At 39.2% G+C, this 72,089-nt stretch overlaps 1 protein-coding gene across 1 annotated transcript; it reads left to right on the forward strand.

Moving 5' to 3' along the window:
• The first annotated feature begins 3,797 nt into the window (after positions 1-3,797).
• LOC110843473 lies at positions 3,798-58,454 on the forward strand. Its single transcript, XM_022089439.2, has 19 exons — positions 3,798-5,261; positions 17,564-17,662; positions 17,823-17,856; positions 20,567-20,775; positions 22,932-23,042; positions 24,718-24,890; positions 25,279-25,309; positions 30,560-30,717; positions 32,041-32,200; positions 34,451-34,581; positions 39,891-39,995; positions 40,158-40,212; positions 44,678-44,753; positions 44,841-44,867; positions 45,202-45,395; positions 47,803-48,064; positions 48,190-48,314; positions 56,150-56,527; positions 57,011-58,454. Exons 1-19 carry the CDS (start codon positions 5,129-5,131, stop codon positions 57,424-57,426), a joined length of 2,877 nt encoding a protein of 958 aa, XP_021945131.2. The 5' UTR covers positions 3,798-5,128; the 3' UTR covers positions 57,427-58,454.
• The last annotated feature ends 13,635 nt before the right edge of the window (positions 58,455-72,089 follow it).

Below are 72,089 nucleotides of genomic sequence, written 5' to 3' on the forward strand. Positions count from 1 at the left end.
TAGCTGAATATATAACTTCTTAGAAATCGGTATCGGTGCCCCTCCCTTATTGCCCATCTGGTTATTTTTTGTTCATCTTTGACTTCATATTCGTTCATGAGAAGCTATCACCGTTCCGAATTTCAGCTTTTTGAGACAAGTTATGAAAATCGGTATGGGTCACCCCAACGGGTCCCGGATGTGATTTTTTACCAATTCCACTTCATATTCTTCCATTAGGAGCCTTTAGCAGCCTCTATACCAAATTTCAGCTCGATTGGATGATTTTGAAAAATCGGTATGGGTCACCCCTTCGGGTACCTCCAGATGAAAAATTTTCCAATTTCACTTCATATTCTTTCATTAGGAGCCATTCCCGATAAAGAATTTATTTGTGGGCCGTGTCTGGGGCACAGTAGCCCGCAAGTATGGCCTATGTACGGGTTTGACATCAGGGAAACATAGTGCACCGGAGATTATTGCCTTATTTGACCCATAGTTGGGGAAAAGCTGGGCCATACTTTTCCCCGAGATCATATGAATCAGGCACAGAACTGGCCCAAGTCTGGGACGCATAGTCATTTTCGTGGTTGCCCCTAATTGGCCCTAATATGGGCCACTTGTATCTACTATTAAGGTGCCATACTTTGGACATAACTTTGCCATATGTTTGCCGAATACCTGTTTACATACATATTTTTATTGCACCTCGTTAATTTCAAATATACATAATTAGTATTATTTCTAGCTACATACTAAATTAAAGCTAAGTCATACATATATACGCATTAACAGATATGGTTGGAATTAAATAACTTTTGTAAAATATCTTCAATTTTAAAAGAAATTAATTTCTGAATACCTTTACATAGAATAACCTGGATATTTTTGCTAGGACACGGATAATTATAAAAATCACATTGACTGTCAAATATTTTTCCATGCCGGTTATTTCTAAAAGTAGTGATTAAAACTTGTAAATGAACTAAAAATTACTAATGTGCATTACTGTTATCAAACTCCGATGGAACTGTATATAACAAATAGAGTAACTTCTGAGATATTTAAATCGGAGCCAGGGGCAGAGGGATCCTCTTCTGTTGTCGAATTTGTAATAGGAGTAAAATCCAGCTGAACTCGATGACGAGGAAGGAGTCGCTTGGCCTGATAATAAATTGAATGCTTAGAAAATAAACTTAATTATTAAAAACAATAACATACTAAAAAAATACCATTTGAGTTCTTACCCGGTGCTTTGAAGGGTAAATTGTTTGTTTCAACTGGATTCTTCGAATGAATTTTATTTCTCCTCGAATTCAAATTTTCCGAGTCACTGGAGCTTGATTGTGTTTCGCCAGAACTCAAAAATCTTGCTTCGTCCACATTCGAATTAGCTCTCTTGTAGTCATCTATAAATATGGTTAAATATAATAATGTTTTCTCATATTACAATGTACATAATTACTGCTAAATATGATTTACTTACCACTTCCAAAGGATCGAAAAATCTTCACCTCCAAGTTTTTCCAAGTTGACTTGGGCTTACTTTCTGAGTAATGGATCAATTCCAAAAGCTTTACACCTTAGGCCAATAGCACATTTGCTTATCGTCCTCTTCAGACAAGCAAGTTGAGGGGACAGCGGCAAAAGACTTTTCCTCTAAAAACTCTACGACTGAAAACTTCGACGAAAAGTGCGGAGAAGACATCTTGCTTCCCGACGACAACGTGAAAAAACTAAACCTAATTTGTTAATCACGAGCGCACCAAAATGATAGGGCCAGCAGCTAGCCAAAGGAACGTGGGCCAACGATGGGATTGGATCATCGGGGCCAAAGCACGATATCCCGGACTGTGCCAGACTTGGGGCAAATCTACTATGTCCCATTTCTGGGCCACATTTGCAATTTCATTTTCGGGAAACTTGGTAAATATTTTGTATGGCCCGTCGGTGTGGACACATAATAAAACCAAACTTGGGGTTTCAACTACGGGCCAATCGTGGTCCACAGTTGACATTCGGCATACCACCTTTGTGCCAAGGGTGGGCCGAAGTATACTTCCCACATCAAATTTTTTCCAAGTTTTCCCAGAGTTCCCAGACACAAGCCATACATGGCCCAAATATCATTCTTTATCGGGTTAGCAACCTCTATGCCAAATTTCTGTATCGAACAAATTTTTTTCTTCCGCAAATTGAGTTTACAAAATACTTTACAAAATTAAAAGACGCCTGTGAGCTGCGTAAGTTTACAAAAGTTTGTAAACTGATTTTTCTTGACAATTTTTGTAAAAGTTTGTAAACGTTTGTAAGTTTACGGATTTTACGCTGTTTACGTAGTTACGAAGGAGGGCGTGAATTGCCTCATTAAATTTAAACGTATGATAAGCTTGTTAAGAGCTAAATACTTATGCAACGCATGTTATAAAATATAGAGGCTGCATTCATGACTATGGGTTTTTGTGGGTTTTTGTGGGTTTTTCCGGGGTTTTTGTAGGATTTTGAGGTAGATTGAAACAAAATCCCTTAAACTACAACTTAAATCAATGCTAATTAAATTGACGGATTCATCATGAAATTTTGAGAATTTTCATGTGCGACTTGAATTTCCAAGTTTTATTGCATATTTCCAAGTTTGCATGCGAAATATGAATTTTCGATGTAACAGTCCAAATCAATGATAACGGTTAAAATTGCATGTTAAAATTGTATATAAAATTAGTTTATCTCTAATATATAATTTTAGGAATTCTGGTTCAACCTGCCCCAAAATCTACAAAAACCCACAAAAACCCACAAAAACCCAAAAACCCACAAAAACCCCAAAAACCCCGGAAAACCCCCAGGGGTTGGGTTTTTCTACAAAAACCCCGGGGTTTTCCAAACCCTGACTACAGCGCGTTGCTAGTTGGCCCATATTTCTTACAGTTTCTGGCACCGTTTCTTACGTCTTGCTTTACAGGACAAAAAGAAATCAGTAAACCCGCAAGAAACTGAACATTAAACATAGGCTGTGATTATCAATTCCACAAATATACACTTACAACATACATAAAAATATTTCCCAGTTTTCAGGACATACTTTTGGATTGTAAATAATTAAAGCGCTAATTCTATCTCAGAAGGTTTGCGGTACTTTGTATTCATAGTAACAATTATATCGCATTAATGAGATAATTATCCAATATTTAACCCTAGATAATAATGCAGCCAAAAAGAGGCTGCATGTCTCATTCTACTACTTAATTATATATCTATAAGCTGCGTCGTCTCAAGACCAGACGAAGCACGAAAACCACATGTTGAGTCCACGTTTCAACCAGTTTCATGTCCACTCCATTAAATATGCACTTTTCACCAAACTTTTATCCCTTTTTGTATTGACATGACATGGAAGGGACAAAATCACGAGGATTTGATCGCAAACCCAAGGCATTCATACACGCTCTTAAACACAACGTCAAGATGACTCCTTCCGGTTTTTTCCATCATCATCTAACCGCAGCATTACAAACTCATCGGACATGGGAGCCCATACAAGGCACACTCCACCCGTGTGGCAGAGGCAATATGAGCGAGGAGAAAGTGAGCTCACGCAACACACGAAGAAGGAATAACACAAAGTTTGCTGGTGGATGAATAGGTTTGCCTTTTCCTTTTACCCTGCTGCTCTGCTTCTGCTGCTGCGAGGAGAGGTAGCCAACCAGCTGCCTTATGTTTCCCCGAAGGGTGAATGGGAATCTGGTTTGGTGGAGGAAAGTTGAGTAAAAGCGGAGCTCGGAGCGGACTCCTGGTCTCAGTCGTTTAGACTCCGTCGGCAATATTACACTTCTTGCTTGATGTGAAAGTAGACAGTTGTTCACTTGTTAACGCAACACTTGTCCCAACATTCCCAGCCTGTAAATTTACATATACAACTTGTATTTCCTATAAATAAAGCATTCCCGCATTTAAATACATTTCGACACAATTGAAATTGTACAATTTTTTAATTTCCCCAGAAAGCAAGTTGCTATTGATATTGTATATTTTAGCAAAATAAATTGATACACGTTAGGAAATTGTGAACCTTTATGGTGAAGGGACGAATCATTTAGGTGAAATCCCATCGTAGTGCTTGAGTTGAGAGAGACTGCTGCTTCATGAGCTGGACAAGTGAAAAGTGAGACCGGTGAACTCAAGTTTGGAAAAGTGTTTCTGGTAACGTGTTCGAGACGGGGAACGACATTACATTTTTCGTAGTTTGGAACTGACCCGAGCCTAGCAAAGCTAAAGTAAAAGTCATCTAAGGAAATTTATTGAGTGTTGAAAAGGCAAAGTCAATGAAGCGTGACTTTATTACATACGGTTTTGGACACGTGTAACACTGTTGTTCCCATTCATCTTTTCTTTCTTTTGAGCGTGGTGGTAGCTGCTGCTGAAACTGGGATAAATAGCCAACAGTGAGATATTAAGCTTTCTCCTCTAGCTTTCTCTTTGACTTGAACTCTGTCCAAGTGAAGTAAAAAAGCAGAACAATATTGCTTTACGACGAAAAGATTGACTCGCTCGATCCGGATTCAAAGGTGGAAAGACGGCATATGTGCCAGTTTGCATTTGGCCCCACTACTCAAAATCAACATTGACACGTTGCTTCCCCACTTCCTTATACGCACGCACACAGCATTGAACTTCCAGCGTGGACAGAAGAGAAAGCTGACAAAAGTGAAGACTGTGTGTCCAGTTGGTTGGGAGCTATTAATGGAAGCTGTCATTATTTCTGGACGAACATTTATACCGGTCGCTGCCTATGTGCATTCCGAATGACACTTATTATTACGACAAACTACTGCTAGATTGAGAGCTGCCGGTCAAGAACAGCGGCTATATGTCAACTGCTTCAAGTAATAGTTTAGGTACTCAATATTCGATACTGATACGTTTTCGGTGAAAGTTGCCAACTGCGAGAAGCATCAAAATCAACAAAAAGTAGGTGATGAGTAGGGTTCACTATTCAGAAAGACTGTCCTTCTTGACCATGTCGTCTGAATAATGATATGAAATCCTGAAGTGTTTCCGACTGACACATCTCATTTTTGAAGTGTACTCAATCAACAAGGAATAATTTTTTTTAATCGAGACTTGACTAATTAGGAACTTGAACGGCAGGATGTCATTATCAACTATGTTTGTGGATTCAGTTTTTCTTCAGAAAAAGTTTATTGTCACCATTCTCCTAGTCTGCGTTTCAAGCTCCATTGCATCTAAGAAGGCATACTATGCTGAAAATGATTCTGGGAAAGGTAAGTCTTACTTATTTTATGTATGTGTGAGTATAAAATTCAACATATGCATTCAACTCTCAATTATGATATAAATTATAGAATAGTTAGAATTAGTTTAGAATTGGTTAACCAAGATCACAAATAAACTAATGAGACCATAAAAATGCAGCACAGCACTCACCTCAGGAAAGTAATCATGAATTTAAGATTTACACAAAGCAAATTTTATCTTGCATTTTACAAGCTCACAAATGTCCTAACGATGTTTCAATTCAAATGAAAATGAAATTACAAGTTCATTAGTGAATCAGCAAGTTGCAAACTAGACTGAAATCAGTAGTCGGGGAAAATATACACGATATTTTCAGTTGGCCGATGATGCAACATTTTGTGCGAGGGTTGGTGGATTAGTGGTTAAGTTATCAAGTGAGACAGGCTGGAGCAAGTGGAGGTTTTTCCCAATGTCAAAGGCACTACAGAGTAGTGGGCAGGAATTACTTGGGATTAAAGTTTTCCTCCATCCTGCCCCATCAAATATACATGAGAAATAATTGATATTTTCACTTGAATTGATGAAACATTAATTTAACTGTTGTACATCGTGCAGTATGCACACACAAAACTGCTACCTCACTTGTGAGACAATTACGACTGCTCATTTGCGGATTTCACGATGAACCCCCCATGTTTCTGCCCCTCTTATAACGAACGACGAAGCGTAACGACAACAACCCACTCAATTCAAGAAATGTTCAAAATCATCATCTTACTTTCTAACCAATTTCAAGTTTTGTGTTCCATGCGACTCCACCAATCTCAACTTTGGGCCTATTCCAGTCTTCAAATTATTGAAAGAGACAGAGGAACAAATGAACTTCACTCCATTCTCGTGTTGAGAGAATGGAGTGCACTGTGTATAATATTGCGCACTTGATTCCGGTTTTCCAAGAGCATATCCAATGAGCAAAGTTTGTTTCGCTTTTCCCCCTTCTTCTTCTCACGTACTTTTGTTATTGTCAAAGTTTTGGTGAGTGGTGGGTGGGTGGGTGTGAGGTGCTGGATGGATTTCAAACCACAACATCCAAAGCATTGGACATGGTTTAAATTGGTGCTAAATTTGTCCTGACATTTGTATCGATTTTGTTGAAATTGAGACGCAAACAGCCACAGAAGTTCATAAAACACGCACTGCAACATTTATCCAAATTGAAGGGAAGGCAATTCTGCAAATTTGTTTTATTAATCAATTAGTAAACATGGATTGGTTCACTGATACATTAAACAAGTCTACGTTCGAGTAAAGAACGGAGGAGCGAAAAGGAGAAAATTTTGAACCATGAAACTTTTCACATGCAGTCGTTGTAGTTGTGCAGTCTACCATTACTTAAATTAATGCTTACGGGCAATTCCACTCACTACACTTGCTTCTTCCCCCTGTCCAATTGTTCAGTCATCAAAAGTATTATTACATTCGTAGGCTGTTATATGCAAAAATCGTTGTTCTTAACTGCCCTTCGTCTGAATGCCAGGTTCAAATGCGAGAACCAGATAATTTTCCACATTTTTGGTGGGTTGGATTTACCAACAATTAGAATTTTCTAAAAGTGGAAATATCGACTACCTAAATGAAAGTTTTTAGTTTAGTTTTTATTTTGTGCATGAATATCTTTCATAGTTTAGTTAGGTAGCAAACTTTTATTTTATTCTACCTCCTGACATAACCATTGCATGTAAAACTGTGTAAAAGCAGATTAAAAATGCAGACATAACTGAATCATTCTAGAAAAAGTTTATTCTTTTGAGTGTTTAATGAAATTTTTCTGCATCCAGGATTGCAGTCACAATGCAGTTGAAGCATTAACAGCTCTTTTTTTCATCACTTTTATAAATCAAAGAAATGATCCACATTTTTCCTCGCTTCATTACACCGCAGAAATTAATATGGCTTATGAGTAATTTCTCAGAACGCCACCGTGATCCAGCCAGAGTGAGTGAAAGCGCTGGTGTTTATCATTTTGCGAGAGATCATAATGCAGAAAACATAAAAGGGAGATTTGAGGAGCACAAGTCATCCGGAGAAAGTCGTGAGCAGAGTTGAAAGGGGACGGAAACAAAGGAGTGAAGAAAAAGGAATCAAAGACAGTGCGAACGACGCGGGCATCTGGGCCTGCGGAGGTTGGACCTTTTTGAGAGAAAGCGAGATGATAAAGAAAGTGGCGGCGTTGGGCTCTCGGAGACAGATGAGAATGAGCAACAGAGAGACATCAGGATTAATTAAATTAAATTCCTGATGAGGAGGCGACTTCCAACGCTGACTGACTGGAAGCTATGACATTTCCGTTCTCTAAAAACTTAATACTGACTGATTGACGGCCAACTTTACAGTTGAAGAAATAATCATTTGCTCTGATGACTTTGAAATGAAGCTTGGCTGGTTTTCTGCAAAAACCGGCCTACCCACCCCCCAAAAAATTGTACATTCAACATGCATTTCGTTACGAATTTTTTATCGACTATACAAGGAATTTGGGAAAAGGGGTATCAATTTAACTAGACAAACCAAGGGTGTATAATGTACTTTAAACGCTGGGTAAACCGTTAGATTGCAATTTGCAAAAAATACCCTAATACAACTAATAATCCTGTGTATCCTAATATATGTGTCAAATATTCATCAGTGCCGTGATACAAGTAAAATTAGCCAACAAAACCGAAAAATAGATATATCGCTAATAATGAAAAGTTGCAGTGCCTATGATCGCTACTTTGCTGTACATGCTGAGCATCTGTGTGTATGTTCACTGATGGGAACTGCATCGGAGCGCAATAAAAGTGTGACATGCTTATCTTAACACATTATTGTGCCATCGGGCCTTTGGCGTCGTAACATTACATCCGCGCCCCTGGCAGGAGCACTATTATGAGGGAAAAGCATTTTTACGACTAAATCCTACTACAAATAAATTATCTTGGGTTTGCACGCGAAGGGCATGGGAATCGAGTTTTATTAACCGTGCCACACAATGAATGAATATTTCCACTTCTTCTCTGCTGGGGGAGGTAACTGCTTCTCCACTACAAATAGAAGTTGAATCGTGTTGCTCCTGCTCTTTTCTGGCGGATAAAGTTTCAGTAAAAAAATATAGAGAAATCTGTACTTCCAATGCAACAATATAGGCCTCTGGTCATTGTGATACGTTATCATAGCATTTGCGGTAGCATAGTTATCCACATATTGTAAATATAGTTAACACAGTGAAAAAATCTGCCCCATTCGTTTTTGCAAAGTTTATACAACGAACCCAATAACCTTCGACCCGCTTTTCTGACTGTTGGAAATGTGCTCCAAATAAAAATCCCAACCAAATGCCATCATCAACAAAGTGAATCATGATGATGCAAAAGAAATATGTTGCCGAATTAAAATACTTTCCAACTCGAACCAACTTGGTGAGCAGATTGAGGGTGTTGATCCAACTTTAGCGAAATCAGCATATATACTAGTTTATTCCCCGACTTGATTGAGGTGGAGACGTCTCCAAACTTTTTTATGATAGCGTATGGAATAGGCGTGGTGCCGGGGAGCTCAAAAATCAATCTCTCTACAAAAGTTGCATTATTTCATTGTCTATCAAATCTGAATTCACCTCATACATACAAACATGGAGGCGTAGCATTCATACAATTTTAAATACGTGAGGAAAGTCGGTCTTGAACTTGCAACACGTTTAAAAAGAGTGATAAATCACCCCAGAGTTTGGCTAAGGGATAAAGCGGGTCTGTGTATTTCGAGGATTTTATGGCTTTTTTTGACACCGAGTCAGAGAAAGAAGTGAAGGGTTTGGGAGGAAAGGGAGAAGGTGAACCGTCCCAAATGGGGCCTCGTTCACTACTGTGCCCTATAGCCTTCCTAATGTAATAGTAGCACTTTAACTTGAAATTTAAGACGGGGAATATTTCAATAGGGAGCAGATATAGATATACAGACACACATTTGTGTGAGTGGCATCTTTGCTGGCACTGCAATAACTATTACTCCATTGCCAAAAGGTCAAGTCAAGTGAGAGGCAGAGTACGGAGAAAGCATCGAATATTGAGGTATTGAGTAGACAGAGAATGTCTTATGAATACAGATACACAACCAAGAGGCAACAACCCTCATCCACTTGTACCCTCCTAATGTACAAATGGCACTCACTATAAGACACTCAGGATGTATAAAAAAGATGTATGAGAGGGGATGAGATGTGTGCTCAAGAGGAGAACCATAAGGTTACAAAATATCTCTGTGGGCTAAACCACCTACATTGAATGAAGAGCAAAACGTCCGTTTCACCATCTCCATCCTGCTCCATCTCCGAGGAGGAGGGCTCTCGAGGAGCCAAGGAGAAAGTACAAACTGCACTTTTCCTCCCTTAGAAATTGTCATTTGCTTTCCTAGCTACCTATCCGTCCTTTAAGTACTTTTAAGAATGTGGCTCTGCTGGATCTCCCCGTTATTTGGTTGCAACGTAAATGGTCGGAATGTATGTTTGTCATGGGACAGTCAACGCGAGTCACTGGACTACAGATGCAATAAGTGGTGGAAGGGAATGAATAAAGAGACGACAAAATGATTTTTTTTATTTCCCTCAGGTTTTCGAAAGAAGGGAAAATACAGCCAAGCTTGCCGACTGCCTGTCTGGCTGTGTAGTTCACTATTTCAGAGAACGTTCTCCACACGAGAACGCCTTCTCAATCCACAAATATGTATGAGAAACCTTGAATCCGAATGATCATGACGTGTGGCTAAAAGGCTGTGCACGAGTTTAACGATTTTTGTGATATATGCAACGACGAATGCCAAGAGGTTGAATGTCGTGATATGATGATGATGATATTCCGTTTTCTTTACTGTTTTGTCATCTCACTTACACTTATTTGTACATCTGTCCTTGGAGTTGAAAAGAAAGATGGAGGAGAGAAAGAGATTGAATATAAGTGACACATGTCAAACTGCTGCTGCTTTCATCCACATGCATCTTCTCCGCTAATGTTCAAGGTTGGTTGCACTGTGGGGCTGAGGAGGGGAAAAAGTACGCAGTGGTTAGACAACCAAAGTGTTCCACAATGAAATATATGCAAATTAGCAAGACGAAATATTATCCTACGTCATCTACCAAAACCACAATGAATGAAATCTGCGTATGTATGTATGCCAAGTTTGTATCATATATTATTTACACTGGTTAGAGTTTGTTGTGATAAGATCAACAAATCAAGATAAGCCAAGATGTGTGAAATTGCAAGTGCTATGCTAAAGAAGGGAAGAATTTTGTGCGAATGTGGTTAAGAATTCTCTACTTTGTATTACTTACCGCCAAATTAAATTGGCATGCAACAATAAAATTATTTTTTGGCAAAAGAAACTTTTTAATTACCACTCTGTGAAAGGGAAAGTCTTCTCTCCGCACAGGAATCAGACAGGTTTAATAACAACAATAAAAAACGAGAGTTATCCCATTTTCATAATTCTAAAAGCCAGGTTTCTGATTAAAGATAAAGCATGAGCGTGGCTGGTGAAAGGACGGAAAATGAGAAGAGAAAGTTGAAACTACAAAGTAAGTGGCAGCCGCCAACTTTTGTCTTTAATAATTGAAGAATTCTCTCGGAAAAATGAAAGCCGACTTTTCTTCGGCTTTTAGCAGATTTTTCTATTCATATTTCATTTGTATTTACGAATACCTTGCATCACACAGCAGGAAAGTGCTTTTACGAGGATTTCGGAGAGGATGCGTAAATGAAAAGTGGCTCCTGCACCTAAGCAGTAGGAGGACGGGCGGTGTATTTGTGTTGCTCGTGGTGTCAGAGCAGTGGCAGTTAGCGTTTCCTTCGATCCATTCCCTTGCAGCAGCAGCCGCCGAGTAGTTTTCACCTGCCTTGCTTTCACCTTCCTCTCCTCGACAAACACGGACTGTTACTGTCCGTCCTAATAAATGGAAATGGAAACGCGCGTATAATGACGATGGCTTCTGCCTACGCACTCACTCCCTGCCCGCCCGCCCGCCTGCCTGCCTCCCTACCTGCGGAATACTTTTTGCATGGATAGTTTATCTTTGTTGGAGTGTGCAGTGGTGTGTATTGTGATACGTATTCAAGCTCCACGCTTGATTATACAGCTTCCCACCTGCCGCCTTTTACCCTATTTGTTGAATACTTTGTCTCCCGTTTGTATTCATTAAATGTTGATCCGATGATTCACTGTTATGCATTCAAAATTCAGCCAGCTACTTCAGTTCTCCTTTTCCACGGAATATATCTCATTTCGTTTCGCAATCTTTCCTCAGGCCAACCAAAAAGTAGACTGTACAATCTGTCACGTCATGTGTGAATGTAAATGTGCGCACATTTCTTCTCCGTGCACACCACTACAAGTTGTATTTATGGTAATATTTGTAAATATTTTGCATAATATTATTTATTGTTGTGATACACATATGTATGTGTGCATGTAAGTGAGAGGAGAATGGGGGCTCAATGGCGAATGCGGTCTGTAGGTATGAACACGAGGTGAGAGAATATGCGTGATGGAAAATTTGAAGAATGTTTTGATGTTGGCGAAATGAGAAATATCTTGTGTTCTCTCCTTCTCCGCTCGCACAATATTCAGCCTGATCAAATAACTGACTGAGGGATGAAAGCACACTTTCACTCCTCAGTTATTGGGACTCCATAGGAAAATATGTAATGGCTTGATTTACTGCTTTCGGATATTTAGGTTCCGATATTGCCAACAACCATGTTTATCACCCTTCGTTCTACTTATGTAGTTAATAAAAGTATGTGCATTTGTATGCATTATGGATGAGAATCTTTATTCATATTTTAATTACGCATTTTAGGGTGCCTTGGAACATTTTATGATGCAAAATATCAGCGCTATATGTGATAAAATGTTAAAATAAAAAATTACGTAATTCTAGATAATTCTAGACTTTAACAAAAATACTGAATTGCAGAAATTTTACTTTTTCACGAACCCACGGGTGAACAATGAGGGAATGTTTTACGAACATAAAGCGATAACAATAATGGATCAGGGTTGAACGGAGGTCGGAGCTGATTTGACTGAACGGAGCGCACTCATGACAGATACTAGAACGGTAACATTTATATTGCTGACTTTGTCAGACAGTTATGACATTCAGACTCGAAATGGACGACGTGGATCAACGAGCATGAAGCAGAGTTTCACAATTTAGCATTCAGTCCCATGGTTTTACCTCCCGTGTTACTATTAGGAAACGCAAACCGGGCAAAACTAACGAAATTAGGGCAGGTATATATTCTTGTTAGTATGGAATTGCCCTCTTCCTTCCGAAATTACACATGGGTGCATGAAGAAGCATGACGAGTGATGAGTCCTTCTACATATTCTGTATTTGTGCATACGCATGAATGTAGGTTGCGTTAGGTCACAATATGAGAATAAATTTGGTAGAACGTATTATTGCCTAGTCTTTCACGGCGTGGTGGCGGGATAGGCATTCACATTATTGGCAAAATGTTCCGTGTTGATTTGAAACTGAAGGTAATTTCCTTTGTGGAAATCCAAGAACGATCAGTTTAAAAGGAATGAAGTGAGAGGCAGGTTTCCTTTCTCAATCTTCGCCATTGGCCTCGTATTGTTATTAGTCTTTATCGCCAAGTAATATAGCCGTTCTCCATAACTTCCTTCCCTTCGGCTCAAGTGTAAATGTGGCCTCTGAGATTTTCCTCCCCACAACAGGTCCTGGAACGGGGAACGAATAAAAGAAATGCAGTCAAATATGTTATAATAGCAATTCTGTAAACGTCGTAGTGGAGGAACTTTGTGTACATTTTTGCAACACGAGTCGTGCTGGGAACTATTAACAAACAATATTACAACTTACACCACTGCTCGAGATGGTTTTCCGATATGGGAGAAATAGCTGTTGTTCAGGTTGTAGCAAGTCGATACGATAAGCGAGGGGCGTTGGCTAACTCTGGAGTAATTTATAACATCATTCATTTTTGAGACCTTCAACATGATTTCATTTCGTGGTCATGAATGATTTTCCCTCCCAACTCACTGCAGGAGGACGAACATGCTTCTAATAAATGAATTGCGATCGGATACTGTCAAACTACAGCTATTTTTCAGACATAATTTTAGTGAAAGGTGAAATTATCACGGAATGGCAATTAATAGTAAATGTTGAGTAAATGGTAATGAATATTTTTATTCCTGGTAAACGGAAATGGCGTTGTGTGTGATAGTCCTCATGTTCCCTGTTCTACCGTCCTCGTAAAGGTGTCTGCTCGCAAATGTGTCCCGTTCTACAGTAACAAATAATGAAGGAGAAATTTAAAAAGCAAGCTGGACGACCAAATGCACAATCCCGTTGACGGGGCAATTGAGAGGGCCAAGATTTTCTGAATGTCGTATAATTTTAACATTAGATCATGTTTCGTGGTATTGAAGAGGGTGATAAGATTGGATGTGATGGATTCTCGAAATCCCTCCATGTGATAAATACATTGCCCTCCAATCTGCTTCAGTACTTCATGAATCCATCCATCCAATATGTTTCGAGTGCCAATAACAAATTCTTCCAGAACCACCAACCTTCTTGAAAGTTTCAAAATCTGTGACTAACAATTGACTTTAAAAGAAACTGAGCGCAAATGCATCTCTTCGAAGATGTAAAAATTCCAATTGTTGCGATTTGAATCATGCACATCCATTTAGCCAGGAGAAGCCTGGACCTCAACAACCTATGTAAAAAAAGAACAACGCGACTGTCACGGCATAGATGGGAAACCACTTTCAATGCAAACATACAATATAACCATTCTTTTCGGATACAATTGTGACGTAATGTTTCTGCTCGAAGTGTCTCCTTCTTCTTCTTACCTGTGTGTTTGTGCAATTTGGCACATGCGACGCTAACATATTTATTTGTGTGGATTCACCATTCACCAAGGCACTAACTAGCAGCAACCTTTCCCAACCGCCTACACAGATGATGTATTCAACCAAAGAGAAACATGTGTCTGAATTCGGAAGCAGTTGACTTGCCTCTTCTGCAAGGACTTCTGGAAACCAACTACAAATGGAGAAATTTGTATTCAACTCTTCGATTTTATCGAAAAGATGCATAACATTGTGTGAGAAAATGGTATAGTTTAGGAGAAATTGACTTTCTAGCCCGATCCAATCTCATGTAACCATATCTGTCTGTCCGTTCGTCCCTCCGAAGTATGATGACTCTCTTGAACGTAACTAAATTTAGGATGTCCGAAACATGGCAGCGTTGCTCATCATTATATTTGAGCTTCCGAGAGATGACATCAGCTAGTTGGGTCATGGTGATGCATGGTAGTCAACTAGTAGATAATTCATAATAATGATATTACGTACGTATGAATGCTATTCCTGGCTCGGGCTGCCTTCAAAGATGTGCTGTACGTTTTCAATCTGCAATAAAGCTGCTGAACATGGCGTCGTCAATTCCTTCATCTCTTTTACCTACCTCCATCCAACTTCATCTCGTCCCCATTTGCTATGATGGTACTTACACATTTTGAATGTCTCTCGATCAGCCTTTTTCAAACTTTGGTGGGATGAAATGGGGGAATCCCCTGTCTGCCAAACACTTTTACCATGTCCACCACTGCGAACTGAACATGGATGGAAATATAGCAAAGGGGCAAAGCCATCGCTCTCTCTTTCTCTCCATCGACTCAACTTAACAAAACTTTGAGAAAGAAAATCTCTCTGGTCTCAACCCAGACGTGGATTCCGATACTCTTTCATGCAGCCACCTTTCTCCACACATTGACTCCCGGCCAACAAATTCCCTGTTTCGTCTTCCTCTTTATCCAATTCCAGTTTATCCGTTCAATCCATCTCATCCAATACCCATTTCTTCCTGCTGGTGTTACAAGTGGAGCTGAATTTAAAACTACTTTCATCGTCATCATATCACTTGTGATTGGACTTTGACTTTCTCCTCCCTGATTTTTCTCCCTGTTGGTAAAAGTAATTCTTTCGCAAACGGAAATGGAGCCATCATTCTCTATTATAAACGCTTTATATAATCCTTACATAACTCGAGAGGAAATGGGTATGCAGATTCATATGTGATTCGATTCACCGGGATTCTGAGGAGCAAATTCGCTGAGAGAGCAAAATGGATGCAATTCGAATGCCTGCTCTACTCGAGTAATTTTTCTCCAACGAGTCCCTTTATGTCTGTGCGTTCTGCGTGGCGTGTACTAAACGCGGTTGTGCAGAATGCAATGATATATATATTTAGCCAGTCATGCTTGTGCTCCACTTTCCCCATTTTCTAACATCAGCAGATTCATCTCATTGCAGTTTGTTTCTATTCCCAGCAATGCCTTCCTGATATATGTACCTACCCAGATGGAGGATGATACCAAAATGCAGAATCACATATATCGCTCTCTTCTCCTTTATCTAACGCTGTAGAGGGTGGAAAGCACATCGTCGACGTATAAATACATCGTCCGCGCATAAAGGCTCATAGAGGAGAAAGTAAAGCATCCGAGAGAGAAACAGGCTGATAAATAACTATGGTTTGCTTAGAACAATTCCTCCACTTTAGGGATGCTTTTGGTTCCTTTGAGACTCCGCAAAGAAAAACTACGGGATTAGATTCTCTGAAAGAAAATTATTTTTCTTCCGTACTGACCTTAAATATATTTTCTAAACGTAGAGAGAGTGCTATCTGTGTACTTATATTAAGGCGAACACCTACCATGAATATAACTCAAGAATTACAATTAATTTTACAATAGGAACTTTACTGTCAAAGTTCAAGTTTGAATACGTATATGCACCTTCGTATGTAGTTTACCGCTCAATCATGTGTTAAGTAAGAGTGGGTCACTTTCTGCCTGGAGTAAATGTCGTGAAAGTGTATGCACATGGAGTGATACTGGAAAATGTGGAGAGTCTGTGTGGCTGATGTGAGAGTGTTGGTCGAGAGTAGTGGGTTTGTGTAATGCTGCAATGGCAGTAAAAGGCTCAAGAGATGAGGTTTTATTGGCTATTTACTCCAAATGATTCTTGACCACTTACAGTTTTATGTGTCGTAGTCAAGAAAACCGAGTTCATTCCAAGCAACTAAACTAAGAACTGCTACTACTCGTCTGAATCTACTTTTCTCTCCCATCCACCCAAGCCGTGGAATTTGGCAGTACATTTCTGCATCCAGTACTTCCACTGACCACTGTAGAACGAAACTGAGGAGTTACTACCGAGAGGACAGCCGACATATTCACAAGTACAAAAGTACACAGCGTCTCCAATTTCCTGTTACACTTGTTGACCAAACTCTCTCCTTTTTTATTTTACACTGAAATGATTTCACACATATTGCGTGCAATTTTCCACGGAGTCGTAAACCAGCGTGGAAAATGAAATTAAACCTGATTACCATAAGTTTAATGAGGTTATGATCACTAGCGGAAAGGAAGGAGAAATCGCACACTGACTTCTGGGTGGTGGCGTATAAATGAAATTATCGCTACTTAGCACTGCCACCGTTATTAGTTGCAAGGAAGCAGAGGAGGAGGAGGAGGAGATCCCATGGTACGTCAGACGCTGTAGGCGATGAGTGCGTACGAGCCAAGAGTGCAGATAGTAGATGTCAAAGAGATGTCGTTTAGGAATTAGTGGATAATTTGAGCCTTGTAGAGAAAGTCGGATGAAGAAAAGAACTTAAGCTTCTTCTTTACATCCCCTCATCCTCTTCTCCACTCTCCCATTCTCCCAGTCGCTCCTGCATTTCACTTATCTCGCACAAAATGAGCTGCAGTCGCTGAAGGACGCTCGCTCTTTGCCAGCTTTACTCCCACCTCTGCCACTTTCTTGGCCCCAGTTCAGATCAGACTTATGAAGATTCATGAAGAAACCAACAAGCAAGCGTCGATGATGTGTAAACGCGTACACATGTAATTCCAATGAGGAGGAGGTATTCCTTTATGGCAAACCCTCGCTTCATTTGGCATCAGGAGAGAAAATTTTTATCTGAAAGAAGGCATCTCACTCAGCAGGCTGAACCAATATACGACCGTACATTGCATGCACGTATGTGCAGCCGTGAACCTACACATACCGCTAACTGTATGTAGTCTGTAGCATTAGTTAGCATTAGTGTTACTCGAGGTTAGTTAGTTACCACTGTAATGGAGCGAAAGTGAGAGGATGGGAATAAATGAGAAAATTAATCGCCTTAAATGGAAAGAGAAAGTAAGCGGATTTGACTTGTTATTTTCTTTGGGAACAGTTCCAGTAGTTCACGTCGAAGGGGTTTTGGGTCACCGAGTGGAGATGCCCTGTGATATCACACCGAAAAGACGAGACGACACAGTCTACATGGTCTTATGTAAGTCCACCTTTCGCAATTTGTAATTATTAATGTTCTTGTATAGAATTATGAAAAATTGAGTAGTAGTTTTTACGATGATGTATGATGTGGTTAGTGAGCTGTTTGTAAACAAATGTGCAGAAATACTTTATGAATGTTAAATTTTATGTATTTTTAGGGTTCCGGGAGCATGTTGGAAAACCTTTCTACAGGTAAGAAGAACGCAATTCTTGTCTGTTAAGCCTTTCAGGGCAAATATACAAACTCTGCACTATTTGGTTAATCTGTGGCGCTTCGCAATGACGACAATCTTATGTAACTTTGCAAAGTTTGTACGTAATATGCAAACCATAATGCCGCATTGTACACACAAACATGGGGGAAAGTCTGTGGGCATGGAGAAGAGCAATATATGCAGCTCTTTTTGATGCCCTGAAACAAGTTTCTTTTAAAGTTAATATTTTATAATAAGAGAGCGATTCTGACATGTACAGCGCAGGGGAGAAAGCCCAACAGGAAAGCAAGTGACTTTGAGCGGAGGACATTCTTGCACATTCTGGGTAGACAATCTGGCATCCTATCAAGCAAGTGTCTCAAAATTGCATTATGATGTACTGAAGCAAGTGGTAAAGTAGTTGACAGCATTATGTCATTCATATCAATCTCTTGCTTAACAAGGCTGACTGGTTGATAGACAGGTGAATTAACCATGATATCCTCATAAAACCCACATCACCCTGACGCCCAAGAGAGAAAAGAGAAAAATCGGAAAATCCTAGACTGGTTAATATTGCCAAAAAATAAGGATAATGGTGAAAGCAAAAAAAAACGCAGATTCATTTTATCCGTTCGCATCTATTTTATCATCATATTTCGCTGTATTTATAAACCTTGGATTTCTGTGGTCTTTGTGAAAGAAATCATACGTGGCCTCTGGTTCCAGACATTGCGTCTCCGTTGGACTATTAAACCTATAAAAAGATCCTGTTCGCTTTTATCTCTGCAATGCACTGCAGTTATAAACAATATTTAGCACCACGGTAGATTGTATTACATGTAAGTATTTATGTAGTCCAGTCGATTATTCATGAAGTCAAAGAACGTGGGCGACGGGTGAATTAGTACTTTAATGTTAATACAGATCCGCATCTATTCCATCATCTGCAGGACAATATTTGATGTTGTATAGTATTTTTAAACTCGTTGTACTACATATTTTTAAATTACTTTATATGCATACGTATAAACATTTAATACTAATACCTGCATACGTAATACCACGAGCCAAGTAAATAAAACTTTTCATGCAAATCTTGGATGTGAGTATGTACATATTTTTAATAGAAATTGAGCTCCTGCTTTCAAGATTCGAATTTCTTTGAGAAATCCCTTCTTTTGAGCAAATGGAGAAAAAGTATTCATCTCACTTTACTACGCAGACAAGGAAGCAAGAGAGCAGGGTATTGCTTAGCTGCTTTCTTTCCTGTCATGAATGCCATACCACCACTGCCATGTACAGCCTGCTGTCTGCCGTGTTGTATACAGGGACGATAATAATATGATGTACTCCGAGTCTGGTGGTGGATGAAGAACCAAGTAACCATACCAACCAAAGAGGCAACTAACCAGAAATTCCATTCCCTACTCAGACTCTAATCAAAGCGGGCTGATGATCATCTCCCGAACCGGAAATATATGACACGGTTCTTCCATTAAAGAGACAGTTCGCATATGGAAATTTCAGAAGCTTTTTTCATTCTCAGTTTAAATTTTACTTTTTGTCCACCAACCTCTGTGCAATATGTACTCTCAGCCATAGCCTGTACTCACTCTCACCACCACCACACCCAACCCCACACGAGACGAGGTGATCACTGGGGAGAAAGCAGAGAAAGACGAAATTCAATCCAAATGAGTACAACGTAGCGAGTCATCTCAGCCCAGAGGATGCTAAAAGTAGGAATATTATTACCATCACCGCATCACAAAGCTTTACCGGAGCCACACAACGTACGGGGAAGAGGCGGCTGACGACTGCATACTGCTTCCACTACCACATTATTGATAAAATGTCAGCCACAACCAATAAAAGCATGTGGAACCGCACATTCTCCCACTCGCTCACTCACCATTCCCTTTCAAGCAAGTGTCTTTTTGTGCATAATCATCCGTCGACTATCTCCTCTCCGTGTGTACGAAGAGGGAAAGTAAAGTAGTGCTGCTTCTGATTCGTCACCTTTTCCAGGCCAAGTAACGCTGTTTGGGGCTCTCCTATTAAGTATGTAATGCGAAAAGTAGTCGGCTTTCGCACTTTTGACGCTTTTCAACAACACACTGCACTTTCACTCATGATGGTGCTTTTCCGGCCAATGTACAACTGCAGTGCGGTGGTGAAATAGGACTGGCGATTTACTCCCTGCTCTTGATACACATGCATGCACATGTACGTACATATATGTACCTATGGATGTAAGCAAGTATGTAGGTGGCACGGTTATGAATGTAGTCGAGTATCGTGTTACCAGTCGTGCGGTTTATTATGGAATCCAACTTTTACATTTGTGTTTTTGTTTGAAAACACACAAGTAGTGCGGGGATGCGAATGATGATGGGACGATGCTCGTGGCGGTGGGTATTCAAAAGTAATAGACGTGTGTATGTACGTAATAACATTACTCTCTCCCATTGTCTGGGAACAATGGAGAAAAGGCTCTCAAAGACTTTCGGGCATGGAATATGAGATGTGGAATCAAATATTGTGGGCTAGTTAGGGACGAGTTAAAAGTGAAGGCTGCGTACAATTAATTATTGGCTAAAAATAGCAGTCTTCGGTAAGAAGCAAGTTATTTATGGGGAGGTAACACGTACCTAAAAGTTTAAACCCCATGTTACAAGTTATATAAATTAAGTAATTATTTTCAGTTTCGATGTTCGAGGACGTGGGATGAAGACGGCAAAAACTACGTCTACAAAAACAGGATTTGATCGACGAGCGGATTTCCAAGCAGGCTCTTACCCAGCACATCTTCTCGTCAGTGATTTGCAGCTTAGCGATGAAGGTGTTTATCGATGCAGAGTGGATTATCGATATTCCCCAACTCGTAATGCGTTAGTCAATCTGACTGTAGTTGGTAAGGTCAAAGCTGTTTTTTTAATGCAAAAACATACATTATCAGTATTTATGATTGTTATTATGGTTCACATTTTTTACCATGTTTATGATCAGAGTTGCACATACATTGGTAATCATAAAGAATTAACGCACCATTTCTGAGCTACCAGCTGCATATCAATGTAAGTTTAGGTAGCCAAGTGTGGATGATTTCTCAGTGTTTACCACTAATTGCGGATGCATGCACGGGCACAATGAAGTCATTATATTTTTACTCATGAACTGCATGCCATCAACTTTTATATCGAGAGCATTGATGTGACTTTAAAAGCTCCATTAAACGTGACGAGTAGCAATTAACGCGTTCGTTCATTTCAAAGTGCACTCTAGTTATTGAGAACATGCATGATACAAATCACATGGAAATTACAAGAATTCTCTTATCTTACAGAAATCGTATTGCATATTTTTTTAGCTTTACTACAACATGTTGTAGTCTAAAATGGCCATTTTTTTGTTCAAAATTTGTAAGGAGCAAATCCTATCATATATATATATATTCTTGACCAGGGTGACCTAAGGAATGCGCCTAATTTTTTTTGTGAGGTCACACCCCCTGGGGGGCGAACCACCCCCCCTGTGGGGGGGAAGTTGAGACTGACCCCTGAATATTGTTAAGCATCTATCGCTGATGTTACCTGCCAAATTTCAGAATTTTAGCTCGCATGGTTCGGGCGGTTCATGCATTTGAAGGTTGTAAAACAGGCGTTTTGGGGCTTTTTCGACCACACCCCCTACCCTAAGTGGGACGCATGGGGAAGTGAACTTGGTGCTGTCTGATTTACCCCTTCGAGTACTACATAATCCTACAAAGGTTCCTTGGAATCGAGCGGGATGCTCTAGATATTTCATGCCGAAATCGTCCACCATTTTTTCACCATTTCCCATAACATTATTTGCCTAAGTTTGAAAACTTGCTATGGACGATTTCGGCATGAAATATCTAGAGCATCCCGCTCGATTCCAAGGAACCTTTGTAGGATTATGTAGTACTCGAAGGGGTAAATCAGACAGCACCAAGTTCACTTCCCCATGCGTCCCACTTAGGGTAGGGGGTGTGGTCGAAAAAGCCCCAAAACGCCTGTTTTACAACCTTCAAATGCATGAACCGCCCGAACCATGCGAGCTAAAATTCTGAAATTTGGCAGGTAACATCAGCGATAGATGCTTAACAATATTCAGGGGTCAGTCTCAACTTCCCCCCCACAGGGGGGGTGGTTCGCCCCCCAGGGGGTGTGACCTCACAAAAAAAATTAGGCGCATTCCTTAGGTCACCCTGGTCAAGAATATATATATATATGATAGGATTTGCTCCTTACAAATTTTGAACAAAAAAATGGCCATTTTGGACTCCGTGCAGTGAACTATTTAAAAATAGTGAATAGTCAACATTATAATGTTTTCAGTATATTGATACTAGTAATTTTAACATTCATAGCACACAGAATATACAGGTTAAAAAATAGTTTCATTTTTGTAGCAAGAAATGAAAAGGATTTTATCAGGTTGATTGTACTTCTTAGAATGGGAAATACACGAAAGTAGGAGTAATATCAAAGAAATAGTGCATAAAAACTTACACTTATCCAACATCTAACCAAGAAACGTTGTAAAATATAAGGTGTTAACATTAGCCAATTAAAAAAATAGTGCTGATACTTTTAACACGGAATCTTAAAAGTAGCGTACACTTTCTCTTCAAGAGAAAGAGAAATGCACTTTAAAGACTACATTCCCCTACTCTTGTCGTCATACCGTCATTGAGCAACAACACCACCATTTTTTCACAATTTAAATAACAATCTTCCCCAGACCTTGGGGAATTTTTCTGAATTATGCATCCTCTCATACAACACCATTTTGCAGGACCATCTGATTCCCACTAAATAGATAGTAAAATTATGTTCAAGCATTTACCACGAATATATCTTCCACCTTTCCCGTCCTCCCCCAAAATAGTTTTAAATTGAAAATTGGGTAGATGGTTTATTGCTCAGAAGGGTGAATTTCAAGAAGAAATTAGGCATATTTTATTACCACTTTATGTTTAGTATCAGGAAGAGACAGACAAATTGCTTGTGTACAAATTAACAGTGTCACTCTTCTTGTTTCCAGTACCACCCTCGACGCCTGTAATTTACGACGAGACGGGGCAAGAGGTTTCATCCGTGTTGGGCCCGTACGTTGAAGGCTCAGATGTTAGACTAAGTTGCCGGGTTTTCGGAGGTAACATATTTTCGGGAGCGAGAATTTTTACATTTTTTATGTCATGATATATGCTTGATGACGCTTTTCACATTTGCACACTTGATGCAAATAATCCGTTGTACTAATCCTAAGCAGATTTAAAAACATTGTCATATCTATAATTTTCCTGCTTATATATTGTGCTTTAAAGTTTTTGCATTTATAACTTTCAATTCTGAGCAAGCTGGTGCTTTCCTGACGGTGTAGTACTCGAACTTTACCAAAATGTACTAAATAATTAACAATGAATAGCATTTTCATAACTGAAGCAGCCCTCGAAGGAACTAAATTGGATTCCTCCAGACACGTGAAAATAATAATAATAATAATAATCTCTTTTCACAGGTTTTCGCTTCCGTCCCTGCCATTTTCTTTGGATTTATTATTCTTTCATATACACGGGCTTAGGGTTGTAGGGAGACATATGTATGTGCTTCTTTAGTGTTGTTGATACATACATAGCAAAAATGAAATAATGTAAATAATGAGATGATGGTTTGATAAACATTGAGCTTTTGAGTAAATAGCAAACCAAACAAAGTTTTCAATATTCCTTCCCCTTCCAATGAAAGGACACGAGAATGTGCAGTAATATTTACTTGGTTGACCAATGTGAAGTAGTGCAAGTCTCATTCAGGTTTTGTTATGTGCACAAGCCAGGTTGCTATTCAATAGGATATGTTTGCTGGAACTTTTACCGAATCCATACAAACTTTTGCAAAATTATCCAATTTCTTAGCCAACTTTTAATGACATGGTACGGTATCGTATCAAATTATGGCATGTCTGACAGGAAATGGTAAACATGGCTCTTGTCGGTCTGAAAGTAAACACGTAAAGGCTCAAAGAAATTTTTGTAATGTGATACTTACGGGTGATAAAATCGTATTATGCTTCGTATGACAGATTATGTTCCCGTTATTCAATTATAAAAGTAGACCAAAGAAACCAAAAGTTTATAAATTGTATTTTTATTATTGCTAAAAAATTGAAATTGTTGGTCTTGAGGAAATCGTAGAAAAAGTATGTTTCCAGTAAATGCGAGAACTCGGCGACTTTTGTGTTTACATGTGGCTGATTTGATCTCGGAACAATAAATTTCCCTCGAGACCTTTGCTGCTCATAGCTTCTTCAAATTTTCAACTGCAAGCAATAGCAATGTCTGCCTGCGTGGTGTGGTGTCAACGATTTCCCTTTGTTATGGCGCCCTTTATGCTTTCACATTGTGCAGAGTGCATTGTATTCCTTTTGTGATGCTATGGCATATCTCTTTCCTTCTAAACTGGCAGTTTCCTTCCACTTTCACCACCATCGTCATGCAAGCCAACGATCCCAACGTTCTCGACTACGACGACGACCTGCCTGCTTTGCATTTGCCCTTCTTCGCCTTCGTCTAGCTTGCAATCAAATCGAACTATTCTTGTGCTTGTTGTCTGTTTTCTGCCGCTGTTGCGGTCGGTTGTTTGTCAGCAGCCGCCACCAACCATTCTCCCGAGTTTAGTTGTTGTTAGTTGGTTTGGTGATGCTTTGCTTTGAACTTTGATACGGGGATGGCCATAACATGGCACATGATGGTATGGCATTTGTATGCGAACGAGCCGAGAAAGTGCAGCAATTTCATTGTTATTCAATTTCAGTTTCATTGTTTAAATAGGAAAACCTGAACCGTCCGTCGTGTTTTACGTCAATGGAGAATTGGAGGACGGAACATACCATTCTGACCGATATGGAAATGTGATCAATGAATTTGTATTTAAGGGGCTAAACCGGTCTAATCTCAACTCCCAGTTCTCGTGTAAAGCCACCAACACACGACTCATTCAACCGGTGAGAAAACCATGCTTTCAAGATATAAATTTATATGGATTGTCATAAAAAATAGTATACCATAACAAAAAGAAATATTTGCATGCATACGTTTTTCCAAAAGAGAAAGCATTTTAGTTTTGTATACCAAATTCGGGATGAGTTAGTATATTTATATGTGGGAATTTAAATTTAAAATAATTGCACGGGAACATTTGTGTTTTTAAGCAAATCCAAGTAGCAATTTAAAAGATTAAATGTCGTCTATTTATATATATACATTTGTTTACTGCTACGAAAAAGAGTTACAATGATTGTCTCGTATGAATATGACTACTTTTTCTACTGGGTAAAAAATCAACTGTTGTGCAGTTTTTTCTATGTTTTAATCTAATATTTAAAATTCTAGGTGGAGAAGTCGGTTGTTCTTGATTTAAATCGTAAGTCAAACTTTCCTTTCAACTACTTGTAGCCTCTCGCGTCTTCTGCTCCCTTGGTCATGCATCTACTCAGCATATAGGCAAATAGGCGCATAACACCTTTCGACGTACGACGGACTCCTAGGGGAAGAACTGCGTAACCCCAACACAACTTCCTTTTCCAGTTATCTCTCCATCGCATCGTATCGTAAATCTCATTACTAATTTAATCAAACTTTCCGTAAACAGGGGACTATGAAGAAACGAATGAGAGAGTGAGGGCACGTTTGAGAGCAAACTTTTGTGTTTTTTTTACTTTTGAGCCAAAAGTTTGTACAGAACGTGATGACGATACACATTTGCTTGTGCACCTTGATTCGAGTTACACCTTCTTTCCATTTGGTCCTGATTTTTGTTGAGAATCAGCACGAACAAAAAGTTGGCTTGATTCGGGGCAAGAAAACGAGGGTTACGGAAATAGGAAGTGGCCAATCTGACACACACACATGAGGTGAAGTATTACATACATACATACACATAATCTGGCCCAAGTTCGGTCTAGAATAGCGTATGTTTGGTGTGCCCCTTTTTCTCGTGTGCGAAACCTTTATCAGTTAACATTCACGTTTCTTTTGCTGGCATTTGGTCAGGACACGGTCTTGATAACGTCAGATCTGATTGAGCTGACCTATTTCTTTATTTGAAAAAAATTGCTAATTTTGATCCATATTAAAAGGTGAAGGACTACACATCAATCTTATATTGAAGAAACATGTACAAAACCATGAAATATTTGTGTTTAGATATCCCGACGACCTTGTTCTATTTCTTTTTAGATTTTCAAAAATTGAAATGTTCACAATCCGTATTTATTTGCTGTGAATGGAATATGTTGTACCTCCGCCATCAGAAATTTGGGACTGTGGCTAAACCACCAAGCAGCATAAAAGTTTATCTTGGAGGGAGCGAAATAGTTTGAAGTATGTATTGGTGCAGAAAAGGTGAAAGATTTGATAGGTCATTAAATGGGAAGATGGATGGTGAAGCTCACGCCTCCCCACCACATTTTCATTTACTTAATCCCTCCACGGCCTGAACACTATTACTTCTTCACGTGGATACTATACAATCGCGGCGGTCTAGTGCTTAGCCACTGGCCACTCGCAGCAGCAATATGTATGTAGCCGTTCGTTTGTTGGTCTGAGGTTTTCATCCCAAATCCAACTAATGAAACACTGGGAATTTCTCCGGTCTACTATATTAAATATATGTAAGTGCACAACGCTAATCTGCAGGCCTGGAAATCTAAGTAAAGATCAAAAGGAATCATTCCTCGCATAAAAGAGACTACCTTCCATTAGCCGCAGTTGCACAAGGTGACACGCAGCTGACAAACAACGAACCGAGTTTTACTTTCTCCACTCTAAACTACATACGTGCGTACCAATACAAGTTCGATTGAGACTTACTTTTGTTATACTTCTGCACACAACAAGAGCAACACATCTCACGGCAGCGTTGTTACACCTCTTTCCTAGATTCCGTCGGAAACCTGAAAGGTTTTATTTTGTACTGCGATATAATATGTTGTGGTATAAAAGTAATGATGTGTGTGTATGGGTTGCCAGATTTGAAAAAATGTGGCATAATATGTGCATATTATGGCAAATTTGTTGTTCGTGTTAAGAAATCCTGTTTTGTTTGTGAGGTGTTGGAAATGATTTTGACTATACATTCCTACGTAAATACTGGGCAGGTATTTATATTCACTAAAAATGTGTAATTGGATTTTAGCTGGTAATCTAATTTCTAATAGTAGTAGAATAAGTGCGTATGTAAATACGAGCATGATTTTCCAGTCATGATACGACAGGTTAGTATTTTAATTAGACAGCCTTGTTTGATTTCAGATTAGTTCATTTATTCACTCGCTCTCACGCACGGCAAAAACGTTGTGTTTTGGACCTGACCTAGCAAGTGACTGATGAAAATTCAGGAAATGAAGTACTTAACTGGGAAGAACAAGCTGGCGTATGCATATTACATAAGCTGCTTGCTGGGTCTGATGCCAAAAAACAGGTTGCATGCATGCAATATTTTTAGTGAAATGCGATTAAAGAGTGAGAGAGGGAAAGAGTGAGGCGAGGGTTGTTCTGAGTCGGGGATTATCGTTGCAAGTAATAAAACTCACATTAAACTGCTTGTTAAGACAAGAAAATATATTTTATGCTAACACTGCTACGCTGCATAAATAAATATGGTGTGGCGTTTCAATGGAATGACCAGGTTTCAAGAAGTGTTGTAATTGATCTTGTATAATTAATGGGTAATTTAAGCTGGCAATAATTTACTTCAATTACTGTAAATCCGATGTTGCCTAAATGGGAATAAAGGGGGGTTCCTAAACTTAAATAATTATTCAAGTTCTTCCTTCATCAACAGTGCGTTTAATTAGCACAAGTCCAGGAGCACGGTTCTTATGTACATTGCACAGGTTACACATTACTCTTGAGAACGAGAGATGAGAAATTGGAATAGCACGTCGACATATTTACCACTTGTCGGCGACGTTAGATATTCAGTTGATTTAAATTTTTTTGTTTCTAAAACATGAGGTCGGGTATCTCATTTCCTGTTCGATGCATAGACTCTGAATTCATAACAAATTCTAGCAAATTGAGAAGTTTTGCGACTCAATTTTCATAACGAAGACAATGTAGTAAAAGTAAGGAGAGGGTAAGCATGTGGACATACGTTCGTATGTACATATGAAAGTGGAGCTGTAGTCTGACTGACTTTCTTCAGGTTTCATTGTTTCCCTCCCTTTACGCAGAGTTGAGTTTGTTCGTATTCCAGGAATACCAACAAAAACTGCAATTTCCACCATACAAGAAACAACCAAGGAATGACTGGAATAAGGTTGAACGAGTGTGAGCAGAGTTATTGGGACCCGTTGACTTTCCTTCACCTCGGAAATGGTGTTGATACTACTTCTCCTTCTACACCTACATAAAAAAGAAAATGTATGAAACCGAGTTCTTTTGGAGACTTTTACTTCGTAGCAAAATTTGCTTCAGCACTTTCCCAAATTTCCTGCCGCGAAACGAGCTTTCCTACCTGAAACTCCAAGTTTTAGCCAAGCCAAGTGTGACATTGTGTGCTTGAGAGCCTATTTAGATTATCGATTGCTCCGGTTGGAGGGAAAAAGTTGGGAGCTAAACTTTTTCTAAATTGGTTCTAAACACACCTAAATTGTTTTGTTCATTTAAACTCTACTTGCTCATTTATTTAGGTTACCAAAGTTTTTAAAAATTTGCCACTCGTTTTCGCACACAATGAACTAAATAAAATATTCAGCTACAAATATACAACCAACTCTTATACGCACAGTATTAGAATTTGAGATGGACCCTCTTTCCCCTATTCATGTACTTTGAGATATGCATGGATAAATATACGCCGAATTTACAGAACGAACAGGGCACGATTTTCAAGCCAATTCATTAAACACTTCTCGAAATCAATTGTTATGTGTTCTTAGGTTTAAATCCCTTGTAAGTAACCCTTGTCTAGTTTACGTAACCCATTGTCCGTTGATGTTTCAATGTCCCCATCTTTTCATAAATCCTATCAAGTCACAAGATCTGGGCGTTGCAGGAGTGAGTGCAGTGCAGCGGAGCCGATCATGACGAACTAAGAGCACTAAGAAAACAATGCTCGTTCTCTTATGCGGGGCTTAACTCATGAATGATGTTGATGTTCAATGGCCATGGTTTTGGAAAACGGAGAGAATTTGCATTTGGAGTGCAGTGGGAGGAAGAGGAGCACCTCTTCGCTCTCAAAGAACAAGTGACTGCGAGAACAGGAGGGAACAATAACAGTTTCCAAATTACCTCGCAACCATAATTACTAAACCCATTCACTCCATTGTTCTTGCTTACTGGCCACAATGCGTGATTCCAACCACAAAGCAGCGAGTTCTGTACATAATAGAGGAGGGTGACATGCACTCCCAGATTCTGCATTTCATTCAGCGAAAACTTTCCTATTTGGATGTTGGACATGCTCGTACATATGCATTCTTGGTCATTGTGTGCGGAAACTTGATAGGCCAGCAGAGAGAGAGAGAGGGAACTAATTTGCTGCCGAATTTTGTTAGAGGGCATGGTTTTCTCGTGGGTGGCAGAACCTTCTGCATGGTGGTCCGTTTGTTCACATTTTGTTCGATTCACTTTCACTTGATCTTGTCAGTCTGTGTCCAATTTCATTGTCCCGCTGTCATTCATTAAATGGAAACGGACATTGTAGACTGGACAGCAGGCTGCCCACATTATTTTGCATTTTATATGGAGGATTTGAGCGGGGATAGAAAGTGGAACTCTTCGTCCCCTACAAACTTACAGTGTACAATCGAGACTCCTCTAGAGTTTGTACAGCTTTCCAATCTAATGATCTATTCAGACACGGCACTTTGCATAAATAAGACAAGGTTTATACACCCTTGTTGTGCTTGATTTGTACACACGTCCGCTTTCTGGATATATATCTACGAGGGAATAAATACCAGTAGGTGGATAAAAGAACACAGAATAAGCAAACATAAAATACTTTGTACTTTACAATGAAAATTAACTACACAAATATCTGCTTTCACCCACGTTAACCTACTACAATCGCAATATATGCATAGCTACACCTACGCACCCTACTCCCACATTTACCTCCTCATTTCATTATCTCCTCAGCTGGCTGGAATAATATTATGCGTGGCCTGAATCTTCTTCATCTGGGACGAAAGAGACGGGCCACAAAACAAACATGCTCATACAATCTGAAACTGTAGCATGGATGCCATGATGGCAGCAGCAAGAGAAGAATTATTACTGCAAGGGGGGTCACCTCCCTAGGTATTTCATGATCATGTGACAGCCCGCGTCCCGAGTTTTACGCTTGCATTCGTTATCCGCTTGCCTTCAGTGGTTCATCCGCACAACACCTTCTTAAATGCCGTGAAATCTAGAAAATAAAATTTGCAAGGAGTAAAACACTGAAAAAATTAAAATATCTTGGGGCGAGCGAATCAGTATACGTACGTAAACTGGATTTTCCCAATTCATCAAATACCATCATGAGTTATGGGGAGCAGAATAAGCATGATGGCCACAATCCATACTACTGGAAATGCAAATATAGTCTAATTCAAGTGTGAAATATTTAGGTACCTTTACGGGTAACAAATAAAATGCTGAATAATTTTTGTATTTGTTACAGTGAAGCCACTTTACGTGAAGGTAAAACAAAAGCAGGCCGACAAACTGGTCGTCGGACAAGAATATCGTCTTGTGTGTGAGGCAGCAGGGTCCAAACCACCAGCCGTGCTAAAATGGATAAAGGCAGGCAAAGAAATTACCCACCAGGCCACCACTCAGGTCAGTTTGGCTCATTTATTACAGGGAGAGAGGATGTCAAGGAAATTGAATATCTTGAATTTGAATCAACTTTACCCAACTGCTTTCTCCATATCCGCCACACATTTGGTCAGGTCACCGTGCATCACCATCGAGAAGATGAATCCTCCTTCTCCTCGATTCTTAACACTTTAGTCGGGCTTTTACTCCATGTTCACATCGAGTCAGGGAGGTATGTGCATGTGAAGCAGCCTCGTTCTCCACGGCGACGTGTAGATATGTTTTCGACGGAAAATGTTTGCTTCTTGTTGTCATTTCCTCCTGGGCCTGGATTTACTGTGGCACACCGCAACACTGCTGCGGTACAACAACTCATACATAGTTATCTGCTCGCACAACTACCTAGAGATTTCCCCGTCCAGCAAAATATTACACAAATTTCCTCCACTCAAACTAGTTAGTGGTGAGGTTTATTATTATGCCAGAGTGAAGCACAAGTGAAGGTTTGACTTTGTATGTATCCATTTACGTACGTTTTAATATCATAGCGAAGAAAGGCACACAACTTTCTCAGAGTCTAAATACCCTACATGCATACATAGGCAGTTACATAGACTCGTAAATATAAACCTTATAAGAAGATATATTTTTGCAGAAGGAGGGCTGTTGAAGAAACATTTTATCATATCCTGTTTGAGTGGTTGACTTTTGAGCTTTGGTTGCAGCAAAAGAATATTGGAATTTGAAATACACAAGATTGATACGTGTACGGACTTACGTACGTACGCACAACTTCAACTTTGTTTGTCCTCGAGTTTTTAGAGTCCTTCAGTAACGACGCCTATGCCTTTTCGTTGTAATGTGTACTCAGATGTGTGCTCCATCATATTAGGACCAATGATGCTGGATGGGCGAAAAGTTGAGGCTTGGTTTGAGGTTGATAAAACATGATTTATGGGGAAAGCTATGAGGAAGAATATCTGATAGAATAAGGGGGAAATGATGGTCATGCTTGCCCAACTTCTCCGCACTTTCTCCTCCTCAATCTATTCACCTTATCAACCAACAAGGTAATGGAGGACGATTTACAGATTTACAATGCATTTGTGGTCAGTGAAGTGTGGAGATTTCCTTCCTGTATGTAGTGGTTACTCGAGGTATAAAGGGATGCAAATTGCATTGGTTGGTGAAAGCAGTTACAGGGTAATAATGTCTGTGTGATTTGATTGTATGATATCAAAGGCAGGACAGATTTATGTACTTTTCAGACCAGCGATTTAAAAAATCCGATGAAAGTCTGTCTATATTTCTCCTCAAAATACGTTTCATGTATGGATATTTCAGGATATGGATGCAGGGAATGTAACCCAAAGTACGTTCCTCTTCGTGCCAACGCCGCGCGACAATGGAGCCAGAATTACGTGTCGAGCTGAAAACCCATGGCTAAACCGTTCCACTGCTCCGTACAATGTGCTCGAAGAATCATGGATAATAAATGTTGTCTGTAAGTGAAGAACAAGACTGAAAACCTTTTTTCACAGTTGGTTATGTTGACCGCGGCTTGTTGCTTGCTTAATTTTGCAATTAAAAATTTTTGCAGATGAGCAGAATTTCGCATTTCCGCTATTATGCATATGAACAACAATTTACAAAAATGGCTATTTTCACTAATTTTATGTAGTGTTACAGTTGAAAAACTTTTGCTTTCTAAACTTTGTTCGAATTTAGCAAATTAGAATAGTCCGATATAAGTATGTTGTGTATTTTATTTGGATACGACGCAATATATTTCAGCCTTTTCTATTGTTACCCTTTCTTTGTTGTAGTTTTCTTCAATAATACGAAGTTTGGCATTCATCTCATGCATGCGTATTTGTTGAATAGCAAATCAAATTGTCCTCCAACATCAACATTTATTTTACTTTGTATGCATTTGCTATTCTCGGGTATAAATGGTGATATTCAGTGGCGAAGGAGGGGGATATACAGAGTGGAATAATGAGCATTTAGATTTCCCCTCATCTTTTCACTGGGAATTCACAATTTTATGATCCATGCCCATAATACATATGCAATAATGGGTTAAATCTTAGGAAATCCTTAGTAAACAGAACCAAACCTGCGTCAAACTGTGTAGCAGACTCGTATGTACATTTACTGAAAATCTCAACTGTTCGAGCATACATTGTCCTACAAGATGTGATTTGCTTCAATTTCGTGATTTCCTACTACTTTCTAGTTTTGCAAGAGATCTCTCTTTTTCCTCGTATTCCAAAGAGCGGTATTTACTCGTTGCTTCACGAGAGGAAATCACGTTTTGCATACCATTGGGGAACGGCGGAGGGTGAATGTCGTAATATTAAGATTTTGTTGGTTTTGATTTCTCCTGGAGAGGGAAAGAGAATCGGCATTATGTTGTGTGTCTTGGGAGTTCATGACTTAACAGGTTGTTAGTTGATGTTGATGGAACATAGCAGCAGATCAAGGACTGCTCTCTCTCTTCAACATTATCTGCCTTCACTTTGTATGGGTTCCAGCCATAGCCAACTCATCCTCTTGAAGCAGCTTCCCCCTATTTTCACAGACTAACTAAGCCAGCCAGATGTAACATTATACCCACCCAACCACCCAACAAAGCTGGAATCAAAGATACTCTTTTACTTCACAACTTGAAGATTCTCATTGTAGTTGGATTTCATCGATAAAAGGAACGGAAAGGAGATCAAACATCGAAATGAAAATCACGTACAGATGCTCCCAATGAAGAGAAAAAGGTTTCCTCTCTCCAAACAAAATCTTATTTGTTGGGATGTCTATGAAAAAACAAGCCAAGAAATTTAGCTTGACAACAGATAATGAAAGACAACAAGACGAACGAAAGGGTAATGCGTCCATCTATCCCGGCTTGTGTTATACATACAAATCATCAGTGCTGCTCTTCCTGACCCAACCCGGCTCGGCTTGCCTCGTCTGATTCCTTGGTAATAAAAACAAGAACACAACGTGCACATTTCATCTAACTCAATGTGACTTTCAAAAGAAATTGGAACCAATGGGTTATCACAGGAAAATCATTGTCAAACCCCCGTTTGTAATTGTTTTTTTTACAGCAACATAGTAACCAACTCTACTGTTGTCATTAGTTGTCCATCCTCCCTTATTCGTGGTCCTATCAAGTCCTACCTGGTGCTAAACTTCACTTTAAAGCTATTTTATAAATCGAACTATCCATAGTAGTACGCACCTGACTTTCTCTTGGTATTTTCAACCTGAGTTTTTCATATAAAACTACTAAAGGCAGAGGGAACGTCCAAGTATTACGCACGACATGAGAAATCATTAGGAAAAACATGGTATATCTAACACGAGGAGTAAAAAAATGCCTGCCTGACTAAATTGATGACGAACTACCAGAACAGTCCCAAAGATCATGAAGCCAATATCCAAACTCCACAATCAGTGGTTTAAAATCAATGTCTATGGTCATAAGGTGTGTCTACTGTGGGGTTCATTCGAGAATAAGAGAGAGAGAGACGCGTTTTTTGTCTTTCTTGTCCAAGTACCATGTTGATTTTGCTTGCTTCACCGAGTTGTGTACTTGACTGATTTTTCTTTGCTTTCGTAGCTTAATCTCCGGAGAAGAGCCTGCTGCTTATTCTCCATTCTTATGTTTCTGAACGCATCCTTGCCTGCCTTCTGAAGCTTGAAGCACTTGTAACTGTCTCACACGGGTTTTCTTTCTTGGATTTTCTAGATTTACCTGAAGTGAAGTTATCATTAGGGAGTACTTTGAACCCCCAATTTGTTAAAGAAGGTACAGATCTGTATTTTGAATGTCACATACGAGCCTCCCCACCTTACACTCGAATAAGGTGGTTCTTCCAGGTACGTTTTATCCAAACCACTTCTCCTCATATCATTAATCCGTCCCTGTATCTGGTTAGCACACGATGAGAGAGCAAGCATTGCCTCACCATCGAAATTTCAAGCAGCGGTTGTTAACGTTAACGTGATCAAACGAGAGGAAGAGCTGAATGATTTTATCTTGTAAAAATTTATGTGTGGTTGAAAGCACAAGCCAACTTCTTCACCCAACTCGTTTGGCAATTAGCCGAGTGTAAATAATGAATTGAAGAGACGAGAGATCCAAGAATTTTAAGACAAACTACTTTCGCTCTCTTCGCTCGTGAAACAATTTTTTCCTTTCTTTTTTTGGCGTGTGTGTGTGATTCAATCTTTAGTGTGAAGTTAGACATGAGCAGGAATGGCTTTATATACGAATGGCTCTGCATCCGTCCATATCTCCCTAATCTACAAAGTTACATAACTACTTATGTGCAGTACAACCTGGAAAAATAAATTCTTTTTTAAGAGTAGGGTGCATTCAGTCATAAAAATATTGCCATGTAAATTAGACATTACCATAAAGAGTAAACATTTCATGTCAAATACACCACTGGATACGAACAACACGGGCATTGGTGTACGTACATATGTATGCAGCCTCTTTCATAAAAAGTGAAACAATAACTGGTGGGAAGAAAGGGACAGCGGAAACTTGGCTACAATTACAAATGACTTATTTCTCCACCACGTAGTAAAAAACAAGTGAGAATTTTCATCATGCAACATGCAAGAAAATGCAGAATCCTCCATTGAAGTGAGTGCCTATTAATAATCCAGCAACCAGGGATGCAATGCATGATGGGGCGAAGAAAAGAAAGCAAGCAGGCGAAGAACAAGTGCTTCCGACTGCAGTTTATGTAATAACCAGAAAGAAGCATGGCTAATTTCATTGTGCACCTGCATTTGTCATTAGAGAAAGTTTATAGAACATCCATTATTTCATTTTAGTTTTATTTTATGACAAGGAGGGATTACTTTCAATAGGCGGCAGAAGCTGAATAAGGCCTCTTTTCCTCCAACACTTGGACTCCACGGGAGAGGTAATGAGTCACTGCTCTACTGCTGCTCAGCTAGCTTGGCTTCCATCCTCGCAAAGTTTAACTACTCCTGTAGTTGGGGAAGATCGATGTTTGCAGAAGGGAGAAAGTACTCTATTACACACGCAGGAAAAGGCGTCGAAGCGGAGACAAGGCAGAAGACTATGGGAGTTGGCAGTTAGGAGTTGGGGATCTTGTTCACTGCTTAAAAATCGGCTAAGCAGTTAAGCCCCACTCTTTTATGGGGTAATTAACGGATGAGATGAATATAAGAGTCTGGTTGTGTGAAACTATTAAATATTTAAGACTTTCCTCCCATTTCATTACTGACCAAGTTCTCTACTCGCTCTCTTTTTGTAGTCATTCTCGCTGTGAGGTTCTGCTTTGAGCGAGATTGAGTCACTGTTAGTTATCACAGTGAGTCAAAAGTTTGAGAAAATGATGCAATGATATATATCTTAGATACGCACACATATGTAAATATCTTTTGCACACAACCAAGCATACATAGGTCGGCAGGGATACGAAAAATCTGACAAAGACGGTGATTTTACCGAACTATGGAACTACCAAGTCGTTCTTTATACCACTTTACGTATGTACTTCTTAGCATGGAATTTCTCTGATCTACTTTTTAGTCCTTTCTCAATCGTCTTAGAACTGTCCACAAATCCGGCCATTCTCAAACTCAAGTCTACAATTCCTTAGTACGACATTTATACCAAGGAAACCAGATCACGAATAGCTCGCTTGCTTCGCCTAGTGATGTGGCTGTCTTCAAAATCTGGAAGCATTTTCGCATCGCATCGCAACTTTCTCTCAGAGTAATCTTGATTCCTAGGAAATCACAATATATATCTATCTAGCTAAACCTATGAAATATTATCCGTACTTACAGCGCCTTACGATATTCGTCTGCCTTGCTCCAGCACTGCGGATCCGCTACCTGCAAAATCCCACGATGCCTCGCAACCTGTTTAGCTGATCCAGGTCACCAGTAGCATCAGTTGCAGTATCAAGTGGTTTCTTTTCTCTAGTAACATTAGAAGACGATCAGACTGAGGGAATAAAGTAGAGAGGATACTAGGACAAGACTCACATGTAGTAAAAAAGATTGAGCGACGGATCTCTGCGTATGATCTGTGCGTATGTACCTATTGAGAATATAGACATTTTTTTAATGTTGGTGTGTGAGAGGTTGGCGGTTTCCATTTCCTGCTCAATTTTTGGTCGACTGTGTGGTATTTGACGGAAATCGGTTGAGTGCATTGGTGCAGGACTAACGCGTTGTTGCTGCTGCTGTGCTTATTGTCTATTTCTTCCTCCTCTCCTTGTGGGGAGGCGAGAGGGAGAGGGAGAAAGCAGGTGGAATGGAAATGGCGAGCGAATATACGACATGTATATTTCTGCTCAAGAGATGACTCAAACACAGAGAGCAGTAAAAACCACCCAGGAAGGAGCTGGATCCGAAATGTCTGTTTAGAAGGCCAAAAACGCGAGGTAGCTGGCTATATAAGTTTGCTAAAAGCGTGTCAGAAATGAATCCTGCTTTCTCTCATTTTCTACGTGTATTGCATTATTACGAGGATTTCTTCCTACCCAAGTTTCAAAAATAAAAGTCCAACTGCCTTCTCCACCACTCACTCACCCAATTCTTTTCACTGGTACGAAACTTTACTAACGCGCTGGTAAATGGTGAGCATTATAAAAAGTGTACCACAACTAGCAGTTCCCTGTAGTAAGTATATTGTGCCAGTTTTTGAACACATATTGATTTCGGGTGTAGTAACAAATTGTATCGTTGACCTGCTTCCTCCGATGGGAAAGGAAAAGTCAAATATTTAATTAAATCTCGATTCGATACAGAAATAAGAATGGAACGGAATCACGGGGAAAGTTTCAAAGTTTCGACACAGGTTATTATACTGCAGTGTAAGATGTTTAACAAGGGTGAATAAATCAAGAACAGGAAAGGAAGGCGAGGTGTAACGGACGATTGCCATTAATAATGTAGCCAATTAGGGTGAGATCATCTCAGAGCACATTGATGAAACTCGCAAAAGGCTCACGGATGTAGATCAAACAGAATTTTATATCAACGGGCTCTTCTTGGCCGGAGAAGGAGGGAGTAGTGCAGTAGTGGTTTGAGTGATAATTAAAAGGCTTCCTCTCTCTCTCTCTCAGGTCGACTGGTGCGTATTTCTCGCTTTCTCTGAGGATGCACCGTCAGTCACTCTCTTTTCCTTTCCATTTAATTTTCTCCGCCTTCAAGAATGATATCATATTCTAAGCCGGTACTTCCACCTCTCACTTACTTATTTCCTCGTCGTTTGAATCTTGACTTGATTATTGGGTGGAAAGTGGGGAAAGAGACGAGTTGCTCTTATTTGGACAAAGAATGCAAAATTATCTGTTGAGTAGGAAGCATCACTTTAATGCGTCTAGTGTTTTGTGATGCAGAGTGATCGTAATAGTTAAGCTTTTTGTTTCCTAGTTAAGTGATTAAATGCTTGACAACGCAAAAGCTGATAAGAGTCATTCCAATTAAAACGAGATTAGCCTGAAAACGTAAGTGAACATCAGACTTTCGACGACGAAAGTTGGGGAAAATTTTTCTGTATAAAAGTTGAGACAGTTGGTTGAGAGTTGAGTTGTTGAGACTTGAGATACATACATCGTACGTATGTGCATTTAAAACGGAGGAGGTAAGTGTATTCAATGTACAATATGCTTGCTTTGCAACCTGGCGGAGCTCTTGTACGTCTTTTTACTCCAGAGAAAGTTCTTCCAGCGAGTACGGGTGGAAGAGAAGATTTATAAAATATATTGTGATTACTCGAAAACTAGGAAGCACTAAGTAAAGTTTGACAGCAGATGAAACGGAATCTGAATTTATATGAGAGACTAATCTAAATCATGCATGGAATATAAAATTTAGATAACACCATAATGCGCCAAATGGATGTCGGTTGTGAATGTATCCAAGTGCCTTCTGTTCATAATTTTGCCTTGTCTTTTCTACATTAATGTAAAACATGACTACGTTCCTGAATTAGCACAAAGAGATTTAATGCCCCCATTGCAACAGCGTCAAATAATAACTCAAGACCCCCCCCCTCCCCCCACACACATATACACACGCACACATGTACGAAACTTATCGCAAAATCGTAATCTCCTTCCACGATATATACGACAGCAATATAATGTGGTTTTATTTTCTGAATTTTAATGTTCATGGAGATACGTATACTTACTTATGTACCATAGTGCAGTTGTCTATTCATGCATAATGTGCGTTCATATTTTGCATGACTAATTTTGCTAATGTGGAATTGATCAATGGTCCAGTGGTGAATAAGTATCGCTATAAATCTGTATAAAGTTTGGTTAGGCCGAGTAATAAAGTAAAAACCATTTTGATCGAATATTTTATGCACTCCTGCCTAGAAACCTACATCATATTACAAAAACATGTGCAAATAATCTGTTTGTTGCTGCTACCATTGGAAAGATATGCTAACTGGAAGGGACACCCAAGTTCCGTTGCCCCCACGAGAAGAGAAAGATGTGGCTGGACTTATATTGGCACTTGAACTTTGGCAAGAAAAGCAGGCATGGTGGCAGAGTCTCATGAAAAGGTGTTTTACTCCTCACTTGGCTCAGCCTTTGAGTCGAGGAGTGAACAAATTGTCTCAAAGGAAACGTGTCTTTCATTTATTTTGTTAATAACGATGCCGACTAAGCTAAGCAGCAAAAGTGCGGAGGAGAAGATCGATTTCGTGTCAAATTAAACTTTGTTGTACATTGTGTCCCACCGTTTCACTGGTTCTTTCCTTGATAACTTCTAAACTTGCTCCAAACTATAAGTTTAGTCCTCACGTCGCCAGTCTTGCTCAAATAAAGGAATAATATGCTCTAATAATATGAAACTAAAGATAGTTTACCAAAGTTAACTACACCACACCAGTCAACTTGTTTCGTCTTTGGGCAAAGTTATCTTATGTATGTAGCCCTTTATTGTTCTTGCTGTTTGGGAAAACTATCTCAAACTGGTGGGTGGTTCGTTGCAATGTGTGACATTAAGTATTCTGATTGTGTCCCTTGCCACTCACTCCATGTGTTTGTGCCACAATGATGGCCGAGGATGATACTGATCTACAACACATGCTCCCGTTGGTTTTGAAAAATAATAAAGTGAAGATGCTCGGATAAATAAATTTCAAAACATTTTTTTTCATCGTGTTGCAGGAAGATGAGCTGAAACACACGCCGACGGCTGGAATAATCATGAGCAATCAAAGCCTCGTTCTTCAAGGCATCACTCGAACTGCACGAGGAAACTATACATGTCAGGTAAGTAATGGATCTGCACATTATACGATCAATACACGTGTACCAGAAAAAATTGATACAATATCACCATCAGAGTAGCCAATATTAATAATAAATCCTACTCAATTCTTTTCAACCGTTAAGAAAACATACATAATCGCCATGATATTTAAAATATTGCAGGCATCCAATATGGTCGGGACAACTGTCAGCAATATATTCCCGCTTGATGTCCAATGTAAGCATTTATTTATATTGCTTTGATTTTGGGAATTGTGATCACACATGATGTTTAGCATAAGCAGTCCATAAGAAGTAGAAAGCTAAATAGTAAAGTAATACGCAAAGTACTTATTCCCATCTGGAAGTTTGGACAAAAAATTTCGAACTTAGTATGGTTTTAAATACCTGAAGTTCGATTTTTTTTGTCAAAACTTCCAGATGCGATATCTAGAGCATCCCACCCGATTCCAAGAAACCCTCATAGGCGTATGTAGTACTCGATGGGATGAGTCAAACCCCCACAAATACATTTGCCCATGTCTGCCCGTTAGGCTATGGGGTGTGGTCGAAACAGCCCCAGAACGCCTGTTTTATGACCTTCAAATGCATGAACCAGCCAAACCTTGAGGGCTAAAATTCTGAAATTTGGCAGGTAACATCAACGATAGTTGCTTAACACTATTCTGGGGTCAGTCTCAACTTCCCCCAACAGGGGGGTGGTTCGCCCCCCAGGGGGTGTGACCTCACAAAAACCATTATGCACATTCCTTGGGTCACCCTGGTCAAGAATATATATATATGATAGGATTTGCTCCTTGCAAATTTTGAACAAAAAAATTGCCGTTTTGGAGTCCGTGTTCCGAGTCTTAAAACATGGGTTTCTAATATGCTTATGCATGGTGAAAATGCGTGAAGAGTTATTTATTTTATGAGCAAACATTGTATTCAATCACTGCCAGTGACGGACAGAGGGTCCCAACCAAAAGTGAAATAAAACTGACCAAATAACACGCGTGGTTTCACACACAGCCCAACTTCTCGCCGCACGAGATAGCATGAGTAAATGAAACAAATCTTAGGATTCTTTAATTTACAATCCAATTTAAAGAATTTCCTCCCCGTTGAGAAAAACTGGTAATTTGTGAGGTGGGCGTGTCCACTAAATCTGCTTGATCGACAGGCCGGCCTTAACCCTGGCGAGAATCAATATCGCATTTCCCTCCTCCTACGTATAATATTGTACCCAAAAGTTTTCAGAGGAAGCGAGGAACACGGGAATAAAATTGACATGAATCACAACACCTTTTCTCTGTAATTGAAAATCTACACGGCTTTCTCTTCCATGGTAAATATACTCATAGGTACGAACGAAGGTATATATTGTAGATTAAGGTATGCAGCCAATTGCACATGTACACACTTTCTTGACTAAACGTATTGGTCTGAAGCCACTCTGCGTGTAACACAGAAATAAAATGTTTGACCGGCTCTAAATCCTGGTTATGGGAAGAAGATTACGAAATGCGCTGAAGGCGAGTGAAAGCAGTCCCGTTTGTATGAGTAGATGGTGGGGAAACCAATTTCCTCCGGCATTATTAAATGCACAAGTGCTCTGCATAAATGTGTAGAAACGTGGACTGAAGCAGTGTTTAAAATTGTAATAAAGTTCAACTTTATATTTATATGAAAAATCTTAAATTACTTACTGGCTACCCGTGGCTTGGGTGGAGTATTACGGAGAAGCTCTAGTCACTCTCTGCTTCTCTTTCACATACATTCGTGCGAATATGTGGTATGGCATGCAAATCGGGATCCTCACCAAGTCGTGTCCCATATAACCCTGCTACGTATCTACTATGAAGCATAGTGAGTGCCATAAATTACCCCACGTGAAATTACTTTGAGAGCTCTTAGCTCCTAAATAGAATATTATTACATTACACTCATTCATCCGACGGACTAAAGAGTTCAGAGCCAACGCCATGCAGGGTGAAAGTCGCATGTATGTAGGAACAGCAGCAGCAACACTGCGAACATGGTCTAATGTAATGAACTAGAGAGTGCTTTGCTGGATTTGCCCTGAGTGAAAGAGCAGAGAGTGAACAGGCCTGGTTTCGGTTAGCCGAACTGTCTCAATGAATTAAGATTGAGTAATTTAACAACTTTACCATTAAAAATTAGGTTATTCAAAGTAAAACCTCGAGACATTTTGCATACTCTTGTAGCACATTCAACAACAAGTTTACGTATTGGTCGTGATCAGAGTGTTAATGCGATATCGGGGCTGACGGCGACTTGGAGTAATTTATGTACCTACCTACTTACACATGTATCATAGATATCCTGGAGATTAAAATCAGTTTTTTATAGTCCCATTCTCCCTCCTTTTCAAGCCCACATAATTTATGTAACGTCGAACAGGCAAAGAAGGTCGTCACTTGAGATTTACTTTTGCCTCATTTCAAACATGTAAAAAATAAATACAACTCGGAGCTATGTCCTGTTCCATGTTATCGTGCAGTGTACATACACCAACACAACATGCTTTCCAGATTACTGACACATTTTCACATTTATTTTTTTACTTTTACTTCAGAATCAAAGTTTGCTTTTAAAACTGTGTGTTAAGAAGTCCTGCATAAAGAGCGGAAGCTGGTGATGTATGACACAAACAGGGAACACACATTCTTACTTAGCGTTCGTGACATTTTGTCCCAAGAGCGCCTTCTTCATTTCGCAAGTTCCCACTTTCTTCTCCTTTTCATTCAGGGTTTCGCTATCACTTCCAGTTTCCGCTAGAAATTAGCTGCAATGAATGAACACTAAATTACAATTCAAGCTGAGCATACTTTTGTGTAGCAGAGCGGAATACCATATTGACTGCGACTTTAATGGACTTGTGTATATTCATTATTCGTGAGGAAGACTTCTAAAAAATATGGAATCTTATGTCATAAAATTAAATAACTTCCAGCTCTAAAAGAATTGATTATTCTTGCAAAGGAAGAGGAGAAGGTACATATTTCTTCAGGGGCAGTGTGCATACTTCTGACTTCCGGCAATACAGAAAAAGTGATTCTAAATAAATTATTACTTATGATTAATAATGCATATAATTAATGCACTGCATGCAAACACATAGGCGTCTTGCTGTCAAAATGTTCCTGTATAATCTTTACTTTGTCGAAATGGATCACATTATGCAGCCGTGCACGCATATACTTCTCGTGGGAACAGCAGGGGACCTAAAATATCACAGGATATCGCGATGATTCACAATTTTAATAAAGTGCGGCGACATATATATAAAGCTTCCAAACTACAAATTGCTTTGCCTTCCGAGTCTAAATAATGGCTTGAGAAGTGTTGCCGTGAGGCTTTACTTTAGCATGACGATGAGGGAAATGGAGGAAATAGCTATTTTCTCTTCAATTTGAGCTTCCCTGTGAAATCTCTCATTTGCTTAACTCAACCCCCATCTACACCACCACCACCACCACACGAGCCGCAGTGAAAGGAGCGGAGAAGATAAGCTTTATTTAGTGAAGAGGGAAAAGCGTCGTTAGGAAATTTCGAGTTGATATAAATAAATGTATCCTTGATTACAGGATAAAGGAGTGTAAGCATGTATTTATGTTTATGATGATGTGATGTGACTTGGCTGGATGGGGCTTTGTTTGTTATGAGATTGGTACTCGAACCCTCCCTGCCAGACCACCACTGGGACCATCACTTTCACCGACTGCACAACAGCAGTGCAGCCGCTTCCCCGGTTTCCACTGCCCACATTTTCTTCCAAAGATCTGCAAACACTAGCCGTGTAAAATGTGTGTCTTGAACAATAATGGGCAAAACAACTGTGTATAAAAATTCCTATTATATCTGTTCGCATTGCATAGGTTAGAATGATGATAAGTTGATAGAGAGAAAGTACAATACAACGGTAAAATACATATGTTTTTGCGTATGCATCTTAAAATTAGTTGTAATGCCATTGTAGTGGCTAAAGTTTGGCAAATTGAATTTGCAAAGTCGCATCTTAGATATATTGTTGATCGTACAAGTCGAAACCGCGACGCTTTGAGTGGCCTTATTTTACAACGTCGAAGCGAATGAATTTAGCCAGGCAAATGGGAACTGAAACAGTTGGTTTTGAGAGGGAAGGGAGACATGGAGAGAGAAATAGCGACTTTAAAATGGTCTTGGGACAACGAGCCCGACCAAAGTTGTGGGATGAAAGTAAACCGGTTTTGTCTTTTGGTGGAATGCCTTTGATCCGTGTTCCATCATGTCCATCCGCTCAAAAGTTTGATGCTAAACGCTCAACTTCAACGTTACTACTGCTACTACGGGTAGACGGCTCAGTGTTATGAACCCTGAAATACCTACATTTTATGCAAATGATCCCGTCATGGGAATCAAACTATGGAATATTCGGTGTAGAAAGTATGCTTTCTCCTCTCCCTTCGTAAATTACCCCACGACCGTAAAACCGTTCTCCATAGACTGAAATATACTTCCTTATTTTAAATGAAAATACACTGATGCTCAACTTGTACACTTTCTTGTCAAAGCGTGTCCATGTTCACCTCATTTGTAAATTTCACTTATGGTTTCATGATTTCATTTACGAGTCGATATGTAATGCCAACTATAGTAAATAAGTAAATAAATATTCACAAAATATTCGAATATTACAGATGCCCCAGTGTGCAAGTCAGAAATGGGTGTGACGGTGGGTGCGGTGAAAGGGGAGCATATCGGACTGAGATGTGGGTAAGTACATAGAACAATGAAATGATGATACAAAAATATCGTCTAATCCTAAGTTTACCTCAATAAAAAATGGAATTTTTTTCACAGGGTGGATGCCAGTCCTGTTGCCTTAAGGTTTGTACATATATGTGTTTCTACGTTCATATTTGTTGCAAATTATAAAATTACAACAAAACATTAAATCGGGGTTTAGTATTTTCCCGTCATTTGGGTAAATATGTCAAATTAGTGAGAATTGAGGCAGAAAAATTGTCGTACTATAATTCCTGATTAATGTTAAGTACATTTGTTTAAAACCATTTAATTAGGTACGAAATTCCAATAATGTAAATATGTTCTGATTCATTAAACAAACCTTGAAAACTTATAACATGCTCATGTCCTTGACTGACGATGAGTTTTATGCGTATGAAGATATAAAAATGTAATTTTGATGGGACAATTTCAGGTTCGAGTGGGAATTTCACGGCGCGGGCGAATCTGTGGACGTAGTTCCGGCCGGACGAGCGGTGTCACAAGGCGACCTATCCAGATTTCTATACTCTCCAACCCACGATTCCGAATTTGGGACTTTTCTATGCTGGGCTACTAATGACATTGGTCGACAAGTCCAGCCCTGTCTGTTCCACGTTGTCGCTGCTGGTATATTTTTATCCTTGATCTTACACCTTATTTATTTTCATATATGCAACACCAACGATCACTCATATAAAAGAAAAGAGAAAGTGGCAAAATGACTCAACTTTCTCTTTGTTTTTGTCACTTCTTTCATGAGAACAATATGCTGTTTTGCTGCGGAATAACTTTTTTGTTTTTCGTTGGACTGACAAATCAGACCATTCTGCACAGAAAACCTACCGAGAATGTACCGCCACATATGTTGCTTTAATACTTTACTGCCCCCACAAGTTGGACAAAGACAAACTCAACTCATTCATATTTTGACCAAGGTTTGATCACATTTATATAACTCTGGACAAGATCAAAACTGACAACATGTCCAACGAAAATTGATATATAGAGAGGCAATAAATGTCCCCTTTACCGCAGACTGACCACATTCCTTTTATTCTATAAATAAGTACAAAATGTCACGTCAATACGGTTTACCGCAACAATTTTTATTTCTTTTTAATGTCAGCATGATAAACAATGGTATTTTCAGTCTTACCTGTCACATGCGTACATACACATTAAAAGAGCAAACGATATTTCTGTTTTTGATAACTACTCAAAATTTATTTATTTATTTACTTTAAAAATTTTCTCTTACTTTCTACTCGACACCTTTCAACAGGCATAAAAGCATTTAAGATAAAGTATTTTCAATTGCTCTGAAATGTTGAAACAGCAAAAATTTCATCTCTGGGGATTTAGTTCAAATTAGGAATAAATTTATCATGTATTCACGATTACTTTGCTCGTTTAATTCACTTTTCCTGTCTGCTCCATTTTCAAGCGATAAGCATTTACTGACCATAAGTACTGACCCTCCGCAGAATAAATACTAATGCGCTCGGATGTCCTTTCTCTCCTATTTCACCTCGCCGTGTGGTGTGTCTTGTTGACAATAATTATTATTCCTGCCTTCCCTTCAACATCCACAAACAACTGCCAGCACAACAACAAAGCCATTTGTGCATGTGTGTGTCTGGTGTCCAGCTCTTTAGCAGAATGAATGTTGACTAGATTGGTTGGAGACCTGTCTATTCTCCAGGGCATTAGCTGCAGATTGGAGAGAATGCATTCAGTTAACCACACAGCTTCCGCTACTTGTCCGTCTAAACCTCCACTGTGGAAATTCGAAACTACTTTAGCTTCATCCTTGTAATCACTTTCTGTACACTGGACGACTGGACCCTGTTTAGAGGAGAGTTTCATGAGCTGGCTGCCAGCTTGACAGGAGACAGGACAAATGACGGGAGCCTATTTATATATTGAAATCCTTGGTCAGTTGAAGTACAGCAGCGTGCTTCATCATGTGGGAAAGTGAATAATGGATCGAGGGACCCACACATTAGTCACCTCCTCTTTCTACCTTTATTCATCATCAATCAGTCTCCTTCCAACACGCCACACACACAATGTCTTAAAACCATTTCTTCCATCAACTGTCAAATCCACTGACCGATGTGCTGACCTGTGAACTCGCCAGTCCTTCACCCATCGTCCTTTATGCTCATACTCGTTTTTACAATCAGATTTGTGGCCTGATTGCTTGATTAAGCGACCATTTTTCCTTTAAATTTTCAACATCAATCCAAAAGTGAAGTCTTGCGTAATATGTACTCGTATACAGGAGTGTTGTACATGGAAGAAATTTCTGCACTAGTTACATTCTGGGAGCCAGTTGAGTGACATAAAAGAGGATTTCCTTCATTTCCCTCGTTGATTTAATGTCAGTCAACAAGGCTTTGTTCGAGTTGGCTGATTTGACACACGACACGCAAATAATCAACTTTAGTTAATTAATTTTTGCAAGCCTTATTACGCTCTTGTTTAGCTCTCCTCCTCTTCGTGGTAGCTAATATCTCGTACATACACGCGTAACTGATGAGGTAACGAGCAAGTTGTTGTAGAGTGCATACTAAATGGAAAGTTGGATATGAGTGGTTCTAATTAGTATCCATTCCCTACTTTCTCCGCCCTGTCGTTTCATATCTGAACAGACAAAGTGCACGGGACAGTTAATTCCTCTCCTTCTGGGCAGACGACAGAGTAAAACTAGGACAGAGAAATCACGCGAAAGTCGTCAACCCGTATCTTTCTACCCGACCCTTTGCGCGTTGTTGTGTTTTTATAACCAGTTTGACGACCTAACCCTTACAAAGTCTAATCTTAAGATGACAGTTAACAGGAGGGCAAAAGTCTTGACGTTTGACATGCAACAGCACATTGTCTCTAGCACAATACACATCCATCGAATGGCGTGTTGGAGCTGCTGGATGGATGGATAGATAGTTTCTACTTTATGTTTTTTCTTCTCTAGATTAGATGTGCTATTCTAACTTGGCATGTTATTGAAATGGAAAAATTGTGTTGTTTTTAGTAAAACCTCATCCTCTGGAAAACTGCACCGTCGTGAATCAAACGACAACAATAATACACATCGAATGCAGTGCGCATCGCGAGCTTCCACAAATTCCGGATCAACCCTTGTTCCGAATTATGCACGGGGACACTGATGCATCACAGCCCAACCAAGATCCTGCTCAATATGGTCTTTTTCCAGAGTATTACGTAATGGAAGTCTGGGATCTGAAAAACCGCTCCATCCGCAAAAATCTTAGTGCGGAAACTCCAGTGTTCATGTAAGTCGTACGACAGGTTGGGGTTGACGATGTAACAATAACCACCTGGGAAATTTACGAATGCATTTATTTCCTATTTCATTTTTGAAACTTGACTCACTCTGTTGTTCGTCCCCTTAAAATAGTCTCAAAGGACTTGCTCCAGGATCCCTGTTGAGGCTGGTGCTGTATGCCGCAAATTCTCATGGTAAATCGGAACCCCACGTCATTGAAGCAATTGTCGCAGGGGATGCAGAAAAGCATATGCTGGGTAAGTAAATGAATATTCGGTATAGGTTTTAGATATGTAGATATGCATGGCTTAAAGTGGGCCAAACGTTACGAGCAAGTAGCCCAATGTTGCGTAATTTCCAAGAATTTTGTTCAATCAAGATCCAATTTTGAAAATTGATTTGCCATGAACGGCATAGAATTTCCAAGCATCTGTGGATAATTCCTTCACATTGTTATCCTTCTGGAAGGTTCTTCTCCTAATGGGAGGTTGGCACCATGAAATGAATGGAATTAGAAAGTTTGAATTTATGATCGAATGAGAGACAAACTTGGATGAAAATAGAGCAAGCGAAGCCAAGATGGGAACAGATCTAAATAGTTGAGCATCACTTTGAGTGCTGAAGGGCTGCCTTAAGGACTTTCAATTCCCTCCACCAAACACTATGTGCAGCCAAACCACGAGCAGTAGTCACCTCCTCCTCCTCTTCCTCCGCTCTCTCAAAGGTATATCCCAATGCCTGCTGCGATTCTTCTTTCCTCGTGTCTTGCCAAATAAATGGAAATGAAATGGGTCGGACAGGGAGTGAAAGTAGAAGAAAAGAGAGTGAAAGTTTCAGGAGAAAGTCATCATCAGGAATTGGACAAAATATATATATCTTGTGGAGAAGACAGGGAAATGACTCTCTTTATTCATTAACATGGGTAGACCACGTTATAAATTTGTGTTTTTCTCTAGCCAAAGAAACATTTTCACCAGTCTAGGAGGAGACTTACCGAGAGGATTTCCCATCCAATTCCATGTCATGATTTCCTTCCCATGCCAAGCCACCAAACAGCCGCTGAAAGACATAGTTGCTATATTATAGATGGCTAGATAGATAACGGTGGTGGTCCTGGCGTCCCATCTCATGACACCCTCGTGATTATTTCTTTCTTGCGTCCCCATTTCCAGGCCTTTGTTTTTCTCGCCATTCCTCCCGTGGTCGTGGGGGCGAGGAGCGAGGAGCAGTGTGGAAAAGAGAAAACAGAAGTAAAGCCTCTGATGATATTATTACCAAGTAAATTCCATCACCAAATGTCTTGTAACAAATAATCAAAACTCGGAGTTTGTAGACGCAAGAAATGCCGAGTTAAATAATGGCTTCGTAAAAAGGGTCTGGAAACTCTTTTCTCTGAATATTGCCCTCTCTCAAAATTTTCTGGATATTAACATGCAAATTCAAATATTAAAAACATCTGCGGCTTACTATGAGTATTACTATTATTGTTATTACTTGATCGTCTATTTCACTTGCTCCATAAGCCATATTATTTATGGTACAAACTAAGTATGTATCTACATTCTGCTTGGTGTAGTGTAGGAATGTAGATACATATATACAAATACTTTGTATGTAATTTTCCCCAGGTGCAGAATGAAACAAGAATTAGTTTTTATTCCCATTTTTGATACATTCATAAAAAAGCCGCAACATTTGTCACATTGTTTTTTTGTGATTTTGACATGGCGTGCTTTATTATGCGGACAATTGTCTCAAATTAAAAAACGTTGGTCGACCGACCTCTTTCTTTGGATAATTAATGCACCAGTTTCTTTCCGACTCTGAAGTAATTACTCGCTCTCATCGCATTTGAACAATGTCTGCTAATTCAAACATTAGAACTCTCCAACCCCTTTAATGTTTACTCATTTCCCACTAACAATTAGTTTAGTTGTTTGCTTCTTCACGATTCATTACTTTAAATTACTTAAAAGAGTCGAGGCTGGATAATTGTTAGCGTGAGTTGCGAGCCCAAGTCGCCGCAGAGTCGTGTTTCGCCTTGTTTGCATAAAATTAAAGCATTATACGTACTGCTGCGAGGTTCGAGAGGAGAAAAGTTCTGGGCCAACCAAATTCATGCATGGCCAACAACCCACACACTTACCCCTGTGGATTACGGCCTCCACGAGTAATGAGCCCTCTCCCATTTAAAATGTATAATACCAGCAAACCACTCACTCACTTTGCAAAAATGTGAACCCGTCACACTCCCACTCGGCGCTGTGGTATGTGATACAAAGGAGGACGTTCCGTGGCTGTTGCATTAGGCAAAGTATACTAACTGGCGATTTTTCATGTATTTCCGTCTCCTCGTTTTAAACCTTGTTCAAAAAATTTCTCTGGGGATGCGAAAAGCTTATTAAGTTAAGCTGGAGAAAGCCTTTCCTTTTCATGCACAAAAACAAGTACAAGCACGTCTAATCTGCAGACCAAATCAAGTGAAAGTTGAGCCCAAAAGTGAGGAGGAAGAAAAGTCGTGCCGAATCAAGCCAACTTGCTTAAGTAATTTTAGATTCCTCTTCTTCTACGCCTTCTCCAGTCGTACCCTCGACTGTACTTTGCTTGTTGATCTCTCCATTTTATTTGCAGACATGAACTACATGAACTTCCGCCATCATTAAAGTTACGCTATACTGCATACTGCGACGCTTACTGCCACAGGAGCAACATTGTTTGCGGTAAAGTATTTGAGGGGGTACGTACATACATATGTACGTATGTTGTTGTGTATTGTGGGCATGATGTCTGCTATGATACTCAAGACTCATAATACACTTCTCATAAAACCTCATTATTTCAAGCCTCCTCGACAATCTTGTTTTATGAATCATCAACATCAACATGATTGTACTCTTCAGCCTGCCTCTTAACCTGTATAAGAGCATTAAAATCCACACTGCACAATTATTTTATTGTCGATTAATCCCTCATCACGTCGGAAATCCAATCTTAGCTCGAGAAACGGCATCAACAAAACCAATTGCAGATGAAATTCCTTGAAACCCCGCAACAACGGTAAATAATTATGTCATAAATAATGCCAATGATTTTGAACGACATTTGAAATCGAAATTGCTTGGACTAACGTAACGTTGGAATAGATATGACAGGCGAGTTAGAGGAGGGGAACATGAGACAATGTGAACTTTCCTATTTTCTCTCCACATAAGCAATAAGTAATCAAATTATACGTCTATTCACAATTATACGTGAGAGTATAAAGATGAAATGGCCCATTACCAATATTATTCAGCAGTGCGAGGGAAATCGAGGGTTCTGGAAAGTATGGAGTATTGAAGAAACAGGCAGCAGACTGACACATCACTCCAATTCCAAGCCCCCCTTATCACTTGATAAATCATTGGGTGGATAATGTAGCAGTCCAACAAAACCAGAATAAAATGAGCGATAGAAGTAAAAGTAGTAGTTCGTTGGATTGGATTTTCCCCCGAATCAGCCACAAGCCCACCAAACTTAACTACCACCCATCGCATGGGTGGAAATCCAACTAAACGGATCATTATTGTTGTCAGACAAGGGTGCTGGTGGTGGTGGTTTGATGATATGAGCGAGTGGGATTCCAAATTATGAGAATGTGTGACATGACGTTGAATTTAGAGTTTCAGAGACAGTGAAAGATGAGCTGAAATAAAACTACGTCGTCGAATCTGATTGGAACTTAAGTTGGTCTGGAGAGAGAGTAAATTTAACTGTAAATTATTTGGATTCCCATGCGAGTGAATTGGGATAATTTATTATATGCGGAGAGAAAGCATAATGTAAACGATGATGAGTCGGCAAATCGCTCCATTGTCACTTGATTTTAATAAGCACGACCATTTCGCATTGTGCTAGAGCATCCTGTTCCTCTAACAAATGTACGCTGTTTTGCGAGTGCGTGGTATGAAAAAGTGAGAGACGGGCCACTGATTCACCAGAAAATTGGTTTTGTCTAAAATCAAATTGTATTTGTACGACTCCTCCAGTTTCTTGGGCTTTTTTCTCTTTCTAAGATTGGTGCTGAGGATGAAAAATGAAATGGGGTTTAAAAATCCAACATTTCTTAAAATTGATGTTCCATCTACAATACGTATGTACGCAGCCTGCATTACATAAGTACATACGTGCATGCACGGTATATTTCTAGAGTACTCCGCATGAACGACGAGCATACGCATCATCCTCAATACACAAGGTTTCTCAAGTACATTCGTAGGTTTCTTGCATCCACGCCTTTTTAGGAATTGGAGAACTTTACACACAAATAGTATTCCAATTTAAATTCAGACTCGTTTGTCATGCGAATATTACAAGTGTCTGGTTCAAGAAATGGGAAATAAATTGTCATTTTCTCGTCAGGAAAGCGAGAAAATGGTCTTGAACTTATTTTGTAATTTTCTGGCAGACCTCATTTATTTCCTATCGAAAGGAGTAATTTTCCCCATTACAACTTTATAACTGTGTCATTTAAAAAATAATAATAAACTTTTGTTACCGCTCCGTCATTGTGTTTGAGAAGATTATGTGTGTGTAGTGACTGTATAATATTTCGTAATAAAATAATGTGTCAGATTCATATTTTGGATTTGGTTCGAAGCCGCAGTAATATCCCAGCACCGGCTTTTCATTCCAATTACGCGGAGGCGAGGAGCAGGAGAAAGCGGGAGCAAACAAGGGACGAGGACGACAATGGAGTTTTAGCCTTTGTTAAAGATTTCCCATTAATGCTCGTATATTTCTTATCTGTTCCCAGTCCATAAGCAAGTTTTATAAGCAATGACTCCCCATTGTAGGACTTGGCCAAACTTCCTTATTGCTCCGCTGTGTGTGCAGAGTCATTTATCAAAAAATGAATATCATCTCTTTCTTTTCTCGCAAATCCTCCAATCTCACATCTTCCTTCTGCCTGGCCGACTCTCCCCATTCACACCACGCCACCACCATTATTAGAACTTCCACACGGCGGCATCGCTCAATACGCCTGGCTCCCCGGTACAAAACAAACAATACCAACAATCAAACCCACACAATGAAATGTGCAAGTTCGATTTCTCTACTTCTGCTGGACGAACGAGATAGAGAGAGAGAGCAAGAACCGGTGTGATGTAAAGATATGAATGTAATGTGGACCTCTCATCCATATCTTGCGAGCAAAGGTCGTTCCAATTGCTTTGGTTTCTGGGTAATGGCTTCCTTCCGATGGTCAATAACTTTATGTTGGTTACCATAAAAAATGGACGTAAGGAAACGAGCAAAAATATTTCTGCGAAAATGATTAACTTTCACTTGCTTAGTGTTTCTCACGGGTTAACCCGAACCATTACTATTAACATGGGACCCGAAACCTGAACCCGAAACCCGAATGTTAATAGTAATGGTTCGGGTTAACCCGTGAGAAACACTACACTTGCTTCATCAGTTGCATACGTTTTTTAATAAACTAGTACACGATTGGCATCCTATGAATATGAGGATACGCTTATTTACATAAACACACAGCATACTGGTCACAGCATATTGGTCACATCGAATCCCCTGAAATGGGATGAATTTCCAAACTCTTCTTCGTAATATCAGGTGGTCCAATTTTCAGATTTCATACTCCAAACTATTATTATTGGGATATATGTACAACGGCACATATACAACGTCTCCGTTCTCCTTGTTTATTTGGCATGAATCTCGAGATGACTTGATTTCGCATGAAATTCATTCTTCCTTGAGCCATTTTTATAACTTTATAAAAAGAGTGAAAGTGAAGAGGAAAGAATGGCTCACCTGAGGAAGCAGGGCCAGATTGATGTGGGATAAAATATAAGTGAGGGAAATAGAAGCCCACAAAATCACCACCAGCAGCAGGACACACGATGAGAAGTGGATTTCCTTCCGTCCTCCTCTGCTGGCGTCCAGCCGAAAAGGAATCAATGCGAATAAAGCAATTTTGCTTGGGACTTAACTGTATAGTGGATTGAAGCAGCTTTTCATCTCGGTTGGCATTTGAGATACGTACCTCCTCCTTGGACCACATTACATTATAGATATACTTACAGGGTAGTGACCACTCAATTGCCTATACTTGCTTCCCACAGGGTTGTCCGACTTCCTCTTCTTCATCCCAGGCCTACCTGAGAACGAGCACAAGTTTATGTGTCTTGGTTTAGTTTCCTTCCCTTTTGCTGCTCATTGAACTGCACAGACATGAAGGCATCATTGCTTGTTTTGTCGGTGGAGGAAGTGACCAAAGATTTTTCTCGTTTCTCATAAAGTATTCCCTGTTTGACCCTTGTCCTACATTTCAAGAAATAAATAGGTTTACTTGCTTGGTTCATGCGCTCCTCTTCGCCACACGCGTTCATAAGCACAAGAGGCCTGAATATAAGAACAATAGCTCTTAACCATCATCTCTTATCAGTGCTGTGAAAGTATTTAGAATGGTGGACTGTCGAAGAGATAAGTTAACTAATAAGAATAGCATAAATAAATGGGTGGAGGAACGAGGAAAGAACGGGAAAAGAGCGAGGAGGTAACTGCATTCAAAATTGCATCGGATACAAAGAATGTGGAGAAAGGGAGCTGCGACGGCGAAGGCAGAGGAAGTCGACGACGGTGGACGGAAGGAGGACGCGGATATATAAAATTTTTATCAGGAGCACAAATCCCTCCGTATGTAAAACAACTTCACCCCCACGGCTTCACCATTTCCATCTCGGCTCATTCATTTCACATTCCGTGCATTGCTTTCCCCATTTGGACTTTTCACCATTCAGCGTATGCAACAGCCTTAATCTACCTGCCTTGCATTTGCCTTGCCTGGGATCTCAACGGCCTATTTCTCCAACATAACTCACCCATCTGCATTATGGCCTTATCTCAAGTTCTTCCTCTATTTCATCAGCCATTCACCATTTTTATCTTTGTCAACCGACCCTCAGCAGCAGTCCACTATTTGCAAGAAGAGTCATTTCCTTCCATCTTTTCTCATTTCCTTGAACACTACTAACCAACGAATAAATACTTGTTGGATACAAATGGAGAGAGGAATTTCGTCTTTATGCACCACGTCGTAGTTACAATATTTTTATGGCATAATTTATTTGCTTTCCCTACTACGTAAATGTAAATCCATACAACGGCGAAATGGATGCAAGTGTCTGTAAAGAGTTTACAGCTTTCGCAATGAGTACATTGTTATCGATTTGTACAGACACATGTACGTACAATCTATTTGACCCAATCTTCACTTTTCCCATGGCAAATTAAGACTTAAGTATGAACACTGTAATGGAGACATAGAGTGGGGAGAGATGATATCTAGCAAATGGTTCATTTGACCCTGAAACCCCCTTAACGGTGTGTGCAAGGCTCGTAGAGTTTTAATTGAACAGGGACCATTTCTTCAAAGATGCTTTAAAAACCTCCCGTCAATTTAATTGATTTACGTTTCGCCAATAGCAGGAACCAGTTCCCAACGAGAGAGCAAAAGGCAAGCAGACAGACATTTGTGGTGGTGAACTGTAGCCAATTTCTCACGAATTTGGAAGTTTTTTCTCCGTTTGTGGAGGCTTTTGTGGGAAAAGTCTCATTGGTCTAATCTAATAGTTTCTTTCGAGACTCCTGGACGTGGTTATTCTGTGGTTCTTGCAGCAGTCAGTAGCACTACTGTAGTTTTTGAAATTGTTATTAGGATGTCAGTGGTGAGGAAAGCCTTGTTTCTCGCTCTCTCCTTTCCCTGATGGAATTCACTTTATGTGCCAGTTCAAAATAAGCTTTTGAAATTGTGTATTACCACCGCAATCTATTTATCACGAGCCCCATTCTCATAAATAAATAAAATACGAACCCAAATGCAAATTAATGTATGTGTGTGGAGAGATGCCCCCATGGTGCATGGCGGCGTTGGATGGTTGAACGTTCCGCAAAAATTAGGGAGAATGAAATCTCGTTAACTAACGAGCTCTAAAAACGAGAGCGAGGACGACTTGCTTGCTTAGTTGGCATTAAGAATGGGTAGAAGAAAGTTGCAATTTACAATGATTGTGTTGACACACAGGAGCGAGTACGAGTCGGATGGAGTTTTTTCCACTGGCGGCCGTCGGTATAGGAATGGCAATCGTGGGAACGGTACTTCTTCTGTTCCTGGTCATGCTATTTAGAACGCGTCTCACAAATGCCAACAGTCGCACCATGCGAACCCAACCAGCCAACAATGCCAACAACTCTCATCATCATCCCTTGGAGAAACCAAATTCACTCATCTTGACGTCAGGGTTGACAACGACTTCTGCCACCAACAACTCGTCATCAACGAATACTACGAGCAACATGAACTCTGGGTATCGGGCCCTACCACAATCAAAAGCAGAGGCTGATGCTGCCAATCCTGACATAATTCCGGGTGCCAATGGCAAAAATTTCCCAGCAACCAAAGGTAAGAAACCACTTTCTCCACCACAAAACTATTTCACAACAATAAATGAGTGGAACCGACTGTATGTAAGACCATGGCTTTCCAGATTCACTAACCAACCAAAGTATTTGTCATGTGATGTTGGTCATGTCAAGGAAGAAAGTGGGTTGGTGAGGTTTTGGAGGACAAAGTTAGGAATAGTTTCTTCCACCCCCCTCCTCTGAATGCTTGCCAACTCACAAACTCACCAAATATCATGCATGACGGTGGTTATTGATTCTCGAAAGAATTTTAGTCTACAACTTTTTTCTCCTTCCTCTATAGTTGAATATTTAGCGATGCTGTTATGATCAAAGAGTTCAGGAGGAAAAAAATACACTAGAGTTGATGCAGTTTATTTAAATACGTACATAAATTATTAGTAATAATAGCATTCATCAGTATGTATAAAGATAGCTGAACATGTTTAAATACCAGAAAATCCATGAGTAATTCTAATTGCAGATTATAAAGACGAGCTGCAAAGAACGCTTTCCCTGCGAAAGGGTGGTGCTTTCATCCCTGCATCATCTCCGCTCGAGAATGGGCAGAGCAGCAGCAGCCCGATGCAGGGGAATAATAATGCAAATAACACCCTTCCCAGACCTCGTCCTCCTCCCGGCCTGGGCAACACGAGTGGTGGCAGCGGTGTTGCTGGAAATGGGTCCTTTCATCATCATCCTCCTCAAAACCAAACAGGCAGCCAACATCACCAACAACAACAACATAATCAACTCCAGTACCAGACATTGAAAAATTACGTGAAAGATTACCCTCCTCCGCATTATCATCACTCGCCCATCCCTGCCAATGACTATAACACCATTTACATAAGAGACAAACTCCTTCACGACGTCGACATTCCCGAGAGCTGTGTATGAGACGCGGCGAAAACCTATTATGTTTAGGGCTCCATTTAATGAGTGTTGGGCAAACTTAATTTGAACTTTCTCTTACAACAACAACAACCACCGTGCTGAATATGTAAGGCCATTCAACATTGAGTTTAAATGCGTGTCGATAATTTCATACCATATTGGCATTTTGGCTAAAAGGGATTAGCAAAGAAAATATTATTCAACTCTTAATACCCAAAAATGTTTTATTGTATCGAATAATAGAAAAACTTTGTGTGTATATCGGAGAAAGTTCTAAATGCATAGTTAGATTTTGTACGAGCGAACAGGCAGGAGCAGGATGTGTGTATGCATGTATTTGTCCATGTGTGAATGTATGCAAATGAGGTTTATTCCATCACTTGTGGAACAAAATAAGCGTTTTTATGTCGTCGTGAGAGAATTTATTGAAACGTTGACTTACTGCCCGTGCGGACGGAAAGTATGAAAACGAGCCAAATCTCACCAATTTTAGTTGAAGTGGAATTATGGTGAAAAGGACGACGTCTTGCATCTTCTGTATGCAAAATAACCTACGTTGGAAAAGAAGCTTTCCTTCCTTGGATTCATTCCATAAGTGCTTTCTCTCCTTGTCAGTCGTAGATAAGATTTGTATGTCGCATTTGTCATAAAATTCTAAAGCCCGACATGAAGATTTCCTTACGAGACCCTCGACCTAAATAAATCCATAAAACCGGTGAAAATCTGTGAAAACTCACATTCAAATCTACAAGCTTTATCTCTTTCCCCTAAAATAATCCTTGTCGTAAAAGAAAACATTGCCAATGTAAGTACAATAAGCAGTCTGAGACAATGCATTCGACGAACGAAGAGATAATTCAATGGGAGACACGTATGAATCATGCTCATGAGCAATGATAAAAAACTGCGGCGGATTGCACAATGTGTGGACGTGGCTGTTCTATCTACTCGTTCCCTTGTAACAATATTATTCATTATATAAGAAAGAGAAAAATAAAATACAATAAAAGATTATGCTGAAGGACGACATATATCTTTTTCCATACATTACTTACTTTCTTTCTCATGGCCGTTTTCATTCCAAAATTACAAAAGTATCGCATTTGACCGAATCAAAATGGGAAAACTCGATGCAATATAAATATTTATTACAGGTAAGTGTGTCTGCATACAGTGTACGGATTTTCCTTGGACACCGATGATACATACATGTCAAAGGTGTCATCCCTTGAGAAATCTGACTTTTTTATATACTTTATCTGTAAAATGTTGCGCAATTTTTGTCATATGACAAAAAAAAGTTGACAGCAGCTATACTACGCAACACATGTACCACTGAAATGATTTTTAAGTTGATAAAAATTTCTTTTCAAAGCGAACTGGAGCCTACAAAGAAGAACAGGAAGCAACAAGTTACCTTCAATGTGATGATGTTGAATATCTCTTGATAAAATATGTATTAAATTTCCATTTGAATGGCGAAATTGAAAATGTATTTTAAGCAAAATATGTGAAAGTGGAATTGGCTAACGAAATCATACAAAATCACCTCACCAAAGAAAAGTAAGCTCAAAATATAAGTACGTACATTGCCGGTTCAAATCAGTAGACGTAAGTCGAAACTTCCTGTTCCCTAAATTAGGAATGCGCAAAGTAAGTATGTATGTATATAAAGACCATCAGGACATCCTCATCTCTTTGGACATATATAAATGGACATATAGAATTGTCAATAATTTATCGGATTGATTGACAATAGTGTATTTAAAAAGCCAATATTTAATCAAATTTAAAACATTTTATATACCAAACATTTGTACATTTAATCCTTTATACCAGATTTTATTTCATTTTTAAAATTAAAATTAATACCAAATGATCCCACGCCCCCCTTACCGTGCAGTTGAAGTAACTTTCTTTCCAGACCAGCTTCAAGTGTTACCTATATGTATACCAAAAACTCATTTTTTAAATTTTCTCCTATAATTTTTCAGTATTATTTCTTCATATTGTTGGACTCATACATAACTCATACATAATACATACATATAATGACATAGGTACAACACTAAGTAATCAGTAGCGTTTTCGACACTAGTATTGACACTACTTGGTCTATGGTATGCATATAACGCCCGGTTTGCATGACTATCAATTACAAGAAGCATATCGGAAAAATTGACTACGCAGGAATCGTACATATCTACTACACTATTGCTACTACAATATGATACACACATTGATGTCAAAAATAAACCAATTACATTTTTTAAAGTCGACGTGTCATGCTGTGCGGAAGTAAGCAAAACTTGTAGGAAATCTGGAAAAGTTTGTGAAAAAAGTATAAACGTGAGAGTGAGTTGGTTTGGTTTTAAGAGAATGCTGGTTGGCTGTGTATTGCCACAAATGCTCCATTTCCAGGCTTAAAGCTAGATGAAAGAGGAAAAGTGAGCTCCAGCTCCAAACCTCAAACCCGACGACGACGAGTTTCATCACATACGCACCCACTTTCTCCACTCCAGCACCTTTTCTAATCTTGAGGAGAAAACTGCTCCCCTATATTTTGGAAAAATTGCAGGTGATTTTTCTCCTTCATCTTTGATGGAACACATACTTACGTGCGAGACGTGATTGTTGTGAGTAAACCAAAAATTGAAAAAGTTTCAAAAAGCTTCTGCTTTTACTGGGCGATCCAATCTACAATCCACACTTGGTTCTATTTTGCAATGCTCTTCATTTTTAGTTCATATCAACTTGGTTGTTGGTATGGGAATACCACCCATTGTATCTCGAATATTGCAAACTATACACAGGCAGTTTCTCATATAGCGTGCTGCGTATTAAGCCACATATAACTTCCATTCTGCTACATGGTTGGACGGAATATATAAAATGATAACTATATAATTATCATGAATTAGGTTTGGATTTTAGAAATCAAACAATTATATTTCAATTTTTGGGTTGCCTTTGTCTGGAGGAGCCATTATTTCTAACGTCGGAGCAAATTTGAATGTCGACTCGACGTGGTCCTTACATATTCGCAGCGTATCACTTGGACGAGGTACAGAACTAATCAGACTGACACTGCACTTTAAGAACGGACAGGTGTACAACGCCTGACACTTAAACTCGTATACATAAGTTCTCTCTCCCACTCGACCTGTCCTGAATTGTAAAGTTAAATGTGTCATCATTGGTTATATTTACATAACTGGGAGGATATATATACTCACTGTAAATTAAAATAGAAAAATGCAACAGTTTGGGTAGATGGATGCGTATATTTAAATAAGAACCAGTCTTTAGATAACTGGTGTAGTTAAATAAGTATCTATATTTTATCGTACTTCTACTAACTTTTTTTTACTATTTTGCTATGGTCGATATAGCTGCCTTAAAAAAGTGCATAATAGTGAAAGGAAATGATAACATTTCGTGGAACTACCTGTCCAGAAAATTTGTGTACTAACTTCCAGCCACTTCTGCGCAAATTGTGGTCATTTCTCTTTCCAATAAGCATACAAATGTGAACATGAACAACACTTGGCGAAAAATCACATCAAGATCGGATAGATCGAGTTGCAATGAATCGTGTCCTACACTATTCCATTGCGCCCCGCATGCATGAGCTCATCACTCCAATCTCATCCATCCATCCATGGTGAAGAGAAAAAGGGGCCAGATTCGGAGCAGAGAAAGGAAGGGATGAGGAGAGAAAGCAAAAGAATCATGTTACCAATTTTGTTCACGAGTCTTATAAAATTTGCCAGAATTTCATTTCATGGCAGCCAGCAGCCTCCCGCTCTCTCTCTCCCACGTCCCGGCCAAAGAAAAATGAAATCTAAAATATAAAGGATGATGGGAAGAACTCATTCTAATGTTATACATGAGATTTGTAAACGTGATTGACATAAAAGATAACCACCATCATCATCCCATCTCTCTCCTGCTGTTATCAGATCACCTTCTCCCTCCAAACTTTATAGTTTCAAACTTATTTTCATATTATTGCTTGTTTCACAGGTTGCTTGCTTATCTGTGTTGTCCAATATTGCCCTATTGTGATTGAGCTACTTTTTATCAACCAGTTTGGCCTCATTGTCAGTAAGTCTTATGCACCAGAAAAATATGGAAATTAATTTCTACTGGCATTTTATTATGTACATCACTGCAACTTTGATACCGAGGGATATGACACAACCACAATAAAGCCAAACAAGTAAGTATATGCATATATGTACATAAATAAATATATAAATACAAATTTCGCTGTGCTCAAATTCATGTTTGACAGCTTACAGCACAATATATCACGTTTTACATGGCCATGAGTTCCTAATGTTGCATAATGTGCTTGTCCTGCACATTATTAAAACAGTATTTATTCGCCTTACAGACAACGTGCATCTTCATTTCGGAGAGATGCACATTCTTTCATCCAGAAAATAAAGATTTATTCTGATGATAGTATAAGAACACCGTTTAATACGAAAATTTGTTCCGCACAATTTGGTTCAACAAAACGACGTACAATTTTTACGATACATTTTATTCCTATAAACCACAGCATGCAGGGAGTCCAGGGAAAAATGGGAATTTACCAAAAAATTGTGTAATAATGATGATTTAGTAAAAAAAACATTCGGAGTATTAAAAGCGATGCTAATAAAGGATTGTAGTTATATACGTATTTACTTATACGATACACAATTATGTATAAGTAGTTTTCTTAGATTTTACAAATGGGTGATAATATCTTAGCCTAGCCGGTAGTAACTGACCGACTGTTATGTTGGGGCCATTAATTGGTATATTTAAAATTCATCGGATTATCTTAAAATCTAAATATATAACTCCAGCATTTCCAAATAGTCACAAGCACACAATTTCAGTACAAATCAGCACAATTCTCCTACCACCTCCTCTCCTTCAGCGTTAGCTTTTGTCCTGAAATGCGGTTAAGCTGGAGTAAATAATGGGCAAATCTGAACTTATCTGACACCCACTATACCCGATTTGGGATTCAATGATCCATATGAAAAAGATATCGCTTTTGTGGCCTTCAGAAAAATTGGATAAAAACGGCTCATTTTCTGTTTCACGGACGCAGAAAAATAAGTCCTGCTTTGTCTACCTATTTCCACGTCCTTTCCATATCAGGAGAAAACACAATGCAGCCGCTTCTCCCGTAAAAGACAGTAGAGAAGCAACGAGATAACGCGTTTCAAACTTGTCAAAAAAAGTCTCCGAGCTCCAAACAAAGCCAAACCATTATTATCCTGGTCATGGCATAGCCGTGGTGTTGTTGTGCATACGTCGCGTCTGGAAGCATACGTGTGCTCCGAGTATTCCCACACCCTCCCGTATTCGAAGTGTATGTGATATTGGAATAAGAAAAGTTTGTGTAGAGCGAAATTGTTAAAAAGTGCAGTCAATTTAGCGAAAAATGTGAACAAAGTTAGTGGGAAGGGAGAAAGTGGAAAAGCTGTGGGGTGGTGATGGTGGTGGTGTGATTCTAGGGTGAGAAATTCTATTTGATGCAGTCCACACTTGAAGTGAGAAAACTCTGTGTCCTTTAAACATGAAAACGTGTGATGTGATGTGATGCCACTAAAATGTTCAAGTCCAGAAATAAAACGGATTGACTCGGCTTACACACCAAAGCCTTGCCCAAAGTTGGCCCAAGTTGAAAAGGAACTGCTAGCGGATGGAAATATTCGATGAGGGAATCATTTCTGAACAGAACACAATTGCAATTGTCAGTTGTACTACAAAGTGAAGGCTGTAAAAAACAAAGTTGAAATCACTCAGCCACTTCCATCCTCCTCTTCGATAGGATCTCATCCCCCCGCCGCCTCCGCGCTTCCTCTCTCGCTCTCTCTCTCATCCACCTATTTTGAAACTTTGAATTTTCCAATGTTTCCACAAAGTCTAACATTTCAAGGAGTATATCCCTATTATGGCCAAATGTCAAGAATTCCAATTTCGAAAGGATTATCCGATTGAATCCAATTCATACTTATTCTACCCGGAATTGTTATTGTCAAAGATTACGGTTACACATAACATTTATCTATTCAACATTCATGGGTGTGTGACCTTTATTTTTGGTGAATATCTTCCAACCAAATTTCCTACAAATACGCATAACGTGGTCATCCCTGATGTCCATACATATTTATTTTCTCATGCCATAAGCACTGCACGCATGGAGCAAGAAAGTTTCGGATAAATTTGATAAACAAATATGGTTTAAATATAAAAAATGTCCGAATACTATTTAAAAATACACAACTCTGTATAACACAAAACTTCTAAACAAAATAAATAGCAAACAATTAACTCTTTCTTGTCTTCAACTTTTTTTGGAATTTTTTAGATTTGACTTGCGTATATATTTAGAGTGAGTCGAAAATAAGTGGAACATCAAGTTGCACAAAATGAAAAAGTTCCTTCAGAGTTTAGTTGATAAGGACATGAGGTGAGTTGATGACTTTGAGTCAAATTCGCATCCATATTGACGCAAGTCCATAAAGTTGGTTCATATCTTTTTGTCTGTCTCTTTTCTTGGGAGAAAGCGGAATTAGACCAACGGAGCTTCTCCCTCACTCCTTTCTCTTGCTCCAACAAAATGAATAAAAGCAAAATGAAAGTGGAACTCACTGCTCAATGAATTCGGATATTTAAAAACTTTTTTGTTTGCCTTTTGAAACATGCAAGATGCGTCTTGGATGCTTTGAGCTGTGCATCTTCGTATGTGCATGCTCGTAGAGAGTCAGTGTGCTATCATTTGTACTGTTGTATTATTTTGCTAATTTATTAGGTTTCAAATTAAACTGGTATGTATCTGGTACATGTATAAAATAAACAAACACACAGACGCTTCTTCATTGCATCATATTATGGAAACAAATGAGCTGGCCGGTTGCATGTGTATGTGCATAAGTGACAATTTAGTATGACACCCCACGCCTCCATCTGATCATTTTAAACGATGTTCCCCATTTCTATGCATCATTGGCACTTGCTCTCAACATTAAACTCTACTACGGTCAATAGTCATCCCTTGAATCGTGTTTGGCACAAGTGGAGAAAGTAAAGTATGTTTTGCTCTTCATGTCTCTATATTTCTTTGAAAGTCGAATAAACCCTTCAAATGCTTCAAATCGATTGGATGAATCCCTCGAGACGGTTTGGTTGGGTTTTGGATTTTGGATCCGCCGTTTGCTGTTACAAGAGTACTATTGCTCTCTCTGCATCGTTCCCTGCGTTGTTCCCCACTTCCGTATTTTACCAATCCAATCAAATGTAGAATCGGAAGTTTTGAGAAAAGAAAATATGAATTCAAATACTGAACATGTTTTCTTAAATTCGAATTTCTTTTCACTTTCTTCATCCTCTTTCAGTGAGTGTGCAGAGGAGAAAGTAAAGTAAAATTTGTTTTGTGTTTTGAGTAAGAGTCTGCTCCAAAGAATCGTTTCATCATACCCCATGGGAAAATGATTTCCTATCAAATCTGAGGATACTTTTGGATTTCGCATTGTTGTTAAATTGTGTTTTATCTCAAAACACATACACACACAGTTTCATTCGATCCAAGAAAAGAGTGAACAGAAGAAATGCTCCCACTTTTGACCAATAAACTCAAAATGGTATCAACTGAGTTAACAATTGTGAAAAACAGCCGTCGTAAAAGGCTAAATGCATTCAGACAGTTCTGATTTTGAAGAAATTAGAACTTATGTATTTAAAATTCATCAAATGTGTTGTGTAATGAAATAACGATTGAATCTAAATAAAATACTCTGAAATAATCATGTGCTCCTCAATTTCTGAATCCGTACCCCAACCAATCGCAGATTTACACTTGCTTGATTCTGTTGCCTGATGACAGTTCTCGCACCTTCCCAGGAGGCGACCCCGACAGTAAACCGCAGAGATTGTGACTGACAATTACCTCAACGCTTGATATGTGATCACTGTTTCATGAAGTGAAAACGTACAGCCAGTATTCCTGTAAGAACGGTTATTCACTTTCTAATCATCCCCACCATACATTTCACAAGAGTTATCATCGCCTCCCGCAGTCACTAAATATATAATCAGACACCTCAATCCAATGAACGTTCAGAACTAAATTAACTATGTAATTAGCAGGTCTATACGACTACCTTGAGTACTTATTATGCACACTGCAGATGTGGTGACAACCTAAATTAAATAGAAATGCAGTCCCCGTATAAATAAATGCTACAGCGTGCATATCACCATTTTGCAGAGTTTATCTACAATGCATACTATATTATTCTAAACCCATACACATATGTACACTACGTACAGTAGTAATATGTATGAAGGTTTCGTTAAGACTTACACATGTTAAAAATTCTAGTCGCAACATAAATGCAAGATTTGTAAGATTTGATTCTCGTTCCAGTAATAATTTGTAATTTTTCCAAGAAACGTCCAAAATGTTGATCATCAATATTTAATGGAGAGGAAGTTTCCTTTCCAGTCCAATTACTTTGCTTAGCAGAAATCTATTTAGTAATCCTGTCCCAATCTATTAGTTAATTCTGTGAGGATTATAAACTCAAATCAAGGAAGCATGATTTATTACGTAGTTCAAGCTCAATCTGACCCAGGATCATCAATTAAAGAGTAGCAGCAAATCAAGTCACTTTGCTGTCCCAAACTACTACAAACATCAGCATGGAAATCTCAGGGAACAGAACGTGAAAATTATGTGGGGGAGGGAAAGTGAGAAAGCAAATAGACTTTGCTCAAGCCTGTAAGGATGGATAAAATTTATCACAAATGGAGTATTACTTAAATACATACACGACGATACACATTTGAGGTGTCGACAAATGTCTATTCGGAACTAAATGCAATTTATTTTGTATTTTTACAATTTGTGCATTATTTCAAGAAAATGCTCTTTTCAGCTCCAAGATTCTCACAATTGAGCAAGGAAACTATTTATTTAGTCATTGTCAAACCCAACTATGTTCTATTGGATAAGTTGATATCCTGATAATGTTAGCTATAATATTCAAATTCCGAACATTCAATTAAAAGTAAACTAAATATTTTTAATTGGAAATTCTAAAATAAATAATAAAATTCTATTACGCAATTCTGTATGATAAGACGAACAATTATTTTGGATTTTAGAATGTACATCAATCGCACATTTGTTTTTTCTTAAAAAGTTTATATACTTATTATTTTACCGATTAAGATTTTATTTTATATAAAGGATATAGCTTATCTATTCAAAAACTACAAAGTCTACTATAGTTTGCTACACATTTTCCAATAAGACATACCGAATGTAAAAACTACTATGTTGAGTCACCTTTATCTTTTGGCAAAAAGTGGATTCCAAAGATAACGTCTCTAGAAAGAAATATGAAAAAAAGATGTGTTGAATACTTGAAAAAATAAAAAAAAAGACAAGCAAGTTCAAAAGATCAAAGGACCTTTGGGAGTTGTGAGGTGCAAACGGATTACGTATCGAAATTGATCTAGAACTAGGTTAGCTTAACCCTTGCCGATGGTGTTGTTGATGAAAGTGGAGGCATGAATAGAAGGGATCCAACGAACCCAGAAGGAAGAGAAAGATTGGAGAAACAGACGTAAAGAGACTTGAGGGAGTTGGATTGGATTGGCAGTTTTGCGGTATCGAGGTAATAATAAGTCCGTCGCTTCAGTTATCCATTTATACCTCAATTCACACCACCAGCCATAACTCCATTCTTCTCCTTCCTCTCCCACCCACCCACCAGCCAATACCAACCAGAACCACTGCAAGTATTCTCACTACCTGTTCTCCTATCGATTTCAGCTTGACCTGTCTTTTAACCGAAAAATGCTGTGTGACGATGATACAAAGGAAACGTGCTGAGTAGGATTCGTAATTTAGTGTCTGTGGGAGCGGTGGTGTGTCCACAAATGTGGGAGCACAGCAGTGCAGACAAAGATAAACAGGCTCGTTCGGAAGGGGGTGCGTTGTTAGTTGTCTGCTTGACATTTATCCTTTATCGATTCCTGCACCAAGTGTCCTGATGATATGGAATTACACCAGAATTACAATATTTTATAATGGTCGAACCTTATCCATGCGAATTTTCAAAGGGCATTTGTCCCGAATAAATTATTGAAAGTACAATTGATGACAAGAAACTCAAACCCTGACTCAAATTGCCCATTATCAACCATTATGTAGTGGTACTTAGTTATACATATGTGTGTATAGTAAAAGGATGACATAACAAAGTGCATATATAGACATCAGGTCAGCCAGTAAATTCCCATCACGAAATTCAGACGGATACAATTGCTGGGAGATCAGCAACCTCGGAACTAAAGGTCACGACATGACTGAACCTGTAGACTGCGAAACCGGATACTAAGAAAAGATAGCTGCGCACATGTACTTATTTGCCTCCACTGGTGAGTGACCAAAAGGAGAGAATTCATGAAGTAAAACAATATCACTATTTTTCTCTGCAGCAGAGTTGGAAAATGGAATATAGAAGCTCCGTTACTTACTGCTGCACAAACAACTACTTGTTAGTTTTACGCCGAGACTGGTTGAATGATGCTGGCGGTGGTGGTGGTGGTGAAAGTAAATTTGAGAGTCGAGTCTTATAATCTTTAGAGGACGAGAGGCAGCAGAGAGACGCACCTCCAGAGAATTGCGACTGGACTTTCCCCAGAGTCTCGAGTTTCTCAGCTCTCTCTCTCCTCTTCTACCAACAGCATTCTCTGTCTGTCTCTCCCCATTCTTTTAACAATCTCACGTGATCTGGTAAGTATTGTAGATTGTAAGCTGTAGGACCAATTAGATGAAGAAAGAAAAGTAGAAGGATCACAGAAAAACAACATTCCATTTAATGGGCTTACGTGTTTCTTGGGATTGTCATTCTCTCTCTCTCTCTCTCTCTCATCCACTACTTTTACCTCCAATTTTTTCTCAGTTTCCAGCCATCCTTTTTTCTTCTCAGTTACATCGCATTTCGGCTGGAATTAAACAAGATTTTTCAAGAGACAGGAGAGACTAGTTTCCAGTCCTGGGCATGCGATTGAGCAAACTTTACATGGAGTGTACCTATATGTATGTATTTAGTTAACGATCCGTTGATCTGTGGGATTGGAATTCTGATACGCGTGAAGAAAGTCAAGTGAAATAGAAATAGTATTAAACACCATTAACGCTTCTCAATCCACTACAATTTGTAACATAATTTCAGTAATCACACCATGTCAACGGTAATTTCTTTACGCTTTTGGATCTACTTCCAATTTGGATAAGTGTAAAAAAGACATATTTCTGGCTATGCAATAACAAGTATAATAGCATAATGGATACACATGAAGTGTGAGTATCAGGCACTCTTTTGATTAAAAAATGGCTCCTGAGCTGAATGACGCAGAACAACAATCGCAGAGTTAAAACAAATCATTCCTGATCTCTTACACAAGTTACACAAGGGGACCTGATGGGGAAAAGAAAATTTATTATTTAGACATTAGAGACCATCTGGTGGTGCAACATATGAATAAATTGCTAGAATATTACTGAGCCATCATACATATACCCACGCCACGAGTACGAGTTGTGCCGCAACAGTTAGCATTGTGTTCTGTTGTGTCGTAACGTAAGGAGAAAGTACAAGAAAATAACGACCATTTCTCCTTTATGACACCATCTCCGTACTACTAGTTTAGGTCTTTCTATCTTTTCCGTAAATAAAATTGTGGGACAAAAACCAGGGCAAAAAACGGTTTCTTGGCTGGCAAGAAGTAAGCAAAGGCAGAGGGGCAAACCACAAGATGAACTGTCTCTGAGATTAATAATGTTGTCCATTTTTCGTGAGATACCACAGCTGATATTGACTCGTATGTTTTTCCTCAATAATAACAATAATAATGGAATAAAAGACAATCGTGTATATATCCGAGTTCACACAGCTATGGATTTACGTGGTAGAAAAATGCTCCAGTGATGATGAATTTCAGAAAGCGTCTGCTGTCGATCCTGAATGTTTGATGACATAAATACACGGATAAAATGAACCCAGTACATTTTTCGTATTCACAATTCTGTTAGTCCATTCGCAACTTATTCAAACGCATTATTCGAGAAAGAATCAAACTCAATTTAGTTGGTTTAAAAGATTTGACGTCAAGTGAGCGAGGGTGAGAGTGAGTGAGAGAAGGGGCGAAAAGGACGGATTTTATTCGAAGCCACCGGACCACGAACATGGGCGGAAGAAGAGTGATATCAACAAAAGCAGCAGGGGTCAAGTTGTTTTATCTCAACTTTTATTACTATCTCACTTTGCTCACTCCATCCGCGATCCTCCAACCTTCACGTCCTCGTCATCACCATTAAACGTCCTCTGTCAGGCCCATCTAATGGCATCTCTTCTCTCTCGGACTTTCCCTCACCGGACTCACTCCACACTGATACAAAGAAGGAAAGAACCAACTTTTGGAACTTTCCATCCATATTTCTCCTTAAGTATCACAAGGCTCACTAACTGTGTTACATACATGTGACATTAGTTGGACCACTGCTGCCCACTCACCCACCCACCCACCTCTCTTTCGCGATCTCATATCCAACCAAGGTGACGACGCCACGACGTCCGATACTCATAAACACTTTTGTAATGAACATTCCGGTCCTCTCGTCAGTCACCCTTTGGGCAAAGCACATAATATGTATGTACATGTGAAATACCGTTTACGTCATTTCCTATTCGATTTGCTGTTATATTTCGTTATATAAAGATTTATATGACAGGAAATAGTGTTGTGACACTAATCATGTGATATTTTTTTACAATCTTTGGTCATTATTTTCAAATCAGTAACTAAAAAAATAAAATTTGTTACATTATGGTTTCCCAACAAAGTAGCAGCAACTTGATGAATGCTACTTGAATCATTGTGCGACGTTGTTGGTGACAGGATGCACATCATTTTCGAATAAATTTATCGTGGGGTGAGATATTGTTGTGGTGTGTGTCAGAGGGGAAAGGAAATCGAAATCATACCGATGATGATGATAGAGAGCAGACAGCACGAGACAAACGAGACATATTTCCACTTGTGCTGCTTTTTCTTGAGTAGAAATGAGACCCAGAAATAGAGCTCTTGAGGACTGGGGTGAAAAGCTATTAGGAAGGAATGAATGACGACCGAAAACCATATTAGAAAACCATCTCGACCAAACCAAGACCCAATTTATTTCGGTTCAAACTACCAATCATCCATTCATACGCATTCAAATCCATGCTCAAATTGAAACTGAAAATATTTATTTCAAAAGTCTTCAAGAGTGGTATCAAGTGTTCCACTCGACGCTTGTTAATTCAAATATAGATAATTTAATTTATATACAAGAGTGCTAAATTATATACATCATAAATATCTAGGGATTGCCTATTTGCTCTCATCCACTGCCTCCTTCTCCACGGGAAGAGAGGCACCACCCACTCACTCATTCACTCATTCATTATATAATACGACTATAGTTATAAAAACAATGCTGAGCCCTTCAAATTAAAAACAATAACTTTGCAAGTTTTAAACTGCTGGCTGAAAAACAATTGAACTTGGGAACTTTCCCCAGGAAAAGCCATTAATTTGAGTACAAAGCTTCATCTCTGGATCTCTGGTAATTTGAACGGCTGCCCTTCTCCGCATTTCTTTCTCTCCACCCCAACTTCTTCTCTGCCCTCTTCACCAACCAACAACATCTTGCCACTTCTGATGTGATGGTAATAGTGATGCAGCACTAACATGACTGCATTCTTGAAGAAAGAAGGCTACACGGGGCTTGTTCGAGTATACGTACATACAGTTTGTAAGTAGAGCAGTTCGTGCAGTATCTCAAGAAGAGTATTCGTCCGTCTAGGCAGCGGGGCTGTTGGTTTAACTGAGGGTGAGAAGAAGTCGTGATGAAGTCACTTTCTCCTTTGGTGCTTAATCATTTTTTGGTTTCTAGCAGTATGAGCCCCGTAGTAATTAAGCCGTTATGGGAGGAAGCACGTGTTGAAGTTTGAACCTCCACGACCACTACATCTTTTTCTTCATTACTTTCCACGTTCTTTTTTAGGGTAGTGTATATTTCTACACAGTTATGTACGTACTACTGCACACACCACATTTCAATCTGTCTAACCCTAAACACTACCACAAGTCCTGAGAGAGAAGTGCTGACTGGAGCAGTTCAAGCAGCAAATATTCCAATCTGCCTTTCGTCTCAAGTCTCAAGTGCGAGAAATTAAGGATTTTTCCACAAAATCCGAGTAGTTTTAATGAGCAAGAGTTTCATAATTCTGTTAATGATTTCTCGTGTGGAAATGTTCGAACCATAAAAAATATCGTAAGGCGAGCAAGTACAAACATTAAAGGGTTTCACGGCCATTTCCATACGTATGCATTGCTATAGCATTCATGTGCACTTCGGATTAGTCGTTAGCTTGGGTTAATTGAGGAGGCGCATAACAGTGCTTGGTATTAATACAACCACAGTTTTACCTTTTGTCACTCTTCTAAGGGAGTGATTTTCGGCCAATTTTTAGTTTGGGTTTAAACACTATCTTATAAGTTTGCGACGAACGGTGTACAAATCACGACTGAGC

This window comes from Folsomia candida, unplaced genomic scaffold (assembly GCF_002217175.1).
Source record: "Folsomia candida strain VU population unplaced genomic scaffold, ASM221717v1 Fcan01_Sc002, whole genome shotgun sequence".
Lineage (NCBI taxonomy): Eukaryota > Metazoa > Arthropoda > Collembola > Entomobryomorpha > Isotomidae > Folsomia > Folsomia candida.

Coding starts and splice junctions, on each gene's coding strand:
- LOC110843473 (XM_022089439.2), top strand. CDS start 5,129: ATGTCATTATCAACTATGTTTGTGGATTCAGTTTTTCTTCAGAAAAAG. Junction 39,996..40,157: donor GAGGAAACTATACATGTCAG/GTAAGTAATGGA, acceptor AAAATATTGCAG/GCATCCAATATGGTCGGGAC. Junction 40,213..44,677: donor ATTCCCGCTTGATGTCCAAT/GTAAGCATTTAT, acceptor CGAATATTACAG/ATGCCCCAGTGTGCAAGTCA.